This window comes from Tupaia chinensis, unplaced genomic scaffold, assembly GCF_000334495.1.
Source record: "Tupaia chinensis unplaced genomic scaffold, TupChi_1.0 Scaffold000164_1, whole genome shotgun sequence".
In the NCBI taxonomy this organism is placed as follows: Eukaryota; Metazoa; Chordata; class Mammalia; order Scandentia; family Tupaiidae; genus Tupaia; species Tupaia belangeri.
The window spans coordinates 4,610,073-4,682,161 of record NW_006159638.1 but is presented as its reverse complement, the minus strand read 5'-3'; positions in this window follow the sequence as shown (position 1 = coordinate 4,682,161).

Here is a 72,089-nt window from a genome sequence, read left to right as displayed (position 1 = left end):
TCAAAAACAATACAGGGGGACCAGCAGTTAGCGTAATGGCTATGTCTCTGGACTCCCGTGTAATCAACTGTGGTTCGAGTTTCAGACCCAGTGGCTTAAACTCACACCGGACGCATGTGTGTGCGTGCCCAAGATCCCCAGGAGACTGGAGGAGAGGGGATTGCAGTGTGGCCATCCCCCCCAAGGGGTGATTTCTCGCTTTCTGTCTCTCTGTCTCTCTCTGTCTTTCTAGCGAGTGCACGCTCCCTGTAGCAAAAACTTCTCAAAAAAAAAAAAAAGAATAAATAAAAAATACAAGCAAGGAAAGAATGGGGAGAATAAATGAATAAATAAATAAATAATTCAAAGAAGATTACTATACCCAGCAAGATTATCCTTCAAATGGGAAAAAAAAAAAGATAAAAAAACATTCTCAGATAAATTAAACCTGAAAGAATTTACCAACTCCAGACCAGCCCTTCAAGAAGTTCTGAAGGGAGTACTACACCAGGTAAACTAAAGTCAGACAGACAGAAACAAAACCAAAAACAACCAAGAAAATGTCCAACTTGACAACAAGAACATGTCTGGAAATATTGATAACAACATGGAATGTTAATGGATTAAATTCTCTGATCAAAAGACACGAATAGGCTAAATGGATTTTAAAAAAAAAAAAACCTCTATCTTTTGCCTACACACCTCATAAATAAATACACACATAAGCTAAAAGTCAAGGGCTAGAAAAAAGTATTCCATGCAAATGGAAATCAAAAAAGGGCAGAAGTTGCAATACTGATTTCAGACAACAGAGGCTTTAAGGCAAAAACTATAAGAGACAAAGAAGGGGATTCTATACTAGTAAAAGAGCTAATTCATCAAGGACATAACATAAGTATTTACATACCCAACTTAGGAACATCCAAATACTGAAAGGAAAGACTCCTAGATCGAACCTGAGAGATAGAATTTTGTACTCCAAAACCACAAAATATACGTTTTTCTCACCCCCACATTGAAACTTTCAAAGACTGATAACATGATAGGACACAAATCAAGTCTTTACAGATTCAAAGGCATAGACACTATAGCCAGCATCTTCTCTGTTCTTGATGGAAATAAACTTGATAATAATTTCAGGAAAAATCCTTGAAAATATACAAATACATGGAAACTAAACATCCTACTGCTGAATGACTTCTCAACTACTGAAGAAATTAAAACTAAAATCAAAAGATTTATGGAAATAAATGATAATGAGTACACTATTTCCATAATCTGGGGGACATCCCAAAAACTTTCATAGGGAAATTAATAGCAATTAGTGCACACACACACACACACACACACACACACACAGAAAAGTCGCAAATGGACAACCTAACTAAATACCTCAAGGAATTGGAAAAATGACAACAAAAAAAAATAGAAAAAATGTCAGGAGGAAAGAAATAATAAAGATTTGAGCAGAAATAAATAAAATAGAAAGATAATTGAACTATACAGAAAATAAATAAAAGCAAAAGCTGGTTGAAAAGATAAATTCGCAATGAAACAGGCAATATTACAAAAGACACAGCAAAAATACAAAACATTATGAGAAGATACTATTAGGGACTATATGACAACAAACAAGAAAACTTGGAAGAGATAGACAAATTTGTGGACACATATAATCTACCAAGATTGAATCAGGAGGACATAGGAAGCCTGAGTATACTCATAACATTCAATGAGATTGAATTAGTAATAAATAACCTCATAGAAAAGAAAAGATCAGTTCCTGGTGGCTTCACTTCTGAATTCTACAAAACTTTTAAAGAAAAGTTAACCCCCATTCAACTCAAATTATTTCTAAAGATCCAAAAAAGGAAAGTATCCTCCTAATTTCATTTTATGAAGCTTCCATCATCCTCATTCCCAAAATAGATGAAGACACAGCAAAAAGGAAAACTACAGACCAATATCTCTGATGAATATAGATTCAAAAATTCTCAATAAGATACTTGCAAATTGTATCCAACAACATATAAAAAATATTTTTTATCATGTCCAGGTAGGCTTTATTCCAGGGATACAAGGGTGGTTTAACATACACAAAACTATAAATGTAATACACCATATTAACAGAAAGAAAATAAAAAAACCATATGACCATTTCAATCAACTCATGATTAAAATTCTTAGCAAAATTGGCATAGAAGGGTCATTTCTCAGCACAATAAAAGCTATATATGAAAAGCCTATAGCTAACATTATAATGAATGAGGAAAAGTTTAAATTTTTTCCACTAAAAACTGGTACAAGATAAGGCTGCCCACTTTCTCCACTAGTTTTAAATATAGTACTGGAAGTCCTAGCCAATGCAATCAGAAAAGAGAATAATATAAAAGGCATTTGAATAGGGAAGTAACAGTTAAAATATCTTTATTTGCAGATGACATGGTGGTATACATAGAAGATCCAAAGGTTTCCATAAAAGAAAAACTTCTTGAAGTAATAAATGAATGCAGTAAAGTGGCAGGATACAAAAATCAACATCTGAAAATGCTATAGAGCATTTCTATATACAAACAACATGCTGATTGAGGTATAACTGAAGAAAGAAATCCCTTTTACCATAGCTAAAAAATGTATAAGATACCTAGAGATAAACTTATCCAAGGGTCAAAGACCTTTGCAACAAAAATTATGAAAATTTTTATAAAGATATTGAAAAAGACACAAAAAGATAGAAGGACATCCCATGTTTCAGGATTGGAAGAATTCATATAATCAAAATGGCAATTATGCCCAAATTAATCTACATATTTAATGCAATTCCAATTAAATTACCAGAGACATTCTTCACAGATCTAGAAAAGGCAATCATAGAATTTTTCTGGAATCATAAAAGACTCCATATTGCCAAAGCAATCCTGTGCAAGAAATATGGAGTGGGCAGCATCTTACTCCCTGATCCCGAAATAAATTATAAAGCTGTTATATCAAAACAGCATGGTATTGGCACAAAAACAGACATTTGGACCAATGAAACAGAAGAGAGACCTCAGAAACAAACCCCAAAACATACAGTGATTTGATTTTTGACAAAGGGTTCCAGTCAATCCAGTGAGAAAAGGAAAAACTCTTTAGCAAATGGTGCTGGAAAAACTGGATATCCACAAACAGAAAAATGAAACTGAACATCTATCAGTCACCATTAACAGAAATCAACTCAAAATGGATCAAAGATCTAAACCTAAGACCTCAAGCTATAAAACTACTGGTGGAAACTGCTGGGGAAACTCTGGGAGACATAGGGGTAGGTAAAGACTTCTTAAATAAGACACCCAAAACACAGGTCATAATCCCAAAAATAGATAATTGAGATTATATCAGATTAAGAAGTTTCTGCACAGTAAAAGAAATAGTAATTAGTATAAATCAACAACACTCAGATTAGGAGAATATTTTCATAAACTATACTTCATACAAGGGACAGATAACTAGGAAACACACAGAACTCAAACAACTTAGAAAAAATAAATTTTTTTTTAAAAAAATAGATTAACCCAATTAAAATATGGGAAAATGCGCTGAACAGAAAACTCTCTAAGAAAGACATACCAACAACTAAAATGTTGGACATCCCTCATCAAAAGGGAGATGCAGATTAAAACCATGATGAGATACCATCTAAACCCTGTCAGAATAGCAAAGATTAAAAATACAAAAAACGGTAAGTGTTGGCTGGGCTATGATGAAAGGGGAACTCTCCTACACTGTTGGAAATGTAGATTGGTCCAGCCTTTTTGGAAAACAATACAGAGGTTCCTCAAAGACCTACAAATAGAACAACCATTTGATCTAGCAATCCCACCTCTGTGTATCTACCCTAAAGACAGAAGAACGCTCAGTCGGAAAAAGTGCTTAGACATCCACGTTTATTCTATCACTATCCACAATTGCTAAGAAATAGAACCAACCCAAATGTCCACAGATGAATAGACTGAAAAAGTGTGGGACATATACTCTAAGGAATACTACTCAGTCATTAAAAAAAAAAGATCCTGACATTTAATAGATAGAAATTGGTTGAATATAAAAGATTTATTGTTAAGTGAAGCAAACCAGACTATGAAAGAGAGATATTGTATGTCTCCACTTAACATAGACTGACTGCACTCTGTGGTAGAGATTGAAAGACTGGAGAACATAAAAGCATTGAAAAATGTTATGGACACTAGAAACAGTGTGGAAGAAGAGTAGAAAAGGGGAAGAGTGTAGAGAAGAAAATTAGAGACAAAATTGAGAGGTAAGACATTTGTGGGACACAGAAACAGTTTATTATCTGTTGATGATAACGTGTATAATATCCTCAACTGGACTGGTCTTAAGTGTATTTCATGTTGGGTAAATTCACTTTACAAACTAAGTAATGTATAGTGATTGAATGTATAAAATAAATTATAAAAATAATAATACATAAAAAATAACAAAAGAATTTTCTAAGCTACATTGTTATTTTCATTTAATCATACATATGTTGTTTTGTGTACTGGCCTGCAATAAAAATTTTGTTATTAAGAATTATCAGTGAAAGAAATTCTGAAGCATCAATACATTTAGTCAATACTGAAATTATTTTCAGGGCCAGCTCCATAGTGCAGCTGTTAAAGCACTGTGCAGAAGGAGCCAGATTGCAAGTGACCAACCACAGTTTGAATCTCAGCCTTGTTGGGGTAGTGTCTCTCTCTCTTACACACACACACACACACACACACACACACACACACATACATAGGCATGCATATCCTCTAAAAGAAAATTCAGATCTAGCCTCTTTATTATTGCTGTTTTCTTTGTGAGGCAGATGATAAAAGAAGAAAACCAGAGCCAGCAGAAGGCATGGACATTAAGGTGGCTGGATTCCACAAAGCCTACTGCACAGTTTGAATCCTGGACCCAGTGGTTTGAGAAACACGCCAGGAGTATGCATGCCCAGAATCCTGAGAGAGTATAGAGAAGGAATTCCAGTGTGTCCATCTTCCCTGCAGGTTGATTTCTCTGTCTGTCTGTCTCTCTTTAGTGAGTTCACACATCTAATAGCAAAGCAAAAATTAAGATTAAAATTTAAAAAAAAAATAAAAAGAGGAGAAGCCATTTAATAAGTATTATTCTAATTTAATCTTCATGATTACTCTTCAAGAAAGATAACATTGACCCAGACTTTGTGGTTCAGGTGGTAGCTTACTGATAGACACTGCTGGAAGCCACATGGCCAATTATGGGATTGGATGCCCAAAGAACCTAAAACACACTGGGTGATGTGCACCCAAGACACTCCCTAGCTGGATGGTTTGAGAAGAGGACTACAGCTTGACAAGAAAATCAAGAGTGCCTCTCAGGGACCAGCAGTTAGCGTAATGGCTACGTCGCTGGGTTCCCACGTAGTTGACCGGGGTTCGCGTACCGGACCCGGCGGCTTGAAACTCACACCGGGCACGTGTGCGTGTGTGCCCAAGATCCCGAGAATGGAGGAGAAGGGATTGCGGCATGGCCATTCCCCCTGGGGGGTGATTTCTCACTTTCTGTCTCTCTGTTTCTCTCTGTCTGTCTGGCGAGTGCATGTGCCCTATAGCAAAAACCTCTCCCCCCCCCCAAAAAAAAGAGTGCCTTTCAGTCTCTTCCTCCCTTTTGTATATGCACATCTGTGTGTGCGTGCGTGAGCACACGCATGTGCACACGCACATGCACACACACACACGCACACACGCACAATTAATAGCATTCCTCTTTTAAAATTGGGGAAATACAGGCTCAGGGCCTTTAAATAAACTGATTGCCCAAAGTCAAAGTGAGAAGTTCAGTGTCAGTAGTTATTTTTGACTGCTTTCTTTTCATTTAGTCATTCATTAAGTGGAATAAAGGTTTGAACCAAGACCTGTCTACTCCAAAGTCTAACAATAAAGATATTCTGATATGTCACAGAGGTCTGCCTTGACAAGCAATCTCTAAATAATTCTAGAACCTTCCATATTTGGGGACCAGCAGTTAGCGTAATGGCTATGTTGCTGGACTCCCATGTAGCCGACCGTGGTTCGGGTCCCGGACCCAGTGGCTTAAACTCATGCCGGTCACATATGCGTGCGTGCCCAAGATCTCGAGAGGAGAATGAAGGAGAAGGGATTGTGGTGTGGCCATCCCCTCTCGGGGATGATTTCTCGCTTTCTCTCTCTGTGTCTATCTCTGTCTTTCTGGCAAGCGCACATGCCCAATAAGAAAAAAAACCTCTCTAAAAAAAAAAAAAAAAAAAAAAAATCTAAAAAAAAAAAAAAAAAGAACCTTTCATATTTTAAACAGATATTTGACTTGGAAAGGAATTCTATCATTTTCTTTTCTACACTTGATCAATTCTTCTGATATGATCTCCACATCAATTTATCTGTTAGCAATAAAAAATTGCGTAACAAAAGAGCCAATATTTTACCAAATGTTTTGAAAATTCCATGACTTCATATAATACATAAAATTACTGTATCGAAAAAATTAGTATACTGAATCCTCCTTTTAGTATTGGCAAACACTCCAGTGCTTTAGCTGAAACCATAAAGGACCTGTATGAGGAACAGTCTCCTAGAACTATTTGTCACTGCTAACAGAAGCTTCTGAAATAACTGGCTAGAAAGCACTTTCCATTATAAAGCATTACATAAATATGGACTGGCAATAATACAAACTATGCCAAACTGCAATAAAGTAGTCCTTGTAAATTATATAAGCAAAAACAGAATCAGGCACAGTCGGCCACTTTTCTATATCCTTCACAAATCTGAAGTGGACCAGCAAGGACTGTTAAGATATTTTAGAGAGAACTTTTAAACACATGTTCTTCTAGAAAGTTTTAAAGAATGCTTCTTGGTTCTAGAGAAACGAACTCTAAAGGAGGTGAAATAAAATGAATGTATTGAATTTAGATTTCCTAGCTAAAAGTTAAAGCTTCCATGGTAGCTAATGCAGTTACAGCCTAAGAGAAATATGCAAAAACAAAGGCAAGGCACCATTTGGCTCGTGTTTAGAACTTTCACATCTGCTTAGTCACTTAGATTCATCATAGTATTCTAAGAGAGTAAGTACTTAGATTTTTCAAGTTCTCCTAAAAGACAGTGGAAAAAGAGATTAAAAAAACAAGAGCTTTTTGTTTTGGGGTTTTTTTTTTTCCTTTTTTATGAGACCACAGTCCAAAACAAAGCCAGGTCACAATAGACAGCCATCTGTTTCTTAGCATAGGACTGCTTTTGGAAAAGGGAAGGTACTGAATTTGCTGAATTGAGAGGAGAAAGAGAGGTGTAAAAACAACTATTCTCCTCAACAGTGTTCATAAATATATGATTCACTCAAGAACTATTTACTAGACATCCAGCATGTAGCAGAAATTATGTTAATTGCTGGGATATAGCAAAAAACAAGCTTCACTTAATAATTAGGGATTTCTGTACCACCATTTTCTGAAGAGAAGACTGAGGTTCAGAGGAATGAAGTAACCAGCCAAAGGATGTAGGGAGTGAGTCCCAGAGCTGGTACCCCAGTTCCTGCCTGCCTCCTCACCAGGCATGCTCTGAGTACAACGTGGGATGCTTACAGTTCTCTTCTCTTTGTAGTTGATCTTCAGGTCACAAGGGAAACCATTCTTCACATCTCAGGCACTTAAGTAATTCCGGATGGGCCCAACTACAGTATCACTTGCTGGATACTGCTACTTGGCCAGCTGGAGTCACATGGGAGGCCCAGGTTTGAATCCCAACCCACCCTAAAGACTGGTAACTTAGCACATGTATGTAATCCCAACTACTCAGGAGACTGAGACAGAAGGGCAATGAGTTTATGGCTCATTATGGCTAGCATGGGCAACATAGCAAGACCCTATGTGCAAGATCCAGATGTGGTGGCATGTGCCTTTAATCCCAGCTACTTGGCAGTCTGAGGCAGGAGGATCAGGACAGCAAGACCAAGTCTATCATATATACATATATATATATGTGTATATATGTGTGTATGTATGTATGTGTGTGATATATAATATGTGTATATATATGTGTGTGCGTGTATATATATATGTTAATAAAGTAACTTTTGGAAGTAAAATGACATGAAGGTTCAAATGTACTGAACTTTCCAGCAAACAAATAAATTTCTGATTCACTCCTGTAAATAAAGTTATTCTGAGCTCTAACTACTTAAATAGTTTACAAATAGAAGTAAACAAAACTTCACGCCTGAATTCTTATTCATTTTTTTCAATTCCATGTCTATAGTATTTTCTTCTCAAGCCTTTACTCCACTTCTCTTCTACATTCTATATCCCGGAAGCCCATGTCATTATAGAAGACAGACTGTCTCTCTCCAATCCTTCACATAAATAGATCCCTCTCCAGTAGTTTAACACAATATATAATTAAATATAGATCCATGAGTTTATTTAACATCTGTCCCACATTAAAATGGAATTTCTAAGCAAATAAAAGCCATAATCACTTTTTTCTAGCTTTTGACATGGGGACTAGAATATAGTAGAAGCTCATTAAATATTATTATACTAATAAGTGAATGACTATATTGAACCCATCTTTTGAAGCTATAACCAAATTTATCTGCACTCAACCATCTATTTAATGTTGTACTTATCTCCAGAGGTTTTTAAAAAAAGGCCTTTCTCTCTAATTTTGGGGTTTTTTTCCTGATTACCACTTTTGAATACATAGAAAAATTGACTTATTATGGCTACCATTTATAGCCTATTCTTACCAGTAGAATATAAGCTCCACAGGGCAAAGGTGCCAAGGACCTAGGTCATAGTAAGCACTCAATAAATATTCATTAAATTAAAGAGTGATGAATAAACTTTCTTAACATTAAGCATTAAAGGGTACACTATTTTAACTGATTTTACTGAGTACTTATAGTATTACCTAGTGACTTAAAATGTGGGGTATTAAAATACACATTTTTTTATTCCACTTTTGTTGGAATTATTAAAATTCCAAAGGAAATTTTTAGAGGACTATTTGAGCACCTCTTAAACTAGTGTCCTTATTATTTCTAAATGTGATTATAGTGGTGTAAATCCAATTCTGTTTCTAGGTTTACTTTTTTTTTATTTTTCTTTTTTTAAATGAATTTATTTACATTCTTTCACTGAACATCATCACATCATATAAAATGTGATTTCCCATTCAGAATACACTGTATAGTGGCTTAATCATACATGTTATCATCAACAAATAATTTTCCATTTTTTGTTATATATATCCCCCTATTTCTCACCCTCTGACATTTCTTACCCTCCTCCCGCACTGTCTCTGGTTGCTTTCCATTTTTCTTATTATTTTTCCCACATCTTATTGATTCACAAAATATCTTAATTAATCTAAATACTATCAATAGTATGTTCCACTGATATATACATATCTGTGAACACATGTTGACTTTAGGCATGAAAATCTGTGAGTAGAATAAATATACTGTAAAGTAGCACCTAGCTACTTTCTTGGTATTAAATAGCTGTGGTCATTAAATAGGTATTTTTAATATTTTTTTAATTTCAAGAAAGGCACTTTTAGCTTTAATAAATCAAAATGAAAAAATGTTAAGAGAACTTTTAAGGAAACAGGTTGGAATTCTGTTCAAATAGTAGGTACATGGATCTGTCCATAACTCAAGAGAAGATAAAAATTCTTAACTCTGAAAAACAAAGCATAAAAGAAGATCAGTAATATTTTAGTCAAAAGTCATAAAATTCTATTTCACAAGTTCAAACTCATGTACTTAATCTATCTTCAGTTGTGGTCCAATCTTTCCATTTAAATTCTGGAAGATAACATTCAACTCAGGACTTGTCCCTACCATTAAGCTGGTCATTTTCTTGGTTGTTTTTATGTGTCTGACTTTAGTTTTCCTGATGTAGCCCTCCCTTCAGAACTTCTTGAAGAGTTAGTCTGGTGTTGGTAAATTCTTTCAGGTTTTGTTTATTTGAGACTGTTCTTGTCTTCTCTTCCCATATGAAGGATAATCTTGCTGCATATAGTATTCTTAGTTGAAATTGTTTTTCACTGAACACTTTGATATATTTTCCCATTCTTTCCTTACTTGCATTGTTTCCAATGAGAGGTCTGCTGTTAGCCTGATGAGATATCCCTTGTAGGTAACTTAAGTGTTTCTCTCTTGCCAATCTGAGTATCTTGTCTTTGTGGTTTTGGTCAATCTGGCTATAATGTGTCTTAGAGAAGAACTTCTTAGGTTGATCCTATTTGGGGTCCTTTGTATTTCTTGGGTCTTGATCTTTGAATGCCTCTTTAGGTTTGGAAAGATTTCTTTCAAACTTTCATGCAATAGATTATGAATACCCATTTTAGTCTCTTCAGCTTTCTGGGATACCGATTATCCAGATGTTTGGACGTTTAATGGTATCAAGTATTTCTTGTATTATTATTCTCATTTTGGGGAGGAGCTATTTTCTCCATCTTCATGATTGATTTTACTAGTCCAGTGATTCTGTCTTCTAGGTCTGAGATTCAATTTTCTGTATGATCTAGTCTGCTTTTAATACTTCCAAGGTGATTTTAACTTCCTGCATTCTAGCCTTCTAACAGTTCCATTTATTTTTTTTATGGTGTCTATTTCCTCTTTCAGCTCTCACAAGAACTTCCTCACCTCCTGGAATTCATCAGCTCCTTTCTCCTGCCTCTCTGGAGTTCATTGTCTCTCTTTTCTTCCATCACTGTTAGCTTTGTCACTACAAGTACTCTATTCTCTATCAGACATCAAGAGTCTGATTGTACTGTCTGTGGATGAAGAGGAGTTACTCTTTTCTCTTGGGTGAGAGGTATTTTCTTGGTCTCTCATATTTCTTCTGCCTTTGCAGTGATTTCTAGTCATCTGATGAGTTATTTATTTCTTCCTGTCTTCTTAAAGTTCAATCTGAGCAATCAGAGGCATGTAGGAAGAGGTGATCTGCAAACTCTTTGCCATTCAGTTTTTCTCCCTTTGTGTGGCAGATTCAGTGGGCATTAAGGAATACATTGACCCTAACATTATTCAGATGTTTGGCTATGTTTCATTTAGACCTGTCTCAACATTTAGCATGTGGAGGCTGAGCAGCAAAGTGGTAAGGTAACAGAAAAAGGATAAGAAAACAGAGAAAGAGCAAGAGAAAAAAAGAGAAAAGAAAAGAAAAAAACTTAAAAGTTAAAAAATCATTTACTTATTTATTTTACAAAACAAAAAAAATGTTGCACACTACGCAAAAGCACTAATTCTCAGCTCCCATGGAGGACTCAGCTTCTTCTGAAGGCCTGCCCTTTTTGCCTCTCCTAAATGAGAGAAGTGAAAGAGGATTATTAGCAAGATAAAGGAGGATTTGAGAGCCAAGAAAATATTTTACCTTAAATTTTTTTAAAAAAAAAATTTTTTAATGAAAAGACAGAGACAGAGATAAGGATAGAAGGGGCTCTATCAGGGTGACCTCTCGGCAGAAAGTCATCCTTTCCCTTATTCCCTAAAAGCACTAGTTCTCAGGTCCCATGATGACTCAGTCTTCTGAAAGCCTGCCCTTTTTGCCTCTCCAGGGTGAATTTTCAGCAGAAAAATCTTCATTTCTCTTACTCCCTGAAAGCATTAGTTCTCAGCTCCCATGGAGGACTCAGTCTTATTCTAGGTTTACTCTTCTAGCTAAGTGCTCTGTATGCCACTTCAGAGTTATATATTTATCATTACTTCTCTATTAATTATAATAATGGAATTTTTAGAATAGAAATGGAATTGTATTAATCATCAAGTTTTTCCATTTCTGTATCCAAGTAAAGATACCAAAACTAAGAGAATTCAAATTAATTTCCCACACATACTTAAGATATGTTGCCTGAACTAGATTTCCAAACCAGATCTCTTTAGAGTTTCACCTCTAATATTTTTGAAGTATGCCTTGGGTATTCTGGATTACACGAAGTAATTTTTTAATTTTTCCCCCAACTTTTTCTTACGTAATTAGCATTTTTCATGTTATTAAACCTTTAGCAGTTGCTATGAAGTATAAGGATTTTCTTTCTTCTTAAGTAATCCTGCTTAAATAATGTCATCAAAGATATCTTTAACTCTGAGTTACACAGCTTTTCATAAAATACTTTACCACTGTGGCTAGTACATGGAAACTTCACAACAAAAATATCAAAATGTCCACCCTCTGACCTTTGTATTCTGTTAAAGTACACGGTAGTTCAACTATTAGACTATATTGCTTGAGATAAGTGCTTGATTTGAATGTTAAAATACTAAATATATAAATATTTTATTTGAAAATTAAAATATCATAAACAAAATATCTGCATTCATCATATCTTGACTTTCATGTGGCTTTAACCTTTATATGTTCTACTTTCACTGAAACTGCTATAGTACCACTGATAAGACCTTGACTTAATTCTCAAGCACTTATAAACAACATGAAATTTGAATCTTACTAGACTAATGCATTACTTTGACCCCAATAGTATAATATATGATATTATTCTCACATATGTTTATCTTATCCACGTTAAGTTTCTTTATTATTGGGCTATAACTCACATACCATAAAATTCACCATTTTCAAGTGTACAGTTTCACAGTTTGTAGTAGATGCACAGTTTTGCAATCACTTACCCTAATTCCAGAACATTTTCATCATCCAAGAAGAAATAATATCTCATCCTCCTGTTAAATAAAATTAATTTTTATTTTTCTAAATATTGTCCTAAGTAAATGAAAATATAACTTCTAAGACACTCCCTGCCATGACCCTGTGTTTATCTCATAGATGATCCTGAGTCTCCTTACTTCAAAATCTAATAAGTTCAATTGGGGTCCTGGAACTTTTGCTAAAATAAAGACTTTCCCAAGCATATTTGGAAAGTAAATATTGAGGAAACTATCTTCTCCAAGCCACTTCCAATTGTTAGTACCATGGACTTCTTTATACTAGTAAATTATCTTATGTTATTCATTCAGTTAACTAATATTCATTGAATGTCTATCATTTGTTAGGTGCCCAGAAGAAGTACCCAAAGTAACAAGATCAATATAGGTAAAAGGCTGTCCTGTAGCTTAGGGTTAAAGGAACCATATCTCATATGGCCAACCATAGTTCAAATACTGGTTCCAGCAGCTTGAAAAACACAGGTGTGTGCTCTAAATCTCAACAGGATAAAGAAATGGAAAATAAGAGACTGGTGTGACCACTCCATCGAATGATGCTTTCTCTCTCTCTGTCTCTCTATGGTGAGCACACATAACCTCTGGCAATTTTTTTTAATGTAGGAAAGAGATGCTTAACACATATGTTAACTGCTAAGTTAGCATCAAAGTACATAGGAATAAGCAATCAGCCTAAAATTCTCTCATATTATATCATTAGTATCTATCTCTTGGAAATCCATATGATCTGTCTATTTACTATGAACCTCTAAAATTATAATATGGTTTAAAAACTATTGTACAGATAGAACTATCTTGTTCTTAAAGATACCTAAGTATACTCAAAATATGAAACAATGTAGGTATTAAGTAAACTAAAAAATGTCATTGCCAGTGGTGTGATAGTGTTAATCAAAAGCAAAAGCAAGGATTCCTTATGTTATTTCAGTAACATACACTTTATTTTTTATGCTGTCTCTCTAAATTAATATAAAATTATATGTAGAATCTCATTAAGAATACAAAATATAACTCATTCAACTACACACACAGAAACACACACACACAACCTGAAGGCACATGTGCTTGCCAGAAAAAGAAAGAGAAATCACCCCTGTTACAGCATCATCACACTATAATCCTTTCCTCCATTTCTCCATCCCATCAGGATTTAGGACATCACACACATGTGCCTGGCGTGTTTTTCAAACCACATTGACTGAATTTGAACTGCTATCAACCATATGGGATCTGGCTCTTTGTGCACAGTGCTTAGTCTCTGCACTATGGGGCCATCCAAATCGATATTATAGACACTGAAACAAATATATGTTTAGCCTCTATCTCTTTGGGCAACCACTCCTACCCTTCCCATGGAAATGCTTAGTACATGCTTCAAATAAAAATAATCTCATTCCCAACTCTGTCCCCAGACACAGGCCTCCTACAGTGGGCTTGCACTATCTTGAATAGTTTAAATAGTATTGACTAACTTGAGTGGCTAGTATCTTTAATATTGCAGTAAATTTCAAATTTCTGAAATAATTCCTATAAGGCACTCTTAAAAGATCATAAGTGGGTCAATAGAATAAAATTGGATCCACTTGTCAAGAGAAAGTTACATGAAAATACCAAACTGCATCATTGTCAAGGAATTCAAAATACTTGAAATTAGAATCAAATTTGGAACTAAACTCCAGTGCTTGACGGAGCAAACAGCATGTTAAACTGGCTCAGACTGCATCACTTTCTATATATACAAAAACATGTAGCATTTCAGTTATATAAGAGAAAACAAAAGGGTCTTTCTGTCCTAGGGATATGACCAAACTAGCAAGATTGCATCAAAAATTCACACAATGGCATGTCTACAGTAATGAGCTTTCTCAGCAAGTCAAAGGATTTTTTATATATTCATCTTAGTTAACACTATTATCCTCAACAAATAAAATTAATGCAATTAGGACTCTAATGGAAGTTGGCAAATAAATAAGGGTAACTATCTTTGACTTTATTCAAAGTGCATTTTCCTTCGTATGCACCCAATATAATTATTCTCTACACTAGGATTTGGTTTTGGTATTAAAGTTTCCATTCCCCTCTCTTGTTTTTTCATAATTTCCCTGAGCTACAGTGAGAAGGAATGGCAGTAGGCACAATGCAAATCATGAATAACTGTGCCTCTCTTTCCAGCCTGTGCTTCTTCAATCCATGGATATGGTCAATTTGATGGGAAACTAATTTGGCCATCTTAGCCAGAAAAATGTAAATCAATAACCACATATATCGGGACAAGCAGTTGGCATAATGGCTATGTCGCTGGACTCCCATGTAGTCAACCTGATTCGAGTCCTGGACCCAGTGGCTCAAATTCACGCTTGGCACGTATGTGTGCATGCCCAGGATCCCAAGAAGAGAATTGAGAAGGGATTGTGGCATGGCCATCCCCCTGGGGGGGGGGGTGATTTCTCACCTTCTAACTCTCTGTCTCTCTCTGTCTTTCTGGAAAATGCATGTGCCCTATAGCAAAAACCTCTCAAACAAATAACTAACTACATATATCAATTTATTAATAAAAAAAAGGGTCAGATCATTTATACTGCATTTAACTATGTAAATTAATAAAAGAACTGAGAAAGAAGATATATTTTAAAACCTATTTTATTTATAGGTGTGTATATATACTCAAATAATAAAGAAGATTATTTTATATAAATATAAAAATAATAAATCTTTTTAAACTGTTTTCTCTTGCTTTACTTTTATTGAAGATTACTTGACAACTATACTTACCTCACTCCTACCATCCCACTAACGAATGCTCAGAAAATTTGATGTCTTTTGTCTATTTTTTTTTTTTTGAGAGATTTTCGCTATAGGGCGCGTGCGCTCGCCAGACAGAGAGAGACATAGAGACAGAAAGTGAGAAATCACCCCCCAGGGGGGATGGTCATGCCGCAATCCCTTCTCCTCCATTCTCCTCTCAGGATCTTGGGCATGCACACACACGCGCCCGGTGTGAGTTTTAAGCCACCGGGTCCGGGACGCGAACCGCGGTCGACTACGTGGGAGTCCAGTGACATAGCCATTACACTAACTACTGGTTCCCAAAATTTGATGTCTTTTGGACTTCTTTGAAATAGTCATTAAGTCTTGTCTTTTTTAATCTTATCCTTAATCTTATACTCTAATTCTTCTGATATTTTCTTCAGTAATCTTTCCCATTCTGAAAAGAACAAATTTCTAAACTACATCTACCTCTGAAAAAAACAAACCTTACGATCTTTACAAATGTATTCAAATAATGTCATTTCTATATTAATTACAGTAATATAGTTACTATGATTTATAGTAATCTTATTAATACAATTAAGAAATAGCAATCAAATGTGTAGTTCTGTTTAATCTCTACTCTCTTACTACACAGTTTTACCCAGTTTATTTCATTCACTTCCTTTGTCATTCAATTTCTGGGAACAAAGATTAATAGGAAATATGTTATTTACAAACAAGTAAGCAAATAACTTGTATGAAATAGGAAAAATGGGCATTATGATAGGCATCTCTAAAGACTATAAAGCAGAAGAAGGAATCACCACCCAAGTGAGTATTTCGCATTTTGGAGTAAACTAGGGGAAAAGGAGTCAGGAAAGATTGCCTAGAGATAGTGAGAAGATTTATCTGAAGAGCAAGAGTTTCTGGTGGAAAACACTGGGGAAATTCTGGGAGACACTGGGGCAGGCAAAGACTTTTAAAATAAGGCTGCCAAAACACAGGCAATAATCCCAAAAATAGACAAGTGGGATTATATCAGATTAATAAATTTCTGAACAGCAAAAGACACAGTAATTAATGTGAATCGACAACCCTCAGAATGGAGAACTTCCATTTGATCCAGCAATTCCACTCCTAAGTATCTATCCAAAGGACAGAAGAACACTCCGTTGAAAAAGTGCTTGCACATCTACGTTTACTGCCGCCTTATTCATGGAACAAACCCAAATGTCCATGAACAGATGAATGGATTGAAAAAGTATGGGACATATACTCCATGGATACTACTCAGCCATAAAAAGCAAGACCCTGGCATTTGAGAGGAAGTGGAAAAATATGGGAGATTTACTGCTGAGTAAAGCAAGCCAGGCTATGAAAGAGAGACACTGTATGTCTCCATTTAATATATACCAACTGTCTGCACTCTATGGTGGAAACTGAAAGATTAGAGGATATAAAAGCATGGAAAATGGTTATGGATACTGGAGACAGAGTGGAAAGAAGGTGGGAGAAGGGGGAGGATGTGAGGAATAAGATTAAGAAGGAAAATAGGAACGCAAAACATTTATGGGACACAGAAATGGATTATTATCTGTTGATAACATGTATGGTATCCTTAACTGGACTGGTGTGAGGTGTATTCGTGTTAGGCAAATTCACTTTACAAGCTAAGTGATGTATAGTGATTGAATGTATAAAATTTTTAAAAATAAGAGTAAGACTTTCTTCAGGTAAATTGTCATTCACCAGGAGTCAGAGGGGGAAGAAAGATAACAACACAAACAATAGTGTGGCTTCAATTTTCTTCTTCTCTTCTTCCTCCTCCTCTTTTTCTTAGATTTTATCATTTTTGAGTTAAAATAACACCATATCAAATTGCTTGTTACATCACTGCTAATGACATTCATTCCATCACTCAATGACTTGCTGTTCACTATATAAAATCCTATAAGACATTATTACTGGCATTGTCATTAGTCTTTCATATATTCTTTTATTTATTTTTTTTTGGAAAGGTTTTTGCTACAGGGCACATGCGTTTGCCAGAAAGACAGAGAGAGACAGAGACAGAAAGCAAGAAATCACCCCCCAGGGGGATGGCCACGCTGCAATCCTTTCTCTTCATTCTCCTCTCAGGATCTTGGGTACGCACGCACACGAGCCCGGTGTGAGTTTTAAGTCACCGGGTCTGGGACGTGAACCGCGGTCGACTAAGTGGGAGTTCAGTGACATAGCCATTACACTAACTGCTGGTTCCCAATAATATAGAATCTTTAAAAGCTGATGGAATCATGGTGGAGATTTGGAGAAGGAAAGCTTGGAATATTTGGCTTAGGACAGCTCTGCTTTAGGCATGAGAGATAAAGGTAAAGTTATCCTTAAGTTTTTCACCGTCTGACCCAGACTACTGAGAGTTAATGGATTTGAGGACAAAGCACTGTCTACACATAAAAACTGCATTTGCCTGGCATGCTTTCCCACTCCAGGCAAACTAACATATAGTAGAAGGTTGGCGATCTGAGATGCGTGAGTCTCAAATCTCTTCTCCCATCCTACAACTAGAACATCCCACCCACCTTACAAGTTGCTGAAACAATTTAATGGTATGTAGAAAGACTTGTACTTGTTGCTGGGTACCTACTAAGCACTAACTTTATCGTGACTACACTGCCACCTCTATTAGTAAGTTCTTTCATTCTCAAAGTGCCTTTCTTTTAAGGTTGTTACTTCACTCAAAGTCAAAGAAGATTTTTAAGAAAACACAATAAAAGCAATTAAATGGTTTATGACACTATGAAATCAGAATGTTGAATTTCTTTAATATTTCTACCTCATTTATTCTTGGAAATATCACTCACCTCCTTCTCAGCTTCACTTTTATTACTTTCAGTTGCTTACAACTACCTGTCTATAGTATTTTTCTTCTCTGAAACAAGTACCTCCTAAATAACAAGTATTTGCAATGTTTTCCACTTCTCCCATTTTCCATAGGCAAAGGGAGCACAGGATAATGAGACATGCAGACACTGGACTTCGAAATGAGAAATTTCTAGTTCACAGCTTATCTGCTTCTTTTTTTTTTTCCTTGTGAAAAAAGGAAAGGGTAAGAAAAAAGATAAATATTGGCATTTTTTTAGTTATAATTTCTGATTTTCATATAATCATTTAGTAGCTGTGATATAGGAGAGGTTTTTTTTATATTTTCTCTGATTCTAATTCTTCACTAAAAAGTAAAAATAATAAGAATTGTTTTGCAAGGTTCTTATAAGAATTCTAGAAAATGGATGTAAAGAACACACTAGGCTTTTAATACATTTTTAACATTTACTATTGATAATAAATAGTTCGCTTGTTTTCCTCACTACTGAGACTTGATTGACTCTATCCGTAAAGTCTTACACTTCTTTTCTTACACAAAGTAAAATATATTAGACACATTTAGATACACTGACAGAGCTGTAGGGTATATAAATGTAATTTTACTAAGTGTGTTTCTATTATGCTTAGACAAGCAGAAAAACATGGTGTGTAGCAGTAACTTTTCATTTTGAATATATGACAAAAAAATAAAAAGCAAGTGGGTAAAACAGTGTACAGCAAAAATCTCTATCTTGAAAGCTGAATTATGGGTTAAGCTACTAGACATTAAATAGTGAACAATATGATTTTATACAATGTTCTGGAGAAAAAGAAAACAGCAAACTTTCACTGGTTACAAACTTTATCTTTGCGCAAGACAAGCAAATAATTTTATCTGAAGACTGGATGATTTTGCTGATTATTCGTTTTTTGATAAAATAAAGAGGAAGAAACCAATGACTAGATACCATTCTTCTACTGGGTTTGTGTTTCTGGTGTAAAGTATTATGTTGTAAATTGTATAATCACACCCACTCATGGCAAACTCTGTATCTGGAAACAGAACTGAATCCTTAAGCCAAACCAAGTAGCAGAATTTTAGATTACTCAGAACCCTGCATTTGGCAACAGAAAACACTGTACTTACATCTAAATTGTCTCTCCTAAGGCATACTTCGGTAATCTGGACAAGGAAATGATCACAGAGATTAAATACCACACATGGTGAATTAACCTTGCTTCATTGAGTTTCATGGCTCATCCACACTATGACTATGATAAGGTGTCCCTTCTGGTGAAAGAAAGCTTCTGAAGTTGCTGACACCAAACAATGTTATCAACCTTTAAACTGTATGACCATGCAACAGTGTTTCAATATGCTAAGGACAGATTTAAGGCACAACCCTTCACAGGAAATATGAATAGGTGAAGTAGAGGAGGAAGACAGGGCCGTTCTGACATGTCACACAAGTCTCATCAATCCCAGTGGTCAACAAGATGACAAATTAAAGACATCTAGAAGCATGTGGTGGACAAGATCTGCACTCTGGGATACATTTGAGAGTCATTATTGGTTTGGTTACTCAAAGAGTTCCAGACTTAAAAATAATGTACAGAGTATGAACGGTGATGAATTAAAGGAGTCTGAGACATAACAGCAGCAATACTTTAGTATTTGAAGAAAGTTTAGAAGTAAAAAACAGTAAAGGAATCAAAAGAAGGTTTACTTACATTTCCCATATTAATACTTGCTATGAACTGAACTATATCCCTCAACATTCATATACTGACGCCTTTACAGTGTGATGCTTAATGATACTTTAATGTATACCAACATGATCTGAATTCTGAGATGGGCCTTTCGAGAGGTAATTAGGTTTAGATGAGGTTTTCTTTTTTTCTTTTTTTCTGGAGAGGTTTTTGCTATAGGGTGCGTGCACTTGCCAGAAAGAGAGACAGAGAGACCGAAACCAAGAAATCATCCCCCAGGGGGGATGGCCACGGCACAATCCCTTCTCCTCCATTCTCCTCTAAGAATCTTAGGCACACACACATGTGCACCTGGTGTGAGTTTAAGCCACCGGGTTCAGGATTCGAACCGCAGTTGACTACATGGAAGTCCAGCCACATAGCCATTATGCCAACTGCTAGTCCCAGGTTTTCTTAAAGAAGGAGCTCTCGTGATAAGATTCATACTCTGATAAGAAGAGACACCAAAAAACAAACTAACTCTCTTTCTTTCATCCTATCTCTCTTGGACAAGTTGGGAAAGCAGTCATCTACAAACCAAGAAGACGGCCCTTACCAAAATCCAATCATGCTGGCACCCTGACCTTGGATCTCCACCCTCCAGAACTGTAATAAAATAAATTTCTAATGTTTAAGCCACCTGGTTTATGGTATATTGTTATGGCAGGAGCCTAAACAGACTAAGACAACATTTTCCCAAAAGATGCTCCAGTTCTCAACTCCTCTCTCCACAAACACAGACTTGCTTCACTTACTGTGTCAGGCAGAGCTTCAAGGGTGATCCTTCCTGGCCCCCTCAATCAGAACGCAGAGCCCCATACTGTAAGACCTCTCTTCTCTTTTTCCCACATGAAGAGATCCTTGCTATTTATTCTTTCTTCCCTTTTGGGTCCTTTTTTCTACTTCTCAAAATGATGAAAACTTCTCTGGTAATCAATCATAAACTTCCTGTTTCTAAGAACATTTCTCTCTTTTTGTTTTATTTTTTGTTTTGCTATAGGGTGTATGTGCTCACCAGAGAGAGAAAGAGAAAAGAAAAGTGAGAAATCATCCCCTCAGGGAAGATAACCACACCACAACCTCTGATATTCTGTTCTCCTCTCAAGATTTTGGGTACATACACCTAGTATGTTTCTTCAAGCTGCTGGGTCCAGGACTTAAACCAGGTAGTTGGCCATATGGGATCCAGCTGCCTTAACCTCCACACTACCTCCTGGCCTGAACATTTCTCTCTCTCTTTCTCTTTCTCTCTCTCTCTCTCTCTCTCTCTCTCTCTCTCTCTCTCTCTCTCTCTCTCTCTCTCTCTCTCTCTTTTTGAGAGGTTTTTGCTATAGGGCATGTGCGCTCACCAGACAGACAGAGAGAGACAGAGAGACAGAAAGCGAGGAATCACCCCCCAAGGGGGATGGCCACGCCACAATCCCTTCTCCTCCATTCTCCTCTTGGGATCTTGGGCACGCATGCACACATGCCCAGAGTGAGTCTTAAGCCACCGGGTCTGGGATGCGAACCGTGGTCAACTCCATGGGAGTCCAACGACATGGCCATTATGCTAACTGCTGGTCCCTGGCCTGAACATTTCTCTCTTAACAGGGACCCACCACAATGGCTTCTTTGAAAAAAGCCTTCCTACCAGTGACTATTTAAGGTATTGTGACAACTTTTCTGAAAAGTGGTTGGGTTAAAATTCATGAAGGTGTTCATTAAGTCATGCTTCACCTATGTACAAAGGTAAACTTAGTTGTACTAGATCAGTAATGCGTTACTGAATATACTTCTCCTTTAAGTCATTATCACCTCTAAGAAATTTCATTTTAGGCTTACAAGAAGTAAATGAATAGACTTATTTATTTATTATACTTTTTTGTGTGTTTCTATATAAATTATAATATAAAGTAATGGCATCATTTCAGCACTTAGCTTAAAGAGAACTTTCACAATCATCAATCCTTCTAACCCTCGTAATCATTAAAATTTTGGAACATAAAGTAATGCTATATCCAGTATAAGCCTCATCGGGAAGATCTCAGCTGGAAGTAGGGAATTAAAGAAAGAAATGGATAAAACTAATTGAGGCTGAAAAGTATAGCTGTGGCTCATAATAATCACTCAAATACACACTGATATAATAAATTAACACTCTCAAATCTTATTGGAGCAAAATAACAAGACAGAATTCTATCTGAGATAGAGAAAAAAAGATAGAAAAGTGTAAGCAAGACCTTAGCATCATAGCAGGAAGATCCATTTCAGGTGATAAAAAGTAGAGCAGGAACAGGGCTAGTCCTAGAGGTAAGGGACTGGCCACAGTAGGTAACAGAAATGAGTAGTCAGGCTGTAGTTGCAGCCTGACCAATGGAAAACTAGGTACCGGGACAGAAGACAATCTGACTCTTAACCACCATGCTAGTGTTTAGGTAAGAATACTGAAGACCAAAGCTCACCCAGGTAACAAGATTTTTCTTCTAACTGGTTCATGGCTTTAGGGAAACTGAGCTAGGAGACAGCAAGTTACAAGTGGCAGCTGGACCCAGCCAGAGGCAGCAGAGATTGACAAGTATGTTATTACCTTCATTTTGCAGAAGATGAAGTCAGGGTTTAGTGAAATGAAGTGACTTGTGTAAAACCACAAAGCCAGGAAGTGACAAATTCAAAAATGAACCCAAAACTGTAATATTCAAATCCTAAAAGATTTGTTTAGCATCATGGAACCTGTCAGTTCCTTGCAGCCAACCTGCAACAAACAGCGACGACCTCCGCTTTTGTTCACAGACACTAGTCGAAATCCACACACTTTCCACTCATAATGTGGACTATGGAGCAGCAGCAGCGTCAACCTGAAAATGTGTTGGATGCAGAATCTCAGCCCCAGCCCAGGCCTGGTTCTATCAAAATTCCAGATGACATTAAATTTGAGAAGCACTTCTCTATGCCTACTACCACTTTCCTTTACTCACAGTCTCTCTCTCCCCACCTCCCACTGAAAGCAGTAACATATAGCTTATAAATCAAGGGAGAAAATACTCTATGTAATAGAAGGGAGAAATTCAAAGCAGGAGTATTCAAAGGAGGCAAAGAACTTCCAGCTGAACAGATCTGCAAGTAGTACATTTGATGTGATTTAAGTTTATTTATTCACGACAGAGAGTATGTGCACACACACAAGATGGGAGTGGGCACTCTGTGATCCCCTTTCCTCATCCCTGAATTTCATTAGAATTCTGGGCACACAGTGAACACGCCTCTTGTGTTTTCAAGCCTCCCTGGTGATCCCAACTCAGCCAGCCATGTGGCATCCAGCAGCACCACAGTACAGTTTGCTACCCACTGTGCCTCCACAGTAGTCCTTGACCTGATCCTTGAAAGTAAGATATGCACAGACTGTAAAGGGGAACATAGAGGCATTCTTGGCAAAGAGAAGAGATAAGTGAACACACAACTCAGGAAATGCAAGACATGTAGGAAAATGGCAGGTGCTTCCATCTGACTGGGGAATAGGCTATGTGAAGAGCAATATAAATACATGCTTGAAAACAAACAAACAAACAAAAAAAAAACCTAGAGGTAGCATCAGAAGGTTATCGAATAACAGGAATTAAGGTTTCATAGGGTAAGCAGTCCTGTACAATTGAAAGGTTTGGGGCACAGGACTGACAAGTTCAAAATCAATCTTTAAGAAAGTTAATTTATATCAGGTTGCTGAAATAGAGATGAAAGACTAAAAAGAAAACTAAAATCCTAGGGTTAGATGAAAAGTAATAAAAGATCATTCTTGGGAGGTGGGCAGCAGAGAGAATAAAGAAGAAAGGATTTAAGAGATGTGGAGTGATAACCTTCAAGTTAACAGAACTAACAGGATGGAGCTCTTCATGTTGTTCACCTCCTTTAGCACCCATTTATTCATGCCCCGGTGCCATATATAGGTAGAGACCCATAGTACATCAGTAAACACAAGCATTTAAAGCTCAACAAAGCCTCTACAGTGTCTGACCTTTAGTAAAGGTCCCAAATATGCATGGACTACTGCTGAATATGCAAGGATCTTCAAAAAATTCATAGAAAATGCATGTTATGAAAAAAGACTGTGTACGGGTTTCAAAAAATATTTTGCATCAATATAAACTCGTACTTTAATGCCATTTTTCTGTGAACCTCTTAAGATCCCCTCATATGGAAAACATTGCATATCCCTTGGCAATGAGCCATATGTAGCCTGGGAGAAGAATTTATTCTCGACTTGGTGATTGTCACCTATGGTAAAATCCTCACTCCAAGATTTCTCCAACAAAAGTGGCATTTAATTCAGAAAAAAATCACAAAGTAAACGCATATTTACATTGAAAATTCAAATGACTGCTACAGCAAAGTCAGTCTCAATCTTTCTCTCATTTTTTCTCTTTCTCCCCTAAAAATGTTAAAAAATAACAATCAGATGACTTCTTAGTTCTCTCTAGACTGGAATTTTTCAACAGGGCAATACTGACATTTGGGGTTTGGTAATTCCGAGCATAAGAGGGAAACTTCTGCACACTGAAGGATGTTTAGCATCCCAGGCCTCTACCGACTAGATGACCCTTACAGCCCGCCACCACCGTCTCTCCTGACCCCCACCAGTTGTTAACAGTCAACTGATAACAGCCAATTATCTGGAAACACTGCAAAGGCCCTGGACACAGAAAAAAAATCACTTCCTGATAGAGAAACACTGCTCTAGGATACTCCAAATTGCAGGCACATGATTTACATTGAATAATGTCATGAATGCATGAGATCACTCAGAAGTCTAAGAACCCCTAACGTGTGCATTTCTTTGTGTTTATTATTCAGAGCAGTTGAACTTAGTCAAATCACAGACCCACTAAATTTTACTATCTAGTTGATAATATCCACTCTAATGAGTTTCCCTAAGAGTCCCACAGAATTACCCAGGATCCTAAGTTATCTCAGAAAATGTTCACTTGGCTTTGGAAAACAGTATTTGACTTCCATGCCTTGAGGACCTAGAGTTCCTTACTAAGACATCTTTTTAAAAGCCTGCATATATATAATAAATTTTAAATCTCTTTAATAAAAATGCTAGAGTAAGAACAAGAGTAAGACCAAGAATAGGAGACCACTCCCAGCATAGTAGAAATTACAGATACCACAGGACCCGGGGAACTTGAGAAGAAATAAACAAAGTCTCCTCAGTAAGTCTTTTCATCAGATTTGATTCAATAACTTCAAACCTAAGGAGTTTCATCCAGAGTTTTCAATGCAGTTCAGCAGCAGCCAAACCACACAACTGAAACATTGAACTTCATGTAAAGTGAAACCCAGAGGAGTTTTGACAACTCAGACCACAGCCACCCTTACAGAGATGTCCAGATCCACAAGAAAGTTTGTGTGGAAATGGGGTTTTCAGCATTTCCACATTTGTCAGCACTGGTGATTGGTCTTGTCAAGTGTTCTATCAAACATTTAAACTCTTTAAAACTTAGAATCCCTTGGGATTCTACAGTGCCAATCATATATTGTTTGTCATATATTATTTGGGGGCCACTGAGTAAAAAATTTTCTCATCTAGCTTAATGGTAATAAACTTTAGAATTTGGAAGGAACAGCTACAGATAATTTTTCAAAAAAAAAAAACTTACACTATTATAATGTTTCTTATTATATTTGTGCCATTCAAATCATGCATAGCCCATAAAATTTTAGAGAAAAAAGCCACAAATAAAACAAGAGAGTTTTAAAAAGAATGATTGAGGTCCATACTCCCAGATTATTTGCATAAGGCAGCTGCAAAAATACATGCCCTCTGGATCCTAGTCTATCTAATTATTGTGGTAGAAATGTCTCCCATTCTAGAAGAATCATAAATGACAAGTACTGAGAAAACAGACAAACAACTTAGGTACTTAAATGGACATTCAAAAGCATGTACAAGGCAGATAAGTGATTGGTGATCTCTTTTTGTGTAGTCGTGATCATACTTAGGGTAAGGCATGGAGATATCACCACCTCAATTTCTATTAGAAAAAAGAAAAATGTATGGGACAGGGATTAGTAGCCACTTCAACAGATTGTCTCCATTATAAATTTATTGTTTATTCACTTGGGAAACTTTTCTTAAATATCTACTGCATGTGAGACATGTTTCCTGGCCTTAATAGCATATAGTATAAAGAAAAACTATAGATTCATTGCAATGACCAAGTACATGAAGCATAAAAATAATAAGCACAATAAGAAATGTTAGATAAGTTATTGTGAGGATTTAGAGGAAGGAGAAACTGGTTCCTGCTGTAGGATTAAAAAAAGGCTTCAAAGGTGGCATAGTGGTTAACCGCTAGACACCCACATGGCTGACCACAGTTCGAGTCCTGGACCTGAAGGTTTGAAAATCATGCCAGACGCATATGCTTGCATGCCCAAAATCCTAAGAGGATAATGGAGGAGAAGGGATTGCAGTGTGGCTATCCCCCCCGGGGGGATAATTTCTCACTTTCCCTTGCTCTGTTTCTCTCTGGCCAGCACATGTACCCTATGACAAAAATATTAAAATAAATAAATAAATAAATAAAAAGTCTCCATGTAAAAGATAACATTTGATCTGGAATTTCAGGGCCTAGTTCAAATGCATTCCTATAGGAAATCTTTACAATTCCTGTTGACAAAATACCTACAAGGCACTTTTCCCAAACTGTTATAGCTTTGTCATTGGCAAATCTCCATTTGCATTTCCTTACTAGACAAAGTTCCTTAAGGGCTAAGGCATATCTGTATAAAGTGTGTATCCCCCTTACTGATAACCAGGACAAAAGCTTGTGTATCAGACCTACTTGGTAAACATTATATATTTGATCTGCCTAGAAAAATGAGATGCTGTCTTGATTATTATCTGTGTGATTTGGTGGAGTATGGCTTGCTTTTTTTCTGATTCTTACCTGGCCTTGGAGTTCCCACAGTCTACCATGAGCAATCAAAACTGAAGTCCCCCATAATTATATTGAGAATAGAGGGCCAGTTCATGACATGGTGGTTAAGGTGACTGGATCCCATATGACCAGCTGAGTAATTCAAGTCCTAGACCCGGAGGGTTAGAAAAGCATGTATGCATGCATACCCAAAATCCCAACAGGAAGATGAGATAGAGAAGGGATTGTAGCATGATTATTCCCCAGAGCGGTGTGGGCATGTATTTTCTCACTTCTCTCTCTTTCTGTATCTCTCTCTATGTCTTTCTATGGTGTGAGCACACATGTCCTCTGGCAATTTTTTTTTTTTAAAAAAAGAAGAAAACATGGTTACCCTACACCTTGGATGCTCCATAAACTTTTCTCTTCTCTCTCTTTAACTCACTTCACCCCAGAGAAAATGAAATAGCTTATCAGACAGATGAATTTTAATTTAATTTAGCAGTCTCCCAATTTTTTCTCTCAAGCACTAGTGGTTAGCATAGACTTGCTCTTATGTGAGGAGGTGTATCTTAATCCAGCATTGCCCAGGAATGGGTGGGAAAGTCTGACTGATCCCAAGATTCAATGAATAGACAATATGAGTCTCGCACTAATCTACATCTTCCAGCTAAACTTTGTTATTGAAGAAGATCATCCAGATAGTGGTGCAGAGATAACACAACTGGATCCATATGGGAGGGGTCCTCATTTTGTGTCTCAAAGCATCCCTGAGTATGCTGGGCATGTGACTAGAGGTAAAATGCAGTGGGAGACCCTGCTGGGAGCACCTGTCTCTCTCTCTCTCTCTCTCTCTCTCTCTCTCTCTCTTCCTCTCTCCCCTCCACCCTCCATCTCTCACCCTTATAAAAGCAATAAACTAAAACAGAAAAACTAAAATATTTTTAATTAACCTTTGTATTCTATTTGTCTATTCTTAGTAAACAACAGGAGTTTGTGTCTGTTTCAATGACCACATCTCAGCTTCTAAAGCAGTGCCAAACACATCATAGGCAGCCACTAAATATTCAACCATTTATTAGACAAATTTGTTCAGAACGTGGTCAAGGAAGATGGTTCTTTTTATTAGCCCCCAGCAGAGACCACAAAATTACTACAGATAGACATTTGATTAACTATGTGAATGAATACATGATCCACATGCTAATTAACATGATTATGTATTTGCAAAAAATTTCATCCTGTTCTTGATAGTTAAAAATATATAATTTTTTTCTATATTCTAACATAATATTGGGTTGTCCAAAAAGTCATGACATATTTTTCGGTTTTTCTATGCAAAAATCAGTCATGACTTTTCCAACAGCCCAACACTTTTATTTAGCTAAAGAGAATACTGAACCGTGCCTATTATAGTAAGTTACATAGCAAGTACTTAGTGCGAAAAAATCTAATTAGCACCCAGGCCTACCTCTAATTCTTGACCTGTAGAATAGAACTAGCTAAAGATACTTGTTCAGCCAAACCAGTGCATCTTAGTGTGCTGTCAGAATATAAGCTGTCCAGAAAAAAAAAAAAAAAGTATGTTTTAACTAATAGGGATTATTTGAACCCAAGGGTTTCTATTTTGAATGTAAGTAGTAAGAAGACAGAACATGTACTTCTAGAACCTAACCTTTTAGCAAATAATGATATGAAACAACCTTGTCATCTTGTTATTTTTTTTGCTTTTGTGTAATTTTTTATTTAAGAAGAAATGGAGATAGACAGAAAATTACTTCTCTCTTCTTTGGAAATGAATCTGTCATTTTGGTAAATTAAACCCAAAATAAGTATCCAAAAATGAATGCATTGTCAAGGAAATACTTTAAGATAATTATTCAGTGTTTTTAAGTGTTTTTATATTTAGACCAATTTAAGATCATTTAGTCTAATTTTATGTTTAGAATAATTTAAGACCCCCCCAGGTGGGCAAAAAACCTTGATGCAATTAACCAATGCTTCTTAACATCGTTGTAAATTTAAAATTGATAAGGAATCCCAATATGTGCATAAATAGCTGAAAGTATATTTAATGTACCTGAGCATTACAATAGTATCAAGATGCCTATAAAATAAAATTATTCCAACAAGAAATGTGTTTCCCTAAAAACAAGATACAGTATTTCCATTTGTCTTTTCCCTATAATAAAGCATTTTAATTAATAATTTGTCTTTTCAATATTTTTTACGAGAGTCAAGTTAGATAGCAAAATATTTTTGCCACACTTTTAATTCATTTAAATTACAGAGAAGTGTATGTGAAATGATAAGAAAAAAGGGAAAAAGGACAGAGTTGTTTGTAGGAACTAAAGAAATGGAGAAATAAACAATCGTTGATTTGGGAAATGAACCTAGAGCAATAAATAGGAGAGGCCATAAACTGGAGGGAACAAAATTGGATTCTAGAGGTAACCAAAAGACAAAAGTCTGGAAAGAAAGACAAGAAAGGAAAAAGATAACAATTCCTGGATGATGAGTCATTAAAGTTGACCCTAAGGGGAATCTTTCCTATCCCTTACCTCTGTCCCTGTATCTCCACAGAAGCAAAGGCAGTAGGATTCCTTGGGAAGGGCAGTACTAATCAAACTACAGCACATATAATTCATCTCATCCACTGTGACTGTCTCACTCCACTACTTTTGGCCTCAAGACTCTGATTATGCTTTACTCAATGACAGAAATAGGACTGGGCTTTGCCATTTGTGGCAGATTAAAGATATTCACAAATTCTTTTTTTTTTTTTTTTCTTGGAGAGGTTTTTGCTATACGGTGCACAAGCTCGCCATAAAGCCAGGGACAGAAAGCTAGAAATCACTCCCCAGGGGGGATGGCACGCTGCAATCCCTTCTCCATTCTCCTCTTGGGATCTTGAGCACGCACGTACATGCACCTGATGTGAGTTTAAGCCACCAGGTCGGGGACATAAACCGTGATTGACTACATGGAAGTCCAGCAACGTAGCCACTACGCCATCTGCTGGTCCCGAGATATTCACAAATTCTTAAATTTAATTCTTAAATTTCTCCCACAGAAAGGTGAGATCTATGTCCCCTCCTTTTAAATATGGTGGGTTCCGATTCTTGCTATTTGAACCCAGTTTCCATGTCTTAACAAAACCTAAGCATTTCAATGGAACGGCTCAAGGCCTCCAGCCTTGTTTCCTAGCTTCCACCCAATAGTCAGCACCAACTTGCTAGCCAGAGAATAAGCTAGTTTGGAAGTGGACCCACCAGCCCCAAAGTACTCTAGATGACACGACCTAGAAATGAACGATCATCCCATCAAGACTTGCCCAAAGTATGGATTTGCAAGTAACATGAATACTATTTTCTTAAAAAAAAAAAAAAACTTAATTTTTATTTGGTTTATTACATAGCAATAAATAACTGGAACAACCCTCCAGCAGAACGATCACATTTCAAGTCAGGAAAGCATTTTTGAAAGTAGGTAAAAGTTGAAGGAGGAAGGACATTTTAGCTCCCAGATGAAATGAAATACAAAAATCTTTCTATCTATTTATCTATCTTTCTATTATCTTTAAGGTCTTGTCCTTCATTCTTTTGCTTTAATATTGTGAAAGTAAAAAGCAAAACAGCCTTCACTCAGAACCTTCTGTCCTCAGTTACATGTGGCTGGTTGACTCACATGGCTCTTTTAGACCTCAAAACATCAGAAACAATGACTAAGCTAAACAGCTGAAGAGACACTCACATGTACTAGTCCGTTTGTTCCCAGGATGCCTATTAGCTAAAGTCTTTAGAAAAGTCTTACCAATAGATGTATTTTTCAGAGTATGTTTAAACTGATCTATCTTTATTTTAAAAAGCTACCCAAGGCGCCAGTGGTGGTGTGGTGGTTAATGCACTGGACTTCCACATGCCACATGGCCACCATGGTTCGAGTCCCTGATTGGCAGCTTATTTTCTCATTTTCTCTGTCTCTCTCTTTCTCTGGTCAAATTAAAAAATGGTAATAACAAATAAAATTAAATAAATAATTCGTTATTATTTGTATGAGCATCTTTCTAAACATTTCTGCATGGCTCACTTTGCTTTATTGCTTATCAATTTAAAACACAATGGTAAGATGAGAATCAAGCTAATCTGGTAAATTTATTCAACAGCTCTTTTGGTTGTTAAATATCCATAGTAACATTGGCTATTTACCTCAGTCACCTGGCAGCATGAGCTTCTCTGGTAGCATTTCCCCACACTGCCCTGAAAAATGAACTTTTTTTGTCTCCCATATTTGTCTGCCCATACCTAAAAAGTCAGGCCTCAGAGTTTCCACACGCCCAGTTCTTAACAGTGTTTGGCATATCATAAGTGTACAATAAGTTTGTAAGTGAACTACTCAGTAAATAAATAATATGCATATTTAAACACAGCTTAAAGTTGACCCTAGATGAACAGAGAATTCTTGGAAGAGAAATAGGGAAGTAGCTTTTATCCAGAGCTTTTCCATGGACTCTTATAGACACAAACATGAGTCCTATCTTTCTGATTTACATATTCAGTTTTACAATGTTGACTAAAACACAATGTTTACTCTTGGTAATATTTAATATTTAAAAATCATGACTACTTTATTCCAATGAGAGCCCAAGCATAAATGAGACCTCTAAGAAGAAGGTTAGACAAGAGGTCTATATTTAATGGGTTCTTGGCTTGTGTTTAGACTTCACCTTTCCTTGGTAATACTGTCTATTGACTTAAGTATGGAAACTTTAAGACTTTAGAACATTTTCTAATTAATGACCATTTATTTCTAAAAAGATAATTCTCCTTCTTTTTAAAACAGTGAATTTTCAAAGATAATTTCCACCAGAGGAAATAAAATAATAAAGAGATGTTCCAGAGTTCAAAAGAACAGTAAAAGTATATTTTTCTTTATTCCAGTAAAAAGTTGCTTCAGGGCCAGCCAGTGGCATAGTGGTTAAGGAGGCTGTATCCCATTTGGCCACTGTACACCTGGAGTCCCTCAACCAGAGGCTTGAAAAATAAGCCAGGCACATGTGCTTGCATATCTAAAATCCTGAAAGAAAAATAATGGAGAAGGGATTGCAGTTGTCTATCTTCATGTATGGGTTTGTTTTATATACGTGTCTTACAACTACCACATAGAGTTAGTTTGTTTTAATCCAGAGACTTAATAAACACATTTAATATGTTTAGATTTATTGTGATTACTCTTTATTTTTTCCCTTTTGTGCTGTCTACTGGGTAAATAAAGATTTCTATGTTCCTTTTTTTCTTCCACAAGTTCTACAGTTATAGGTAGTAACTTTACTCATTGGGTATTACTTTCAATTATTAAAGTACATACAGTTGAAGTGCAATTCTCAGCCTCCCCTGAAGTTGGATAGGTATGGCTTTGTGACAACGGTAGCCACGTCAAAGAACTGTGTATAAAACTTTGAATGTCACTCTCACATTCATTAAACCCCCATTCCCATTACTGTCAGAACCTGGCAGTTGCTTGTCAATTCTCTGTAGAGATTTTATAAGCTTTCTGTTAAACACAGAGCATTTATCAATCTAGGTCACTGAATAATAGGACAGAGCAAGGATACCACCACTACCTCTTGTCCATCAATTACAATGTGGATTATCCAAGAAACAGAGTTGACACTGTAGTGGCTGTAATGAAGTATTTAAATACACATGTATAAAAGATGTTTGTACGAATGTGCTTGCCAAAGGGAGAACTGTGTTATTTTGGACAATAGATGTGGTTAAGAAAAGAGGGGATAGAATAGATTTATACTGAACCATTGAATTTCAGAAAATAAGTTATCTAATTATTACTTCAATATAAATTCTAGTTGAAAAAATAAATCTGTTCAATATCTCTGCCTATTACTTAGGCAAGAACTTAACATGATATGACTATCCACTCAACTCCTTTCTTATCAGATTATTGTTATTTAAACTTTTTTCTTTTGGGGGGGTTGTTTTTATTTTTTAAATAACCTGTTACATAACAGAATTTAGTTAATTTCATAATGAACATGTTCTATTTTTCTTTCTTTCTTTTACATTTTTTCATCTGTCAGATGTTTCCTCCTTACCCTCCACCACCCACTCTCTACCATTCACTCTCTGCACTTACACTCTTTTAGCATTTACACCCATCCTTTCCACCACCACCTTTTCAAATCTCTCAATCTCTGCCAAAGCACCCAGTACAAACTGCATGGAGATATTCAGTGTGTATCTTTCAAAATCTGGCTCACTTAACTCAATATTAAGTCCTCTATATTCAATCATTTTGAGTCAAATGACAGGATCTCATTGTTTCTTATAGCTGAGTAATATTCCACAGTATATATGTGCTACAATTTCTCAACTCAGTCATTAGTTTTTGGACATGTAGGTTGGTTCCATATTTTAGCGATTGTAAATAGTGCTGCAATAAACATGGATGCGCAGATATCTTCTATGTGTTTTTCTAACCTTTGGGTAAATAGCAAGAAGTGGGATTACAGTGTCATATGTAAGTTCTATTTGTAGGTTTGTGAGAAACCTCCATATTGTTTTCCACAGAGGTTGGACTAATTTACATTCCCACCAAAAGTGTAAGAGAGTTCCCTTTTCACTACAGCCTTGCCAACACTTGCCTATCTTTATGTTTTTTATCCTAGTCATTCTAACTGGTGCTAAATGATATCTCACATTTAATTCACATATCCCTTATGACAAGAGATTTTGAACATTTTTTTTTCATGTGACTCTTGGTCATTTGTAAGTCTTCCTTGGAGAATTGTCTATTCAATATATTTATCCATTTTTTAATTGGATTAGTCATGTTTTTATGGGTGAGTTACTTGAGTTTCCCATATATCCTAGATATCAATCCCTTGTCTGCAGAATAACATGTAAAGATTTTCTCCCATTATGAGTGTTTTCTTTTAGTCTAGTTACAGTTTCCCTTGCTTTGAGAAAGATTTTAGCTTGATATAATCCTACTTGTCTGTTTTAGGAACCATTGCTTGTGCATTAAGGGTCTTATTTTTAAAAGTCTTTGCCTATTCCAATATATTTAAAAGTTTCCCTCCAGTAGTTTTGTAGTTAGAGGCTTTATATTTAAATCTTTTATCCATTTTGAGTTGATTCTAGTTAATGGTGGGAGTTAGGAGTCCAGTTTTATTTTCCTGCAGATGCGTATCTAGGTCTTCCAAAATCATTTTCTAAACGACTTTCTTTTCTCTACTGCATTGATCCCACTGACCTCTGAGTCAGATGGGGTGACAAACATAGAGTCAACAGGGCCAGTTGTCTCTAGGGACAATGTCAGAATGATATTGGTTGTCTCAATGATGGAATTCCCACTGGCAATTAAAAGCCAGCATCCAGGAAAGCTGAGAGTCCTGTAATGGAGGAATAGCCTCCTTCCCATGATGAGGCAGTGATCTTCATTCTGCAAAACTTGGTGCTGAGAAGCTCACTGCAGAATCTTGCAGGCTTACAAAGCCTCCATCTGCCTATTTAAGCTTTTTTCAAATCCTTTTAATACATAAAGTTATTTTCACAGTCACTTAATTGCATGTATTCATATATTTTCAGCAAATTCTGTTTTCTCTATTAATTCTTGTATCCTATATACTTTTCTCTGGGTTCACTTTACTACTCATTAAAGTATAAACAGTTCCTTGCATAAGGATCTGTGGGTAGTAAACTTTCTTATACTCATATTGGAGACTCATACTGCCTTCAACCTCAATGATAGCTATGCCAGTACAAAATAGGGTGATAATAAATTTCCTTGTTCTTTGAGATATTTTTCTATTGTCATCTGGAAACACATTGTTGCTGATGAAAAATCTGTTAGTGATCTAGTTGTTTCTTTGAATGTAAACTGCCTTCTTTTTTGTAGTTCTTAGAGTTTTCTCTGTGTACTTGATGTTCCATATATTCATCACAATATCTCCAAGTGTGGATATTCTTATTATCCTATTTGGTACTCTGAGTGCTCTGTCAATATAAAGACACATGTCTTTCTTCAAATCTTAAAATGTCTCATTTACTATTTGTAATTATTGCTTCTTCACTATCTACTGTACTATCTTCTTTTGCTAAATCTTTTATCCATTTTGAGTTGATTCTAGTTAATGGTGGGAGTTAGGAGTCCAGTTTTATTTTCCTGCAGATGCGTATCTAGGTCTTCCAAAATCATTTTCTAAACGACTTTCTTTTCTCTACTGCATTGATCCCACTGACCTCTGAGTCAGATGGGGTGACAAACATAGAGTCAACAGGGCCAGTTGTCTCTAGGGACAATGTCAGAATGATATTGGTTGTCTCAATGATGGAATTCCCACTGGCAATTAAAAGCCAGCATCCAGGAAAGCTGAGAGTCCTGTAATGGAGGAATAGCCTCCTTCCCATGATGAGGCAGTGATCTTCATTCTGCAAAACTTGGTGCTGAGAAGCTCACTGCAGAATCTTGCAGGCTTACAAAGCCTCCATCTGCCTATTTAAGCTTTTTTCAAATCCTTTTAATACATAAAGTTATTTTCACAGTCACTTAATTGCATGTATTCATATATTTTCAGCAAATTCTGTTTTCTCTATTAATTCTTGTATCCTATATACTTTTCTCTGGGTTCACTTTACTACTCATTAAAGTATAAACAGTTCCTTGCATAAGGATCTGTGGGTAGTAAACTTTCTTATACTCATATTGGAGACTCATACTGCCTTCAACCTCAATGATAGCTATGCCAGTACAAAATAGGGTGATAATAAATTTCCTTGTTCTTTGAGATATTTTTCTATTGTCATCTGGAAACACATTGTTGCTGATGAAAAATCTGTTAGTGATCTAGTTGTTTCTTTGAATGTAAACTGCCTTCTTTTTTGTAGTTCTTAGAGTTTTCTCTGTGTACTTGATGTTCCATATATTCATCACAATATCTCCAAGTGTGGATATTCTTATTATCCTATTTGGTACTCTGAGTGCTCTGTCAATATAAAGACACATGTCTTTCTTCAAATCTTAAAATGTCTCATTTACTATTTGTAATTATTGCTTCTTCACTATCTACTGTACTATCTTCTTTTGCAATTCCTATTAGATGTATGTTAAGGCTACTCATCTAAATTTTATTTTTCTTAACTTTTTTTTATATATTTTTAAACTCTGCTTCTCTGTGCTGCCTCATTGGATTCCTCACTGACATGTTACAATTCACATATTCTCTTACCAACAAAAACCAATGTAGATTTTATCCTTTCTATTTGGCAGGAATCAGTAGAGTAGTGAATATCTTCCTCCTAGTCATTCAGTGACCTATGTCTTCTACCTAAGGCTTCTACAATCTCTTGATGTCACCCTCCATGGAATCTCATGATGACTGTCCACAGAAGAGCTACATGAAAGTTTTTATGGGCCAAGCTTGGAAGTATCACACTTTATTTCTGCTCATATCCTACTAGAGACAATGTAGTCATATGACCATACTCAACCAAAGACTGGAAGGAAGACTAGAAAATACAGGGTAACTATACAACTCTATGTCTTGCTTTTAGAAGTGGAATGGCATTGGGTAGGCATTTGGTAGTTTCTCACAACATCCAAAGGGCCACTCCATTGAAAAATATGGTAAAAATTACAGTGATGTCTTCTAACACTCCCCAGGGTCTTAAAACCTATAGTGGTATCAATTTTTTTTAATACTTGAGAAAATATTTTAATTCGCATGATACAAATTAATATTGTTTGATGATCGTTATTATGTATAGTAGTAAAAAAAATTGATTGGAGAAAAAAATAGATTCTTGTATGGAATAAAGAAATAAAGAGAAAGCAAAATTAACCTGAAGCTTTTTTTTTTTTTCTTTTGTCATGTGCAACCAGAACATGGCTGTAGAGTTGTTCTCGTTCAGCTTGCCTCTCACTGGTGATAACGGCAATGATGATTCATTTTAAAAGCCTGATGTGTAGTCCACAGTCTTACCGCCTCTTTTTTCAGTTTAAACCAGTGAATTCCTTTCAGTGCGATCCATTTGGCCAAGATGGTTTCTGGAATTTTGCAGAGGAATGAGCAGATCTCTTTGCTTATTTTCATTGCTGTTAGAAGTGGTCATCTTTGTTGAGATGACCTTTGCTTAAGGAGTTCACCAGATAAGTTCCTAACCCTTTCTTCCTCTTGCAGGCTTTCATGTTTGTGCTGCTGGGTGGATGGCCAAAGGCAGAGTTGGATACCCCATTGTGAAGCCAGGGCCTAACTATTTTAGGAATCAGGAAACTAAAACTTCCAGAGATTAAGTAACTTATCCAACTAGGCAAAGAATAACTAGAATGTAGGTGAATCGATAATTCAGGTCTTTTCTGTGCCAGGGAACTTCAGTGGGAATGGTGTTGTGGGGATCTGCAGCATGAGTTATGCTCGGGTATCTGGCTTCCTTAAGAATGGTAGAGTAGTTCTTGTTTTTCCCTGAGGTAATGCGGGGCTGGTAACCATCATCTTATCATCTTCTCACTGTTCATAGGTAGAGAAAATCCTCCTATACAATATATTTCTCAATTGTTTTAAGACAGCTAAAGTTTCTTTCTGTTGCTTATAGTTGCGAGTTCTTAATCCTTGTTTTCGGCTTCAGTTTGCTGCCTTCGGCCCGTGGCCACGCACAGGTGCAGGCCCAGTGGCCACGCGCAGGCCCGGCGGCCCGGTGGCCACATGCCAGCCCCAAGCGGGACCCAGCGCCACCTCCCATTTCCCCACCTGGCCAGAGAAAGGAAGGACGGCAACCTCGGCTGGTCAGCGCCCCCAGCCCGCGTCGGTGCCCAGCACGGGACACACCCAGCGCCAGAGAGGCAGCGGGGGCCCGGCGGCCCAGGCTGCGGAACACAGAACAGAGCCCCCAGCCGCACAGCTCAAATATATTTTTGAGTACAGTGTCTATTTGTATTATCACATTCAAATATTTTATACTTGAAGACATTTTATGTTCATTCTTAAGATTATTAGATAATTCACATCAAGCCAGATATCCCTAATTTATCCTAAAGTTGTTTTCTTTATATTCCCTCCATTAGTCATAGAATGTGACCCAGAAAAATTACTCTAAAAGAAAGTCTCCCTAAGATATACCTTTTGATTTGAGTTCTCCCATTTTATTTTTCTAAATATGTATTCTCAATAAATATGTTACCGCTAAACTAATATATTAATATTTTTTCTTCCAATTATTATCTGAAAGTCCAGGAAAAAACTTTAACTAGGAACTTACTTGAGCTATAGTAATAATGGCGACAATTTATTGAGTACCCATTCAGGCTCAGCTGTGCTAAGAGATTTCATACTCACATTGTCATTCAGTTTTCTCAACAACTCAGAAGATACTTATTTTTATATTTGTTGTACAAATGAAGGAACTAAGATTCAGAGTTTAGGTAATTCACTCAATGTCTCAGTCAGAATATGACTGAACTAGGGACCAGCAGTTAGCATAATGGCTATGTCGCTAGACTCCCACGTAGTCGACCACAGTTTGAGTCCTAGACCCAGTGGCTTAAACTCACACCAGGTGCATGTGTGCACATGCCCAAGATCCCGAGAGGAGAATGGAGGAGAAGGGATTGCGTCGTGGCCATCCCCCTCTAGGGGGGTGATTTCCCGCTTTCTGTCTCTCTGTCTCACTCCGTCTTTCTGGCAAGGGCATGCGCCCTACAGCAAAAACCTCTAAAAAAAAGAATATGACTGAGCTAAAACTCAACACCAGGAATGCTAAATGTTGCACTCTTAATACTTTTCAAACTGCTCAAGGATATTTGAAGTAAATGTATAATAACTATGGTTTCAACCCCAAATTTCTACCGGTTTCCTTTCTTCAGTGAGCTAAGCTATTTCTTTTGTGCTTCAAGGGTCCATCCCTCTGGTTCATTTAACATATGATTTATACTAAACATAGACCTTTAGCAGCCAGGACCATCACCCCTTTACCCTTAACCATCATCATCTAGTAGTTCTTGGCTGTCAGAATCTTTGCATTTTAATTCCAGAAAACAAAGAAAAGGAGATAATACCCTTCCTTCTAATGCATCGCTCTAATCATCCTAAGCAAAAGAACCTGTAGACACTCTGGAGACCAAGAGTGTGGGAAAGAAAAAATACAAGAGAATAAATAATAAAAAAAGAGCTACCTTTGACTCCACTGTATTGTACTGTCTTATAAGATCTCTTATATGACCCCAGTGATTCCATTTCTGTCCTTGACCAGGCAGAGTTTCTCTTTCTGTGGAGGGAATTGAAGAAAGAGAAGAATCATCTTGAACTCCTCCTAGGGCAGAGGTAACCATTTTGCCCCCATCTCCAGAGGTCATGACATTGTCTCCCTTGGGAGAAGGTACCACAGCAGAGATTTACTGTGGCTCCTCCGTAGCAATATGATTCTACTGAATTTTACTTCTTTGTTATTTGTATTTGTTAAAACAGTAGATTTCCTTTTCATTTTTAGATGCAAATTTATTTTATAATACTGAATGTAATTTTTTGAGTTACAAATGCATTTCACCAGAGTTTGTTATTATTGCTCCATGCTTGAGAATCACAGTTCAAAAAGACAGAGTAAATAATCAGCTGTTAAGCCTTTAAAACACACTACTGCACAAATTTGCCATAAAGTCTCAGAGATCTGAAATATAAAATGAGATTATAAAGAGTTTTGGTGTTTCTCTTACTGAAATTTGAAAGAAAAAATTTAACAAGTCCATGGTATTCCTACTGTGGATTTTAATATAAATAAAATTTATTTCCCATATATAATAAATCAATAAAGCTGGTATTTATTGAGTTCTTTTAGGTGCCACACATTGAGCCATGGGCTTTCATGATAAGAGTATTGATGGAGTTCTGGCCTTAGAATGTTTGTAATGTGAGACTCTGAAAATGTAAACTATATCACCATTTTTTAAATATAAAAAGTTCTTCTTATAGGTTTTGTATTATCAAATATATGTGTTAATTATATTATTTTTAAATTGTGAGTGTCAGGCTACAAACAAATAACTTCTTTTTGAACTGTATATGCAATTTTATCAAATTCTGTTCTTGACATTAAGTATGAAAAAGCATATGGTCTAAAGATTATCTTCAGAGGAAAAGGAAAAAAACACAGAGAGAAGCAAAGCAATATAGTCAGAAAGAAATTGGCTTTTAAAGGCATCTAAATGATAAATAATTGAACCACACAATATGCTGGCTCTTAAGTATCTATTCAGTCATTTCCAGGATCATCAGCTCTCCTGAAATTTTATTTCTCTAATATGAAAAAATATTCAAATAATTCTAATGACTTAGCATGAAAAAAAAAAAAAAGAAAAAGAAAGTACTATTCCTTGCTGCTAGATTCAGTTTAAAAGCATAAAGTAAGATTGGCAGGCTTTCCTCTCCAGGAAACTCCAAAAGAATTTTTCCCAAACCTTCTTAACTTTTAGCAAACAAATACACACACATACAAAAAGACCATGTCTATTTGCTCATTCAAGAACAATTATTTTTCAATCAGAATTTTTCTCCTTTCATAAAAACTAGTTTCTGGGGACCAGCAGGTGGCATGGTCGTTAAGGCGCTGGACACTCCTATGTGGCTGACAGCAGTTCAAGTCCTGGACCTGGTAGCCCAGACCTGGTGGCCTTTCTTTCTCACTTTCCCTCTCTCCGTGTGTTTCTCTCTGGTCAAATTAAAATAAGTGAATAAATAAATAAATAATTCTTTTAAAAAAAATAGTTTCTAATCATCAGATTATGTTGGCAATGCAACTGTGAAGATAGGCAGAAAATACAGCAACATTTTTATCATATCTTTGTATATAAAAGAGCATTTTAATGTACTCATATTTTTTAAATAGCTAAATACAGATTTAAATAACATAATGTGTTTATAAAAAAGTTTTAACATTTGTTTTGGATAAATATGTATATATGCACTGGCCCTAGGCCTAGTGATTAAAGGAAGCTGTATCCCATATGGCTATCCAGGGTACAAACCTCAGCCCCAGTGGCTTGAAAACATACCAGGCACATACACATGAGTACCCAAGATCCCAATGGGATGTGTTTTCTCTCTCTCGCTCGCTCTCTCTCTCTCTCTTTCTCTCTCTCTCTCTCTTCTTTCTATATCTCTCTGGCAAGTGCCTTCTAACTAAAAAAGATACAGATATAGATAGATAAATATATAGATAAATACGGATATAGCATGATGGTTGGGGCAGCCAAATCCAGGCCAATCACATGGTTTAAGTCCCAACCCAGTGACGAGAAACACACCAGATATGTGTTCATATTTGCCCAAAATTTCAGAAAAGGGAAAGATGGAGGAGAAGGAATTGTGGTGTGATCATTTCCAATAGGGAGTGCTTTTGCCTCTCCCTCTCTCTCTTTGTCTCTCTGACTCTCTTTGGGTCACATGCACTCTCTAGCAAAAAGAAAAATATGTACATCCATGTCCATGAACATACATGTGCATACACAGGAGAATAATTTTTGAATACAGGACTTTATTAGAAAATGAAAGAATTTAAATGATTTGAAAACTATACCAACTTATGTCTAAGGAAAACTTACCAGCAGTGAGTAATTTAACTTAAAAGCCTTTATTACGTTAATTTAAAAAACAGAAAACATTTTAGTTTACAGATCTTACAATGTTTTTAACCACAGGAGGCAATATGCTAGAGTGAGTACCATCAAAAACTCTAGGGTCTAGTCTAGATTTGTATTCTTGTTTCACCATTTATAGTCCTTAATATTTGGGAAATTATTTAACTTCTCTAATCTTCAATTCTACTACTCTTAAATGTGCAGATAATTATGGTATCTATAAGTCAAAGTGCGATGAGTGTTAAATGAATCACTACATGGTTAAATGAAGCATGTACGTGGTGTCTAGCTCATACCAATAAAATTTATTCTGTTTCTTCAGTTATTATCATATTTTCTTAATTGTAATTTTTTATTGGAAATAAATATACAACTTGGAATTGATTTTAGGCAAATTGTGCCATATTTAAGTGGCTAAACAAAGTTTAAAAAGCAAGTAACAATAAGAGAAAATGTTTCTGGTACAGGACCAGCAGTATGAAATAACAGTGTATGAGTACCTGGATAATACCCCTGTTTCTCCAATATTGCAACTTTTAAGTACAAACTGTTGATTGTCCATAGTACACAGAGTTACAACTCCACACTTAAACAACAGCATGCTGACAGTTGACCAATTCCATCTAAGTTTAGATGTGGAAAAGGGCTTAGATACATGCAGAGTAAGTCACATGCAACATATTACTTGATAAACTTTCTCTTTTTTTTAATTTAAAAAAAAAAAACATTTTTTGGAGTGGTTTTTGCTATAGGGCACATGCGCTTGCCAAAAAGACAGAGACAGAGAGACAGAAAGTGAGAAATCACCCCCAGGGGGAATGGCCATGCCTCAATCCCTTCTCCTCCATTCTCCCCTTCGGATCTTGGGCACGCATGCACACGCGCCTGGCGTGAGTTTAAGCCACCAGATCCGGGACTCAAACTGCGGTCAACTACATGGGAATCCAGTGACAAAGCCATTACAACAACTGCTGGTCCCAATTTTTAAAATTTTTTATATAACATTTAATTACATACATCTCTACAGTGTATAACATTTGTTTTTTCAGCATGACTACAATGTGTATCAGTCAAGACAAAGACATTGCTACCCACATCATCATCAAGCTTTTCTTTTTTTTCAGATTATTATTAGTAGTATTATTTTTATTCTCATAATTTTCTTAAAGCATTCAATCACTATACACTATTTGGCTTGTAAAGAGACTTAGATTAACATGAAATACTTCTCAGGCCAGTCCACTAGAGTTTACTATACATGTAATCATCAACAGGTAATAAACCATTTCTGTGTCCCACAAATGTCATGCCTCTCTATTTGTTCTCATGCTATCCTTCTCTATACTCTTCCCTTCTGCACCCCCACCCCAGCTTCACACTGTCTTCAGTGTCCATAACTATTTTCCCTTCTTTTATGCCCTCCAATATTTCAATCTCTACCATAGAGTGAAGATAGTCAGTATATATTATGTGGAAATACACAATATCTTTCTTTCATAGCCTGGCTTGCTTCACTCAGCAATAAATCTTCCATATTCAACCACTTTCTATCAAATGCCAGGGTTTGTTTTTTGTTTTTCTTCAATGGCTAAATAATAGTCCATAGACTATATGTGCTATACTTTTTCAATCCATTCATCTGTTTGTAGACATTTGGGTTGGTTCCTATGTCTTAGCATGGTGAATAATGCTGCAAAAAACATTGATGTTCAAGTGTTTTTCTGACTGAGGGTTCTCCTGTCCTTTGGGCAGATACCCCTGAAGTGGGATTGCTGGATCAAATGGTAGTTCTATTTGTAGATCTTTGAGGAACCTCCATATTGTTTTCCACCATGGCTGAACCAGTTTACATTCCCACCAATAGTGTAGGAGAGTTCCCCTTTCATAACATCCCTGCCAACACTTACCAATTTTTGTATGTTTAATCTTTGCCTTTCTGACAGGGGTTAGGTGGTATCTCATAGTGGTTTTAATCTGCATCTCCCTTATGATGATGGAGGTTGAGCATTTCCTCATATGCTTTTTGACTGTTCATATGTCTTCCTTAGAATTTTGTTCAGCTCATTTTCCTGTCTTTTAATTGGGCTAATCATGGGGGGAAGGGAGTGGTAGTGATCCACTCAAGTTCTTATTATCATTTTTGTTTTTTAATGGAGAGGTTTTTGTTATATGGCACATGCACTCGCCAGAGGGACCGAGAGGAAGAAAGTGAGAAATCAGCCTAGGAGGATAGCCATGACACAATCTCTTCTCCCCTATTCTCCTCTTGGAATTTTGAGCACACATGCACATGCATCCAGTGTGAGTTTTAAGACACCAGGTCTGGAACTTGAATTACAGTCAACTATGTCGGAGTCCAGCAATGTAACCATTATGTTATCTGCTGGTCCCCATTTATCATCATTTTTAAATCTAAAAATCAACCCAGAGAAGTTTGAAATTTTACCATTACAATAAAGTAAAGCAAATAATATATTTGACCACCACTTTCAAAAATAAATTTTTTTTGGAGAGATTTTTGCTATAGGGTGCATGCACTCGCCAGAAAGACAAAGAGAGACAGAAAGCGAGAAATCACCCTCAAGGGGGATGACCACACAACAATCCCTTCTCCTCCATTCTCCTCTCGGGACCTTGGGCATGCGCAAACACACACCCAGCATGAGTTTAAACCACCAGGTCCGGGACTCAAACCACGTTCAACTCCATGGGAATCCAGCAACAGTCATTACGCCAACTGCTGGTACCTCAAATTTAATCAACATATTTTGACCAACTACTCAGTTCCAAACATTATCAACATAATTATTTTATATGTGATTTTACTAATCCTAATATATAAATAAGACAGAAATCATAACTTTATTCAACTATAGAAGTCATTTGAATTAAGAGAGAATATATCTTAGTCCATTTGAACTGTTGTAACAAAAATACCATAAACTAGATGGTCTAGACAACAAACATTTACTTCTTGCAGTTCCAGAGGTAAGGGAATCCAAGATCAAAATCACTAACAGATTCAGTCACTGGTAAGAGTCCAGTTTCTAGTTTATAGTCAATTGTCCTCTTGCTATGACCTCATATGCAGAAAAGAATGAAATGTCTTCTAAAAAGTCACTAATCTGATTCATGAGAATTCTGTCTTCATGATCTAATAACTTCTCAAAGCCTCTACTTTCCAAAGGTACAACACTGGGAGTTAGAAATTTAATATACACATTTTGGGGGAATACTATCAGTCCATCCATGACATTCCACTCCTAAATCCCTCAAATGTATGCCTTCTCACATATAAAAATACATACATTGTATCCCACCAACCCAAAAGTCTTAACTCATTCTAGCATCAACTCTAACATCTGAAATCGAATGTCTCATCTAAATATTTTCTAAATAAGATATGAGTGAGACTCAGGTACAAGTTATCCTGAGGCAAACTCCTCTTTAGCTGTTAACATGTGAAAACAAATAAGTTACATGATTACAAAATACAGTGTTTGGATAGGTATGGGATACACATTTTCATTCCCCCCCCCCAAAAAAAAGAAAAATAGGAAGTAAGAAAGAAGTAATGGTCCCAAGTAAGTGCAAAATCTAACAGGGCAAACATTAAACTTTAAAGTTAAAAAATAATCAATTTGAGGGTTACCATCCAGCATAAGGAACACAATGTCAACTGCAAGAAACAATCTACTTTTTAAATGGGAAATTGGTCTTAATAGACATTTCTCAAATGAAGACACACAAATGGCCAACAAGTACATGAAAGAAATGCTCAGCACTTCTAATCATCAGAAAAATCAAAAATCAGAACCACAGTGAGATATCATCTCCCTCTAGTTAGAATGGCTAACACCAAAAGGAAAAAAATAATAACAACAACAAATGCTGGTAAGGATGCAGAAAAGGGAAACTCTCATATATTACTGTGGGAATGTATACTAATGCAGTCACTATAAAAATAATATGTAGGTTCCTTAAAAAGTTAACAACAGAACTACCTTATGAAATAGTAATTATAGAGACCAGCAGTTAGCGTAACGGCTATGTCGCTGGACACCCATGTAGTCAACCATGGTTCGAGTCCTGGACCCAGTGGCTTAAACTCATGCCCGGCACGTGTGTGTGTGTACCCAAGATCCCAAGAGGAGAATGGAGGAGAAGGGATTGCAGCATGGCCATCCCCCCTGGGGGGGGGGTGATTTCTTGCTTTCTGTCTCTCTGTCTCTCTCTGTCTTTCTGGCGAGCACACACGCCCTATAGTAAAAACCTCTCCAAAAAAATAGTAATTATACTACTTAGTATAATATATATTTTAAGGAAATAAGTATGATAGAGATATTTGCATTGCCATGTTTACTGCAGCCTATTAATTAGAGCCAAGATATGAAATCAACCTAAGTGTCCATCAACAGATAAATAGATAAAGACAATATGGAATACTATTTAGCCACTAAAAAAAATTAAATCCTGTCATGTGAGACAACATAGACAAGTTTGGGGGTGCTATGTTCAGTGTAATATACGAGCACAGAAAGAGAAATATTACATGTTCTCGCTCATATGTGGAAGCTTTAAAAATTGACCTTATAAAAAGGGGTAAAACAGTGTTACTAGAGACAAGAAAGGCTAAGAGAAAAGGCTTGCTCTCCACTCCTGGTGGTCTCTTTTCCAGTCGGCCACAATGGATGAGCATTCGCATCTCTTTGCCTTTCCCATCATTCATAGGCATCGACACCTTTTCATAGCTTTTCAGGAAATCAGACTATTGTAAGTATTGAGGTCTAACCTAGACCTGATGTGCATTTTTTCTGTTTCAAAGCAGAAAAAATCCAAAAATCAAATGCCAAGAGTCACAAAATTTCCTCACTAGCTTGTGGTGTGGTGCTCAAGGCAGTTGGATAGCACAAGTCTGACCTCACAGTTCAAGCCCTGAAGTAAGTGGCTTGAGAAACACACTGGGCATATATATCAATACAGGTATACCCAAAATCTCAAAAAGAAGGAGAAACGGAGGAGAAAGAATTGCAACAAGACTATTCCCCATGGAGCAATTTATTTCTCTCGCGCGCTCTCGCTCTTTCTCTCACCCTTGCTCTCGCTCTCGTGCACATTCCCTCTAACAAGATGAAACAATAATGATAATAAAATTTTCACCATCCATAAGCAGTAATCTTTTGGCTTAAAAAAGAAAGAAAGAAACAGAAGCCAACAGGGGACATGGTGATTAAGGCACTGGACTCCTACATGGCTAACTGTGGTTCTAGTCCCAGACCTGGTGGCTTGCTTTTTCACTTCCCCTCTCTGTGTCTGTCTCTGGTAAGAGTGCATGCCCTGGAGCAAATTTAAAAATAATAATGGTGATAAATAAAATTAAATAAATCATTCTCTTTTTTTTTCTTCTTAAAAAAAAAGGAAAAGAAAAGAAGCAAACACTTCAGCCCTGATACTGAATTTTTTTATTTTCATTAGTTATAAAATTCCATTTTTAACTCCTCGATCTCTGGATCTTTGGTATTCCCTACCTGTCCTAGTTTCCTGGGACTACTGAAACTATATACCAAGAACTGTGTGGCTTAAAACAACAGAAATTTATTCTCTAACAGTCCTGGAATTTAGAAATCCAAAATCAAAGTGACAGTAAGTCCACACTGCCTCCTTCTGCTCTACAGGATGATCATCTCAAGCATTCCTTGGTGAGTGACAGCATAGCCTTATCTCTGCCTTTGCTTTCATATGGCCATCATCTTTGTGTCTATGTCCTAATTTTCCTTTTCTTATAAGGATATCAATCATACTGGATTAGGACTCTTAACCTTATCTTAACCAGATTATATATGTGCAGATCTTATTTCCAAATAAAGTCATATTCATAGGTTCCAGACGCTAGGACTTCATAATATCTTTTGCTGAAGATATATATAATTCAGTCCATAATACTACCTCTTTCTCTTATTCATATTGTTGACGTAAAAGTCACAGGATGAAAAGTATAAATAGAGAGGAATGGTTTTTTAAGTAGTTGAGCTTAGAGGGATCATCTATATATGATATACAAGTGTAGACAGTTGTTTGTCTGCTCCACCAGACTGAGGTCCTAAAGAGTAGTGACTGGAAGGGTGGAAACAGCAGACCTGATGGAGACTAGGCAGCCATGACAGCAGAATTGCCCATCAATGCTGAAAACATTGGTAAACTAGAGCTCTAATCCAACAGCCTTGTGCTCTCTAAATCAATTTTGGCACATTTTTTCCCCCAAAGCAGCTAAATTGTCCTCAGGGGTAGTGACTCCACACTATCTGGTCAAATAAAGATGATCAGAACTCCAATAATAATCTTTATTTTCTGAATACATTGTCTGACAGGCATTTAAATCTTGTATTACATATGTCATTTAATTCAGTCCTCATAAATTATCCTTAGCCCTCAAATTGTAATAATTCCTATCCATTCCCCCCTGCACAAAAACAAGAATAAAATGCACTGTTTGCTTTCGTTCGTCATTCTCACTTAGTGGGACAAAAGTCATCTTTTGTCCCCACCTCTACCCACATACATGGTGGTGTCTCATGTATTGGAATAATTGAGAGATCTGAGAGAGGGAGCATACACCATCCATCCTTCCCCAGTGAGTGACGTTAGGAGGCCAATATGAGCTTGCCATGAACTTCCACAGTCACGACAAGATTTTTTTATTTTTTAATATTTCCAGAGGGTATGTGTACTAGCTGGAGAGAAAAAGAGACAGAGAGAGAGAGAGAGAGAGAGAAAATTAAAACCACCCTTCCCATGTGAAATGCTCACATTGCACCCCCCCTCTCTCTCCTTGAGGGGTTTTGGATGAGCGCACACACACATACATCTGGCATGCTTCTCAAGCTGCTGGTTCAAGAACTTGAACCACTTGATCAGCCATGTGGGAACCAGCTACCTTAACCACCATGCCATGGGCTAGGCCCATGGATTCAATTTTTTAAAATGAAAGCACCAAGGAAGATGGGGATTTTTGTTCATGAAGCTAAGGTAACTGAAATAACTGCCTAGATTAAATGCTAAAACTATAGCAACTAAAACTATAAACAGAAATTAAGATTATTTCAAACTGCAGTTGTTCCAAGCATTTCAGAATATAAACTTGCTACTTTTAAGCTATTTTACCAAACTTGCCCTATTTGTCATACTTACCATGTTTGCATAACATGGCTTCTATTCGTCATCTTTTCAAAGCAATGTGGTTATAGAAGCAGCAACAAAAAGCTAAAGTTTATCTTGTGACACAGAGATCTGAGAAGCATGGGCTGATTCCAGGGACAGGCTTGGGACAGTTTACTTAGAATCCCCTTCCCAAGGTGACCAGACGTGTGCTATATGCAATCTGCCTTCTTACTAAATGAAGCCAGAAGCTTAAAGAATGGCTTTCAATGTTCTTTTATGTTGGAAAGGCTAAAAAACTCATCAAATTGTAATCTCAGATTTGAAAGAGTCAGTACAAACTATCCCTATGTACCGTTCCTGCCCAAGTCTAACCCGTTCTTAAACAATTTTCTTCTCTAATTCAGAAGAACTTCCAAGAATTTTTTATTGGGTCACTTGAAAAATCCTGACATATTTTTTTTCATTTTTTAATGCAAAAACATGTCAGGACTTTCCCAAGGACTCAATATTTTGTTCAGATGAAACCTACCATCGTACATACAGCATCCTTCCATTGGACCTAATTCTATATTCACTATATAATAGCTCTTCAAATACTTAAAGACAAGTCTTATGTCTCCTCTGTGTCTTCAACCACCATCTTAGGGCATGATTTCTAGTTCTCCTATCCTGAAAATTTGCTCTCTTAGTATGTACCGATTTCTTCTTGTGTGTCTATTTAATACTTGGCACTACACTATGCCATGTATGATTTGATCCATTTTAATTATATATTGATTTATTTGCTTTTCTATTAGTTTGTTGTGATTTTCAAGCCACTGGGTCCATAAGTTGAACTGTAGTCAGTCATATGGAAATCCAGCACCTTAACCACCACACTGCCTGCTGCCTCACAATCTGACCAATATTAAGTAAAGAATGACTACTACTTTTCTCTTTCTAGATGCCAAGTCTTAGCGACTTGGTTTTCTTAGTGGCCATATGTTTATTAACATTCAAGTTACTGACATCTAAATAATTTTCAAATGGGCTCCTTAGTCTTATTTCTTCCATTTTTAAATATCTTCTAATAGTTGTACATCTTATCTAGGGTAAAAATACAGTTTACACCTACTTCCATCAAACATTTTAGTAGAGCTTGCCTATGTTTTTATATTAATTATTTCACACAATTGATTTCTACTACTTACATAACATAAATTCAGTAAATATCAAATAAGTATCAGACCTATTCTGAGGTTATTAATCAGTCTGAAAAGCATAAAACTAGAGAAAGAATTTTATCAATATTTTCCTTAGAGCCAAAAATAATATCTTTATAAATACTTTAGGTATAGTCTATCAAGCAGTTACATGTTCATCTAATTTACAGACTCACATTTCTGAATCATATCTATAAGAATGTGAGGAGAAACAGACTATATATATATATATATATAAATAATCACTTTTCTACTTTAACTTTCTATTTTTTTAAAAAGAAAACTAATATGAGACTGGCATCAGTTGTTTTTAGTGAATCCACATTGGTTCTCAGTGATCACACCAACCATTCTTAATAATACTTGCTATAACTTTCCCTGAGATTGAAGCCAAGCTCACCAGTCTTCAACTGCAAAATTTTTTCCTGTTCCTTTTTAACAGTTGAAAACATGGGACCAGCAGGTGGTTACGTCACTAGACTCTCACATGTTCAACCATGGTTCGAGTCCCAGAGGCAAAGCCTGGGAATTCATGCTGGGTGCATGCCCAAAATCCTGAGAAGAGAACAGAGGATAAGGGAATGTGGTGGGGCCAAACCTCCTGGGGAGCCATTTCTCATTTTCTGTCTGTCTCTTTGTCTCCCTCTGTCTCTCCGGCAACTGCACACATCTTGTAGCAAAAATCTCTCTTAAAAAACTTTTTTTTCATTGTCTCTGCTCTAGTTCTTTCAAGATTGTTCAAAGAAAACTAAAAGTAGCGGCTTCTTCTCACTTCTTCTTCTGGTTCTGTCAAAATTTTAAGATCTGAATTAGCAAGGCCAAGAAAAAAAAAAAAAAAGCTAGACATCATTTAACCAGTTTCTTTGCTCTTTCAGAAACAGGTTTTTTCTCTGCAATGTGCACTTTATATTTATAATCCAAAGTTTACTTTCCTTGATGAAGATGCTTTTAAAAAAGGACAGTAGAGGGACTCTGCCTTCTCTAATACCCATAACCATTACACTTCTATAAATTAATATTCAACAAGAAAAAAAAATGTAGGCCTTTCTAAACATGGCACTGAAGACAGAAATAATAAAATATATTGCTTAGAAAAGAAAATAAAGTAGAGAAGAGGATTCCTCATGGCTCCTGTGAACTAGTGATTTCAGGGTTAAAGAGAAATGAAGATTTCCTACTGATAATTCAACCTCCAGCCCACGACCTTGAGTGGCAGGAGAGACAAGAAGCGGGCCATCAGAATAAGATTCCTTATGGCTCCTGAGAACTAGTGATTTCAGGAATAAAGAGAAATAAAGATTTCCTACTGATAATTCATCTTCCAGCCCCCCAGCTTGAGTGGCTGAACTTTGTGGAGGGCATTGCATATGGAAGCCATCTTGAGAGCTGTCCACCATCTTAGAAACCTTAGGCTTCACTTCCTCATTGAGCAAACCATTTCTCAGAAAATATGTGACCAACTGTTCCTAGGCAACAGGAGAGATCCACCCACATCAATGATTGGCTCATACTGTTGTATCTCTTTTACATTTCAGACAACCAATCAGTGCCCACCAGCTTGTATTTAAAGCACAGTTTGCTCTGCAATAAACGAAGACTTGATCAGCACCTCATCTGGTCTCTACTCTGTGTATGTCTGTGGGAGTTCTGTGATCCTGTGTATGTGTTGGTCCCGTTTCTTCACCATCCTCACCCAGGTACCCGTTTGACTGTCCTGCAGGTCAGGGCAGAACTTCAAGAATTAGGAAGAAACACACCATCAATCAGATGACTAGAAATCACCGCAGGGCCACAAAAGATATGGGAAAGCAAGAAAATACCTCTCCTCCAAGGGAAAAGAATAACTCCTCTTCATCCACAGACAGTTCAATGGAAATCATGGAAATGTCTGATAAGTAATTTATAACATTCATAATGGCAAAGCTAACAGAGATGGAAGAGAAAAGAGACAATGAACTGCAGAAGAGAAAGGAGAAAGGAGCTGACGAGTTTCAAGTGGTGAGGAAATTCTTGCAAGATCTAAAAGACGAATTACACACTTTACAAAAGAATCAAATGGAACTGTTAGAGATGAAGGCTATTATACAGGAAGTCAAAATTTCCTTTGAAAGTATTAAAAGCAGACTAGATCATTCAGAAAATAGAATCTCAGACGTAGAAGAGAAAATTGCTGGCCTCGAAAAATCCACCACAAAGACTGAGAAAAGTGCCCCCCAAAAAATGAGAATGACATGGGGAAATACTAGATACCATCAAACGTACAAACATCCAGATAATTGGTAACCCAGAAGGTGGAGACTCATAAGGGCATTGGTAATCTAAGAAAACTTTCCAAAAATAGAGAGGCACTCAAAGATCCAGTCTTAAGAAATACAAAGGACCCCAAATAGAATAAACCCAAGAAGATCTTCTCCAACACACATTATAGCCAGATTGACCAAAACCACAAAGACAAGATACTAAGATTGTTAAGAGAAAAACATCAAGTTATTTATAAAGGATATCCCATCAGGATAACAGCAGACCTCTCATTGGAAACAATGCAAACAAGGAAAGAATAGAAAAATATATTCAAAGTGTTAAGGGAAAAGCAATTTCAAATAAGAATACTGTACCCAGCAAGATTATCCCTCTTGTGGGAAGAAAAAACAAGAACATTCTCAGATAAACAAAACCTGAAAGAATTTACCAGCACCAGACCAGATCTCCAAGAAGTTCTCAAGGGAGTGCTATCTCAGGAAAATTAAATACAGACACAGAGAAATAAGAATTCAAAAACTAAGAAAATGCTGACTTAATCATAGGGACAATTCTGGAGTTGAATATATTATGTCCAGAATTTAATAGGGAAAATCGAATGACCACAGAAGATAAAGTACATGAGACTGAATTGGTGAAATAGAATTTTATGACTTTTGGGGAACCAGCAGTTAGCATAATGGCTATGTCGCTGGACTCCCACGTAGTCGACCGTGGTTCGCGTCCTGGACCCGTTGGCTTAAAACTCATGCTGGGCGTGTGTACGTGCATGCCCAAGATCCTGAGAGGAGAATGGAGGAGAAGGGATTGAGGTGTGACCAACCCCTGTGGGGGGTGATTTCTCGCTTTCTGTCTCTATGTCTCTCTCTGTCTGTCTGGCAAGCACATGCGCCCTATAGCGAAAACCTCTCAGAAAAAAAAAAAAAGGAATTTTATGACTTTTGACTAAAACATTGCTGATTTTCTTCTAGACTTTGTTGTCCAGTTTTAAGGATTTGTGTCCTGTCTTAAGCTGTCAATAGGTTCATGTACCTACTATTTGAACAGAATCTTATCCTGTTTTCCTGGCTTTAAGTTTTAAGCAAAGTTCCTTGGCAGTTCTTTGATTTAAGTCAAAACTCCTTTTCTTTTTTTTTTTTTTTTTGAGAGGTTTTTGCTATACAGAGTGTGCGCTCACCAGACAGACAGAGAGAGACAGAGAGATAAAAAGCGAGAAATCACCCCCGAGGGCATATGGTTGAAATTACCAGCTGAACTTGCTATTGAAAGTAGTTAGATTATTTAAGAAATTGTGTGATCAATACAATGTGGGGAAGAAAGTAATGGAAGACAACTGTAGATCCCAGAGATAGTTTTAGAAGAGGGTGGGAAAGGACGAAGGGTCAGAAATAGGGATATATATATGTGTATATATATATGAAACTAGAAATGGAAAATTTTTGACGATAGCATGCATGATTAAGCCACTGTACAGTATATTCTGGATGGGAAATCATATTTTGTATGCTGTGATGATGCTTAGGTAATGAATGTAAATTAAGTTTAAAAAAAGTTTCAGAAAAAAAATATTTCAGAAGTAAATTACAGGACACTTGTGACTTTGTCCATATTTTTAGTTTAACATATTTGTGAATCAATAAAATATGGAAAAAAGTTCAGTATGGAAGGGATAGAGAGGGAAGGAAAAAAGTAAAAGTATGCTTAATTGACAAAAAAATGAGAAGCTATTTGTTGATAAGTTAGAGAGTAGTATCTTTGGCTTGACTGACATGCATAGTATTTGTGCTGGAAAAAGAAATGTGCACTGTAAAGATGTGATTAAGTACAAATAAATTAATTAATAAAAAAAGAAAAGAAAGTAACTTTCATACTTAATAATCAAAACTTATTGGGACCAGCAGTTAGCGTAATGGCTATGTTGCTGGACTCTCATGTAGTCAACCGCGGTTCACGTCCCGGACCCGGTGGCTTAATACTCACACCGGGCACGTGACATGAGTGCCCAAGATCCCAAGAGGAGAATGGAGGAGAAGGGATTGAGACGTGGCCATTGCCCCTGGGGGGGTGATTTCTCACTTTCTGTATCTGTCTTTCTCTGTCTGTCTGGTGAGCGCACATGCCCTATAGTAAAAACGTCTCAAAAAAAATAATAAATCAAAACTTATTTACATCAGAAAATACCATAAAAATACTCAAGCAAAGGGTAAACTGAAAAATATTGCAAATTAATAACTTTGCAAATATTTGATAGCCTTATATGTAGAGTTATTAAATTGAAAAATATACATACAACAACAGAAAACATATGAAGTTCAAGAAAAGAATATTGAAAGAAAGAAAAAAGTTAATAAAAATATATAATTTATTATAATTAATAAAATATATAAGGAAAGAACAAATAAAAATTTAAAAGAATATTTTCATCCCTATTAATGATCAATAAAATAGAAATTAAACCAAAAATTTTTTTAAACTAGAAAAGTATTTTGTTTGACAAAATACAAGGTATTTTGACTTTTAATAGTCCAAGATTTAGGAAACTGATAGTTTCATATACACTACTATAAACTGGAGCTCTAGGAAGTATTTAGACAGGTATTGATTGACCTATCTAAAATCTTATAAATATTTTGTGTGCACATTTCATGTCTCTTCAAACATTCACCTCTCCCATGGCTAAGGTTCATCTGATGAACCAAGAGATCTCGGCACAAAAGTCATTAAGATGACAGGACCACTCTGTCATACAGTTCGTATTACCATTTCATTAACTAGGTCAGTTCTCTTACCTATTGAAAATTAAACTATTAGCAAATAAGGTGAAACATTTTTCATTGAGTGCTTTTGATTTAGCCTCAGAAGACTTCCAGCACCTCTCTCTCTCTCTCTCTCTCTCCTTAAGATTTTTGTTATATGGCGTTTACGCTCACCAGAGAGAGACAGTGAAGGGAAAATGAGAAGTCACCCACCAGGAGGGATTACCATACTGCAATTCCTCCTCCTCTATTCTCCTTCTGGAATTTTAGGCACACATGCACATGTGCCTGATGTGACTTTCAAGCCACCACATCCAGGACACAAACCATGGCTGGTCATGTGAGAGTCCAGAGCCTTAGCCATTTACACCACCTGCTGACCTCCAGATAGTCCCTTAATATGATCTCATAATGGTAGTTCTACAATCCTCTCAATTTTATCATAATAATTTTCAACAATATGCATCAACTGTACAGCAAATTTTCACATAGGTACTTTATGTATCAGCTCTTCTCTCTTCATTATCAAATCTGTATGTTTTCAAACATTAAATTCTTAAATTTTAGGTTCTAACCCACAGGTATCATTGTCTGTCTATTACCTGTGCTATAATGTCAAAGACATTTTGTATAGGACTGAGACATAATTACTTTTACAACTATTTTCTTGTCAAGTATTTTCTTAGATAAATTGCTACAACCTAGCTCCACTGATGTTTTTATTTTGCTAGGATGGTTTACTCCCTCTCCTGCTATATATCCATTTTGAACTGTCCTTACTCAGTATCCTTCAAGAAAAAAGACTGAAAGAAAAAAGTCCAAGGGGACAGACATGATTCAGAAGTTAAAGTCCAAGTACAGTTAACTAGAAATCATGGCATCCAGTTAAAAGAAACTCCATAACATTGGATGATTAAATTAGAGTAGATGTTACCCATGAAAGATTAGTACAGACCTTCCAAATAAGACACAGTAGACAGTTTCACATGTAACATGAAGTGAAGCCAGCTGCATACAAAAGGAATAACAGAAACATGCTAGACCATCCCACAAGTAACATGTCACAGTAGCTGGTAACTTTCTCATCAAAACTACAGAAGTAGCCAAAAATAAATAACATAACAAAGGCATACAGTATCTTACTTATATACCAGAGAAATTAAAATAAACATTCTCTAATATTTCAAAAACATTTTCACATTAGTATTTTACTTAATCTCTCAAAAAATAGGCATGCATTATTATCATGTAGATAAAGTTATTACATTTCTAAGGCTAAGTACTAAAACTAGAACTCTAATCCAAGTCTAGCTAAATCCTATTTTAATGTTATTAAATTTGTTATTGTATTACAAGCTGTCCTTAAGAAAAATTAATGTTAATAAATTGATAAGCGATTTTTTAAACTTAGTCTCAAGTTTCTCACTAGCCAACTCTCCTACACAATTCATTAGGTGTATATGGCACAAACAACAGAGTAAGTCAAAATGAAAAGCTAACTCAAATAACAAAGTGTGTAGGTTTTGAATACATATTTTATTTTGATTTTTTACCAAACAAATCAGTTCTTTTGATAAGAAAATAAATTCACCATTAGTTTCCTTGCTGAAAGTTCTAGCTGAAGTTTATAGTATTTGTTTACAAAAGACAAGTTGTTAGATAACCTGAACTAAGCAATTTCATGGTGAAATTTTACTGTGAACTGAATCCAGATAATACACAGACTTTTTTTTTAATTGCTAGAGGGTGCATGCACTCACAAAGAGCGAGGGAGAGAGAGAGAGAAAAAACACTCTTTTCACCATTTCTCCATCCCATAAGGATTAGGGATATGCATGCACATGCATCCAGCCTGTTTGTCAAGACATCAGGGCTGGGATTCAAACTACAGTTGGCCATGTGAAATCCAGCTCCCAATGCAAAACACTGAACCACTGTTCTATGGGACCAGCCTAACTCATTTTGCTTATATATTTAAAGTACGACCCCAAAACATGAGAGTCTAACCATGAAAAATACACAAATTAATGTTTACTTTTACCCTTATTCATTAACTAATTAAATAAATATAATTTACTCTGGAGTGGCACTGGTTTTAAGACTAGTACCCTTAAGAGAGTTTAGTTCTCTTTCCCACTATACAAGATGGCAGGTGAAAAAGCTGCAAAGCAAGATACTAAGGAGAAGAAACCTGAAGCCAGGTGCAGGGTTAAAAAGGGTGACCCCAAGGCTAAAAAGCCCAAGAGGAGGAAGCCCCATTGCGGCCGGAACCCAGTCCTAGTCCAGGGCATTGGGAGATACTCCCAATTTGCCAGGTATTCCAGGAAGACCACGTACAAGAAGAAATACTCAGCCACTAAATCCAGGATTGAAAAGAAAGAGTAGGTGAAAGTTCTTGAAACTTTCACAAAACCAGTTGGTGGAGACAAGAATGGTGGTACACAGCTGGTTAAATTGCAAAATGCCTAGATATTATCCTACTGAAGATGTGCCTCAAAGTATGTTGAGCATGGCAAAAAAAAAAAAAAAATTCAGGTCAGTATGTGAGAAAGCTGCGAGCTAGCATCTGTCCTGGGACCATTCTTATCATCCTCACTGGATGCCACAAAGGCAAGAGAGTGGTTTTCCTGAAGCAGCTGAGCAGTGGCTTGCTACTTGTAACTGGACCACTGGTTCTCAATTGAGTTTCACTGTGTAGAACACACCAGAAATTTGTCATCACCACCTCCACAAAAAGCTGATACTAGCAAAGTAGAAATCCCAAAACACCTTACCAATGCTTACTTTAAGAAAAAGAAACTGTGGAAGCCCAGACACTAGTCTGGTGAGATCTTTGACACAGAGGAGAAATACAAGATTTCAGAGCAGCACGAGGTTGATCAGAAAGCTGTGGACTCACAAATTTAACCAAAAATCAAAACTATTTCTCAGTTCCAAGGCTACCTGCGATCCGTGTTTGCCCTTACAAATGGAGTTTATCTTCACAAATTGCTATTCTAATTTGTTTGCCAAGAACCTAATTAAGTAATCATGAGAATTTTTAAAATTTTAAAGACTAGTACCCTCTTAGTTCCATGTTAATTTCAGTCAAGGGCCACACTGTTTCTTCAAGTTGTTGATCTTTAAGTATGAAAGGAAAGAAGTTTTATGCTTCCAGGACTACACTGAATTAAAATGGGTTTATAGCATAATTTGGCAGGCAGTGTATGCAGTCTCTTCTGTAACACCTCAGAGCACCTGGGTCAAAGAGATCTGACCCCAGTTGAAAAGGAAATTAAAAACAAAGACATCTGGTTTCCGTGAGCCTGCTTGTGGCAGCAGAAGACAGCCATGCTCTGCTTTGCTAGCACGTACTTGGTCCTACCAATGTGTCCTAATGTTTTCATCAGAGCCCTGCTCTCTGGAACCTAAATTCAAGAGCCTAAACTTTGTGGAGAACCCCAGGCTTCAAACAAAATTCCCAATACCACTGTACTGAAGAAAAGCTGTTTCTAATCTAGTACATTTCACAAACAACATTCCTTTTATGTGGTGCTGATGAAGTGCCAAATTCTGTACTTCTGAGTACTGTTTTTGCAAAATACACACACACACACACACACACACACACACTCACTCACACACAAACAGATCCTTTGGTAAGGAAAGGCTTTTGCCATCATTAAGGATAATTTGCCTTAAGAAAATTTTTTAAAGTTCTTTATTCCTTTGCATTCACCACCCTACACCACCTCCAGCACAACACAGGGAAAAGAGCATTGGACTGAAATTCAAGAGGACCAAATTCTAATACCTGTTCTTTCATTGAATAGCTGTATAACCTTGGAAGTCACTCAATCTTTCCGTGTCTCTTTTTCTTCCAATATAAACTGTGAAGTCGGATTAAATTCATGGCTGTCAAGTCATTATCCTTGGACTATAGACACACAGGCTCTGGAAACAACAAAAAATTGTCTACCAAAAACAAAAAGAGAAACAGGAAGACAGAAAAATGGAAGAGGAGGATGAGGAAACATACCACCAAAGGGATCTATCTATTGCCTTTTATCTTCCTTTTGGAAGGTCCTTCAGGAGGTTCTAATAAGATTTCATTCAGGACTATAAAAGGTAATCTTGCTGCTGAAAGAGGTAGAAAATCACTGAAGATCTTTACAGTTTCAAAATTTGATTAATCACCATGAGAGCTATTTTTAGTTACCGTATATTTAGTGTCTCCTATGTGCCAGCCACTGCTAGGTCCTTTTTTATCCATTGCTTCACCAAATCTTCACAGCAATTCTACAAGGTATATCTTTATTATTCAATTTCCCTTTTCCATGGCTTACAGACTTCTAGGTAAGGAGGCAGAGTTTACATTATGATCTGTCAGTTCCAAAGCCCATTTCTTTTCTAGTCTTATTATCAGACTCCATAATCGAAGCTAAATTAAAACAGCATTTAAGAAAATACTTAGAATATACGCAGGATATGGTAGGCACAATAATAGCCTCCTAAATATGTTCATATCCTGACCTCCAGAACCTGTGAAAGGAACTTCACAGTAAAATCAAGTTAAGACTTTTGAGATGAGGAGATTATTCTGGATTATCAAATTGGGCCCAATGTAACCACAAAGATCCTTATGGGGAAAGAGGGTAACAGAATCAGAGAAGACATAATGATGAAAGCAAAGAATCATAGTGGTCTAGACTGAGGAAAATTCCACAGTCAATTGCTGACTTTAAAGTGGAGAAATGGGGCCATAGGCCAAGGAGTGACAGTAGCTTCCAGGAGGTGATAAAAGCAAAGAAACACATTATCTCCTATAGCCTGTAAAAAGAAAACAGTACTGACAGTACCTTGATTTTTAACTTAGTGACACCATTTCAAACTTCTGACATCATGTTATTTAACTCACTAGGTGTGTAGCAACCTGTTACAACAGCAATAAGAGACTAATATACAGAGTAACATGGAGTGTCTGTCATTTTCTTTAAAAGACTTCAGCATAATCAGTGTGGTAGTGTGCTATCACATGTATTAGAGGTATGCACCAGGTAAAATTAGATGTTCAAATTGGAAATCTGGTCTAACTGACCAGAGCAGATCAGTTAGCTATATATCTTTAAGGCCATACTCCAAAGGTAGCTATTCCAAGTGCTTTTGCTACCCACATCACTGATCGTTAGCAGAAATTATATTAATTAGTAGTATTCATGTCAAAAACCGAGTTTTATTGGTAAAATCAATGCCATGCTAGTTAGCGAAGTGAATGTTAGAAATGCATTCTTACGTGGTGAACTTAAAGTATTCAAGATATATGGATTCACTGAAATATCGGCTGACATTCAACGTTCTTGCATGAGCACAATATAAGAATCTAGTGAGACTGTTATCCTCAACCCTTCAGTTAGTCTAGGTCAGTTGGCAGCACTATTGAATTTCTAGGAGTCACATAGCTTTGAAAAATATAATATTGAGCCTTCATGTTCATTTTCAGTAGTAAAAATATCTTCTATAATATTACTAATGAAATCAGCCAGCGCTAACTGTGAAAGGCTACTGTTTATTAACAAAGAATACATGTCTGGGCTTTCTTTCATGATATTATATTTTAGGTGTTTCAGTGGGAGAAAAATAACACAGCTCTTCATCATCTACCATATTCCTCTCAAGTATCCTCCAAGTATCACTATGTCTTTTCTATTTACAATTTTCTTTATAGGCCCTAGTGAGACCATTATCTTCGTTCAATTTCCTCAGGGAAAATTTCTTAAACAGTTTACAAACATAAAGTCAGAAATTGAAACAAATGTTTGTCAAGAAGCCTACAGGAGGTAAGGAAAAAGGGGTTAGCTGAGAGCTTAGATAAGAAACTTGGCACATGTGAAGATCTATCAAATTTCAAACAACCACTTATTCTGTCTCATATACTCCTCGGTGGAAAAAAAAATCAGAAAGCAAATCCAAGTGGCATAATATATATTTGACAGAGCCTTCACCTGTGTGAAGGCCTACTGATATTTTAGGAAGAATAAAAGCAAAGTTAATAATAGAAGACATGATAAATCTGATTTTTCACACACACATGAAAACCACTCCAACAAATGTTTCATTACAACATGCTGTTTCAATTCTCTAGTCTCCGCAATATTTTGAGAGGAAGTTTCCAGGCAAAATGCCTCATGATGGCTACCAGTAGGCCATATGGAAATGATGAACAGAGTGTCTCTGTTTCCTTCCACATACAAGAACCAGTCTAAATGATTTTATTCATTTTACTAGACTTCTCAGTCCAAAAGAGAAACTTTGGAATCAATTGCTTATTTTAATTCATAGAATATTAGATAGTAAGAAGCTTAAAAGCCATTTATTTTTCCCTTTTTGTGTTACTAAAAAATTAACTTGCTGAAGATCACATGGCTAGTTAATGGCAGAATGAATCAATCTTTCTATATCACCATTGTTCTGTCCTGTCTATTGTATCTGATGTATTTGTACTATTTGGTTTTTTTTTATTAATTTATATAAAGCTGATAATTCATATGTTAGTAGTCTAAATAAGACATTTTTCTTTTTTTCTTTTATTTATTATTATTTATACATTAAATCACTACACATCATTTAAATTGTGAAGACTTTATCCAGCATGATATACACCTCAGTCCAGCCCAGTTGAGACCACCAAACACATCCTTGTCAACAGATAAGAAATTTTATCTGTGTCCCACAAGTGTCTTACCTCCTTATTTTCCTTCCTAAATTTCCTACACTCTTTTTCTTAAGTATTGACATTATGCGTAAACAATAAATGGTATTTTTATTGTCGAGACAGCTTTTTAGTTCTATTCAAATACCAACAGAGATGTATTTTCCCTCTTGGCTGCCTTCGCTTATGATTTTCTATCTATTTAGAGTATCTTTGACCCAATTCTCTGCCTGGCCAACTCAATTCCTCACAAAGACCCAGATCACTTGTCAGACCCTCTGCAAAGTCTTCCCTAAGTAGCCTCAGAATTGTACCATCTCTACTCTCCCTTTGCACTCTGCACACATCTCATTAGTATTCTCCATGCAGTGTTGTAACTTCTTTGTGCATATACATCTCCCACAAAATTGCACAATCCTTGAAGTCTGGTATTATTGCTAAGAATTCTGTTTTCTGCCCACACTCTACCTTCTTCCCTGGCACCTAGCACACTTACATAAACAACAAGACTCAAAAGTTAATTTAATCTGGGAGATTTCTATTGAAACTTTACTAAAGTTTTGCCTATAAATACTTTGTTAAATATTGTAGATAATCTGCTAATACAAATAGAGACATTTCAATGTCATTATAAGAATTATAATTGTTTAAAATGCATCCTTTTTTTACATAGTATGTAAGAAAAGTAAGTAGGTGCTGGTGGGAGTGTGGTGAAAGAGGACCTCTCTTACACTGCTGGTGGGAATGTAAATTGGTCCAGCCACTGTGGAGAACAACTTGGAGATTCGAGATTCCTCAAAAATCTACAAATAGAACTACCATATGATCCAGCAATCCCACTCCTGGGTATCTACCCAAAGGACAGAAGATTTCTTAATCGGAAAAGTGCTTGCACATCGATGTTTATTGCGGAACTACTCACAATTGCTAAGACATGAAACCAACCCAAATGTCCATGAACAGATGAATGGATTGAAAAACTGTGGCACAAATACTCTATGGAATACTATTCAGCCATTAAAAAAAAAACTAGCTTTTGAAAGAAAGTGGAAGAATATGGAAGATCTACTGCTGAGTGAAGCAAGCCAGGCTATGAAGGAGAGACACTGTATGTCCCCACTTAATATATACCGAGTGTCCACACTCTATGACTGAAATTGATTGACTAAAGCATATAGAAAAACAGTAAATAGATGTGAATACCAGATATAGGTGTGTGAAAGAGTAGAGCCTGAGGAAGGACATTTAGAAGAAAAATAGAGAGACAAAGCATTAACGGGACAAAGAAATAGGGTATTATCTGTTGAAGATAATTTTATAGTTTTATCAACTGGACTAGCAAGAAATGTTCACATGTTGAAATATTCACTTTGTAAGTTAAATAATTGACTGAATGCATAAAAGAAAATGAGATTAAAAATAAATAAAATAAATAAATAAATAAATAAAAATAAGAAGGAAATGATTCAGTATGCTATATCCATGTGTCACCACCACATTCATCCACCAGGGGATCTAACTGAGAAGACAGGAGCCATACTCTCCTGAACTCAAGAAGATCCCACACTACTAGTCAGATTGTTTTAACCATTTCCATTTTTCCCTCCTCTTGGGGGCAATCTAAAGATGTATTGTTTTGGTTTGGTTTGGTTTGCTTGGCTTGACTTGGCCTCGTTGTTTGGTGGTAGTATTAGCAGCAATGAAAAGTATTGATAAATTTAAAGATAAGTTGACTTTTTCTTGTTGTTAGGTTTTTGCCATTGGGGCATATATGCTTGTCAGAGAGAGACAGAGAGAAAAAAAGTGAGTAAACAACCCCCAGGGGGATTGGCCAGATGGCCATCTCTTCTCCATTCTCCTCTTGGAATTCTGGGCATGCATGCACACAAACTTGGAGTGATTTTCAAGTTACTGGGTCCAGCCATTTGGGAATCCAGCACCTTAACCACCATGCCAGCTGCTAGCCCCAAATGAGTTTAATAGAAGAATTGGGACAATGTTTCTCAAAGTATAGTAAATAAAGCATGTGCATAAGAATTACCTGAAATACTTGTTAATAATGTAGATTCCAGAGCTCTACATCCTTTATCTAATTAAGATAAAGATCTCTGGGGACCAGCAGTTAGCGTAATGGCTATATCACTGGACTCCCATGTAGTCGACCACGGTTCGAGTCCTGGACCCAGTGACTTAAACCTCATGCCGGGCGTGTGTGTGTACATGCCCAAGATCCGAAGAGGAGAATGGAGGAGAAGGGATAGCAGCGTGGTCATCCCCCCCGGGAGATGATTTCTTGCTTCCTGTCGCTCTCTCTCTCTCTGCTTTCTGGTGAGCACACGCACCCTATAGCAAAAACCTCTCAAAAAAAAAAAAAAAGATAAAGATCTCTGTATATGCAACTTTGGACTGCATATTTGCTATATTTCATTGATCACTCTATATATTCTTTTTTTATCATTTTTTTTCTTTTTTTTTAATTAATTTATTTTTTTATTTTTATTATCATCATAATCTTCTTTATATTACATTGGATTACATATAACTTTACAGTGTATTACATTGTTTTTTTTTTCAAAAGGGAATGCCATGCATGTCAGTCAGTACAAAGACATTAGTCTCCCCGCTTCAACATTCAATATCTTTTCTATGTTTTCCCCAATCATTAATTATAATTATTTTTTAAAACAGTCAATCGCTATTTCTCATTTTGCTTGTAAAAATACTTTGCCCATCATGAAATACTTCTCAGACCAATCCAGTTGAGAATACTATACATGTCATCATCAACAGTTAATAAGCCCTATCTGTTTCTCACTAACGTCCTGCCTCTCTATTGTTCACTTGCTATCTTTCTCTATCCTCTTCTCTTCACTTCCCCCATTCCACACTGTCTTATTCTCATTAAGTACCTTCACTGTTTTTATGTCCTCCGATTTTTTGCTCTCTATTATAGAGGATCACTCTATATATTCTAAAGTTTGAGGCTAAAGCAAAAGGAAAGGACAGTCTTAAATTCAGTTTGTACGCTGTCCTCCAAACCAACTATCTGACCCGCTGAGGTATAAGTTGGTTTTCTGTTTTTCTTTTTCTTTTTCTTTTTTTGCTATAGGGCGTGTGCGCTCGCCAGACAGACAGAGAGAGACAGAGAGACAGAAAGTGAGAAATCACCCCCCGGGGGGATGGCCACGCCGCAATCCCTTCTCCTCCGTTCTCCTCTTGGGATCTTGGGCACGCATGTACATGCGCCCAGCATGAGTTTCAAGTCACCGAGTCCGGGACACGAACCGCGGTCGACTACATGGGAGTGCAGAAACACAGCCATTATGCTAACTGCTGGTCCCTGAGGTATAAGTTTTTAAAAGCAGAAATTATGCATTTATTATTTATCTACCACTCATTCATCAACCCATTATCAAAAATGTCTGTGTCGGGACCAGCGGTTAGCATAATGGTTATGTCGCTGGACTCCCATGTAGTCAACTGCAGTTCGAGTCCCGGACCTGGTGGCTTAAACTCATGCCAGGAGCGTGTGCGTGCGTGCCCAAGATCCTGAGAGGAGAATGGAGGAGAAGGGATTATGGCGTGGCCATCCCCCTGGGGGGTGATTTCTCGCTTTCTGTCTCTCTGTCTCTCTCTGTCTCTCTGGCGAGCACACGAACCCTATAGCAAAAACCTCTCTAAAAAAAAAAAAATCTGTGTCATGCACCTTTCATTAGTCAATTCTTGGATTAGATGTTGACTAAGTAAAGTAGAATAAACATAGACAATAAATGGATAAATAAAGGAAGGAAAGGAACTTTACATTATGGCTAAGAATCTTGAAAATATGTTTTCCTGCTCCTCTGCTGTGAAACCAATCCATTATTAATATTCTGGCAAACCATTTATTTCATTAGACATCATTCCAAATCATTTGCTAAATTAAAAATAGAAATTGCATAAGAACATATATCAAAATCTCAACGTTTCACTCTAAGTGCCTATGTGAAAATGAGTATTGCTTCCAATTATGAAGTTAGCTATTATTTTGCACATTATATGTGAGTAATGCTAACTGGTACAGTACTTTACATTGTAAAAGGTAGACATCCCTCACCCAGAGATCTCTAACTAGTGTGTCAAACAAAATCAATCCATTATTTCCAAAAGCCATCCTATTAAGAAGCAGTATTCTCATCCCAATCCTACTCTCATTAAGAAAAACATGTCCATGGATTAAATTTAATAAAAAATATATCTTTCATATATTGGGTTGTCGGGAAACTTATGATGCATTTTTGCAGAAAAAAAATATGTCATGACTTTCCCGGTGACCTACTATGTTGCTTATGTTATCCAATATCTAAGTTCCTAGAAAGTTCCATGTAAACTGACTTATTTAAATGGAGAACAACGTTCGAAGGAAACTGGTGGCAAATCCTTCTATGATAAGGAATATTAATATTGATTGAACACTTATTATGTGCCAGGTATTAAGCTGAGTGTTTTACATACATTATTTCATTGAATTCTCCAAACATCTCAATGAGATAAGTAATATTACATCCAGGTTAGTGGTGGGTAAATTTAGATTAAGAAATGTTAGATAACTCACCCAGAAGCCCAACTAGGAAAAAAAGAAAAGTCAAGATTTAAATCTAGATCTGTTTGCCCTTGAGTCACAGCTTTTAACAATTAGGGTGTTTTTATAACTGATTCATTTAAGCGAAGTGCACACCATTATCTATGTTTCATTCAACTACAAAATAAACCTTTTTTTCTTTGTAGTTTGCCAGAGGGTATGTGCACTCACCAAAGAGAGAAATAGAGAGGAAGGGAGAGAGAGAAAAGCAACCCCCCCACCCCCCACAACAGGGTATAATATACCACAATCCCTTCTCCTTCACTTTTTCACTTAGGATTTGGAGCATGCATTCAAATGCCCTTAGCATGTTTTCCAAGCCTCTAGGACAGGATTCAAACCACATCTGAAGTCATGAGGGATTTTGTAGCCTTAACCAGCAAGCCATGAGCTGGCCCAAAATAAATCTTTTAAGATTGGATAAAATGCTGTTCCTGGGGACTAGAGAGTAGTGTAATGGTAAAAATACAACACAGTACCCACATGGGACCAGCAGGTGGCATGGTGGTTAAGGTACTGGACACTCCCACATGGCTGACCCCAGTTCAAGTCCTGGACCTGGTGGCTTGCTTTCTCACTTTCTCTCTCTCTCTCTCTCTCTCTCTCTCTCTCTCTCTCTCTCTCTCTCTCTCTCTCTCCCTCTCTCTTTCTCTCTGTCAAATTAAAAAAATAAATAAATAAATAAATAAAATGAATAAATAGATAAAATTTAAAAAAAGAAGGTTCCCAGTTAGCACATGGAGACCCCTCTAAGTATGTCTGGCTTATATAGGCCCATGATCCAGAGTTGGCTAAAGCTGGAGAGGGAGTACAGGGTGAAGATCCTGTTGGGCTTGATCACGTTCTCTCTCAAATGGAAGACACAGATAAGTAAACTGTTTTTAAATAAATAAATAAATAAATAAATAAATAAAATACTACTAGACATAGAGCAAATACTAAATACATCTGAATATCTTTCTTCTGTTGCCATTAGACACCATGTTCCAAATAATTGAAAATGTAGTTTTCTGGCAAATATAAAAAGGAAGAAATTTTGAAAACTGAGAAAATGAAGGGGAAAATTAGAAAAGGCCATCTTACAATAATTCTCATTAAGCCATCTGGAAGGAACATTATTACTGATCTACCTAATTATTTCAATAGCTTTCTCATAAATGACTGGATTTATTACCATAATTGCCTGAAATTCTACCACATGAGGGAAAGACTCAATCAGCACACAACTGCTTTTCTAGATGGACTACTGGGTATACTTTATTCCTCAGTTATTTCCAATTTCAATATCTACTTGCTTCTAAAAGCACTTCAGAATGTTGTACTATTGGAACAACTGGTGATGTGGTAGTTAGAGAAGCTGTATTCCACATGGTCAACTGTGTAATTCACCAGACCCTGTGGCTTGAAAAACCCAATGGGCATGTGTGCATGTGTGCCCAAAAATCCCAAAAGGAAAAATGTACAAAAATGGAAGAGAAGAGATTGCATATTTACCATATCCTATGAGGGGTGCTTCCTATCTCTTCCTGTCTCTCTCTAAGAGCACATACTCTCCAGCAAGCTTTCTGTTGTATTGTTAACTGGCCTTATGAGTTACTGTTTGACCTTTCAGGAAAGATTTTTAATTATAAGCACAATAAGGAATAGTATTTATTTCCATAAAGGAAAATCACTGTAAATAAACACTTTACAGACAAAATCTTTCATTTACCACATTATAATATTATTTAATGATTGTCTTAGAAAATTATTTAAGTCATGATCAACCTTCCCACCATTATCAAAAAAAAAAAAACTGACCAATTTTAAATGATGACTTCTCAAAGTACAGACAAATCTCTCTTAATTCATTCATTTTATAAGTTCTTATTTAGCATGTACAATATGGCAGGCATATTAGGTGCTGGAGATACATGACGAATAAGATAGACATAAGTCCTATCCATGATTCCAGAGAATCTGCCCATTTGAACAAAGTCATCTAAGCAAGAAAAGATCCTTTCAGCAAATAACCTCAACCAAACAATTTTCATGACTTCTCTGTGCTTTTCAAAGTGTCTTCTGCTCCAAGACTTTTTGCTGTGAATTCATAAAACTGCTATCACAGAGCAAACTATCTACCCAAAAATTTCAGTAAAACAGAAGAGGCAAGCCTCCTATAACTGACCCTGAACACCAAAGTGTTAACCCTAACCAATCAAGGAAAATGGTTGTCAAATGACCTGACAGATCACATAGATGAATCATTTGATTTGACTCAGTTTACTGAGTCATTCTTACTGTAATAAGTCATTCTACAATGTGACATTTTTTCAGTTTACTCCATATTTATAATAATATTGCTACTCTCCCCATTTAAATTGTTTGAGGATACAGCATTGAGTCAAATTTTCCCAAAAATAAGTTAGTCACCCAGAGCAGCTACTTCAGTTTTTTTCAGACTATAGATTAGTCCAAGATCTCTCTTCTCTAACTCCTACTTTTTCTTCTTCCTCTTGTTCCCTAATTATAAATACCTAAACACTCCTTTCATACAATACTATTTGGCCTAGAAAAAGGAGATCTTGCCATTTCCTACAAGATAGATAGAACTGAAAGACATTATGTAGGTGAAATAAGCCAGACACAGAAAGAAAAACATTGCATGATCTCACTTACATATGGACTATAAAAGAAAGTGAGCACAAATACGCAGAGATAGAGAATGAAGTAGTGGTCATCAAGGGCTGGTGAGGAAAGGAAATGGGGAGACATAAGTCCAAAGACACAAAATAGCAGAAATGTAGGACAAACAAGCCTCAAGAGCTAATGTACAAATTGAAGACTAAAGTTAGTAAAAGTGTCTTGTGTTAGGAGCTTTTTTAAACCAATAGATTTTAGCTGCTTTTGTTACAAAACAAAAAATAACTATGTGAGATGATTGATAGGTAAATATGCTTCATTATTATGGCCATTTTACTACTTATATGTATACCATAACATCATGTTGTAAATGTCAAATATATACAATTAAATTTATTTATAAATAATGATAAATAAATAAACATTCTTCTAAGAAATACTCTTTAGTTACTTCTTTTTCTTCAATTTTTCCCCGAACAATCCCGCCATATCTGTAGTTTCAACAACCACAGAGAAAATTATTTCTCCAGAATCACTCACCCTCTTTTTCTTTTAAGAATTGTTGTGGTTGCTGCAGAAACAGCTTGAGTCAGAAGAAACTTGAACATGTCATCTAGCAGCCTGGATGTGCTATGGTGATGTGGCCTTGGAAGGGGAAACTAGAAGCATGTTTTAATGGGTACATATCAGGGTCAAGCAAATCGCAAGTAGGAATTAATAAGAAACCAGCATGAACTGACAAGACACATGATTCAGTTAGTTGGCAAGACAGGCTAAGGCTAGTGACCATTGGAAAAAGAAACTGGGATTAGAGATGAGTTTCAATGAGTATAACTGTCTACTCCACTTTCAATTCCTTTCTTTTCCCAAACAATTCACTTCTCTTTTTTTTAAATAAAGTTTATTTATTTACATCTTCCAAGAGATAGAGATACATAGAGAGACAGACACCTTCAACAAGGTCCCCACACTGCAATCTACCCCCAGAATCAGCCAACCTGAGTCACAAGCATGTACCACTTGGCACACACAGGGAGGTGTGAATTTAGGACCTTCCTATGAGGGCCCACTATTGTAGAGCATTGCATTACTGTTGTGTCACTACCCAGCCCTCTGAACAATACAACTCTAATGCCACTAGTGAGGGCATGACACTACAATTTTTGCTAAAAGTAGGAGGCAGTCATGGTGGCCCTGAGCAGTATATCAGAGCCAGCCAAGGTATAAAAAGTATCTACCCCATGGAATAGGTTGCTGTGAAGTGTCAGAATGTAAGTAGGACAGGAAGGGCAATTACGTGAAGGGAAGATAGGATGAGAAAGGCATCTGGAGTTTAAGAGATACAAAGTGAGATTTCAAAGCCCAAGCAATATAAAGAGAACATCAACAAAAAGAGGCAAACTGGTGTGAAATGTTAGGGCCCAAAGGATAAGGAGGGTATCCATACAGGGTGTCCCATTATGAGAAGTCAGACTCTGAGCAAAGAGGAGAGGAAGAGCAGATAGCATTACATGGGCTACTGGAGTCCATGGAAAGATCCAGTAAGATTTCCATGAGAGAGAGTGGAGGGCACTGCATACAGGAGCTATCCGCCATCTTAAGAAACCTTTGGTTTTCACTTCCCCCTTGAGCAAACAATAAGAGTGACGGTTTTAACCAACCCAGAAAGCCATATCAGACTCCTGATTGGCTCCCTCTGAATCCTCATGCCGATTGGTCACCATGTGGGACACTTGCTGATTGGTTGAGCCAGAATCCCTCATTTGCATTTAGGGCAATTTCCGGGCCACCAATGACTGGTCCATCTGCGATACCTCATTTGCACTTCGGGCAACCAATCAATGCCCACCAGCCTGTATATAAGCTCGCCGTTCTTCCTCAATAAAGGAGACTTGATTAGCACCTGGTCTTGTCTCCACTCTGTGTGTCTATGTGAGTTTGTCCTTTTTCTCACTCCCTCCCCCAGGTTATTGTTTGACTGTCCTGTGGGTTGGGACAAGAGAGGGGTGCCTGACAAGCAGTATTGGAGCCTGAATAGGCTAGGAAGACAGCCAGACAGGAGAAAGGGTAACGATCTCTGTAAGAGCTGAGTTATAATTAGAAAAAGTGATCAGGTATGTAAATACTAGGGGAGTTTCAAAAAAATCACAGAAAATGCATATTAAAATAAAGCTACACATGGGTTTCCTTTTTTTATTTTTGCACCCAAAAGAGACTCACACTTTCTGTTTTACATAAAAGCTCCCTCATATATTAAGATTAGAGGAAGTTAGGTTTCTCACTGTCACAGAAAGGAGATATAAATACGGAAAGAGAAAAATAGAATAAAACAAGTGGTGTTGAAGCAAATGAGAGGCATCTGTGTAAAGCCTGTGTAAATAATATACGAGAAATACTAGATACCATGTAATGCCATGGTTTTCATTAGCTAGATAAACATCAAAACTTGAATATAATGCAGATGCATTTACATGTTACATACACACACATCACCTGGCTCTGCCCTCTAAGGAGGACTAGAAGCAGCAATACTGTAACAGCAATGAATACCCCTAATGCCCAGATCTTCACTTCCAGATACTATTCTCCACTACAGGAAACTCCCTCTGAATCCTCATGCCGATTGGTCACCATGCGGGACACTTGCTGATTGGTTGAGCCAGAATCCCTCATTTGCATTTAGGGCAATTTCCGGGCCACCAATGACTGGTCCATCTGCGATACCTCATTTGCACTTCGGGCAACCAATCAATGCCCACCAGCCTGTATATAAGCTCGCCGTTCTTCCTCAATAAAGGAGACTTGATTAGCACCTGGTCTTGTCTCCACTCTGTGTGTCTATGTGAGTTTGTCCTTTTTCTCACTCCCTCCCCCAGGTTATTGTTTGACTGTCCTGTGGGTTGGGACAAGAGAGGGGTGCCTGACAAGCAGTATTGGAGCCTGAATAGGCTAGGAAGACAGCCAGACAGGAGAAAGGGTAACGATCTCTGTAAGAGCTGAGTTATAATTAGAAAAAGTGATCAGGTATGTAAATACTAGGGGAGTTTCAAAAAAATCACAGAAAATGCATATTAAAATAAAGCTACACATGGGTTTCCTTTTTTTATTTTTGCACCCAAAAGAGACTCACACTTTCTGTTTTACATAAAAGCTCCCTCATATATTAAGATT